At 42.9% G+C, this 71778-nt stretch overlaps 2 protein-coding genes across 2 annotated transcripts; both read right to left on the reverse strand.

Annotated features, from left to right (window-relative positions):
- Positions 1–10666: 10666 nt before the first annotated feature.
- On the reverse strand, positions 10667–39704 carry CDH17 (cadherin 17). Its single transcript, XM_075085401.1, has 18 exons — positions 39619–39704; positions 36902–36971; positions 34109–34207; positions 33317–33454; positions 31655–31793; positions 30319–30477; positions 29461–29660; positions 27604–27735; positions 26637–26787; positions 25684–25899; positions 24362–24438; positions 22707–22898; positions 21276–21520; positions 19306–19436; positions 17863–18099; positions 15839–15955; positions 15616–15732; positions 10667–11526 (listed from the first exon to the last, which is right to left on the reverse strand). Exons 2-18 carry the CDS (start codon positions 36944–36946, stop codon positions 11408–11410), a joined length of 2514 nt encoding a protein of 837 aa, XP_074941502.1. The 5' UTR covers positions 36947–36971; positions 39619–39704; the 3' UTR covers positions 10667–11407.
- A 20140-nt stretch (positions 39705–59844) lies between these two features.
- Positions 59845–69728, reverse strand: GEM (GTP binding protein overexpressed in skeletal muscle). The gene is made up of 5 exons (XM_075085402.1): positions 69135–69728; positions 67045–67386; positions 63852–63928; positions 63166–63370; positions 59845–61065 (listed from the first exon to the last, which is right to left on the reverse strand). Exons 2-5 carry the CDS (start codon positions 67376–67378, stop codon positions 60791–60793), a joined length of 891 nt encoding a protein of 296 aa, XP_074941503.1. The 5' UTR covers positions 67379–67386; positions 69135–69728; the 3' UTR covers positions 59845–60790.
- Positions 69729–71778: the final 2050 nt, after the last annotated feature.

Below are 71778 nucleotides of genomic sequence, written 5' to 3' on the forward strand. Positions count from 1 at the left end.
CCACAGCAGGTGGGGCTTCAAGTATAAACAGGTGCTGTCAGGTAACACCTCTTGCAACTTCTGTCATCTTTGTCATCACATCCATTCCTGGAGATATTTCCACTCCTAAAGAACTAATTTAAATTGCCATCATTGAATTTGCTCGTCCTTGACATTATTCCTTACAGTTGTTGCAGAGAACTCTAAGCTCCCTTTTCATGGCCTTTTATTCATTGGTTTCCTCTTGTTTCTGCTATGCCTGGTCTAGTCAGCCAAGGAAAATCCTTTGCACTCCCTGTGTACTGCAGTTAAGTGGTGCAATCCTAGAGCTGTCCTCAGGGACTTCACATGTCCTGCAGGTAGTGTCAGATCCTGAAATGTGAGGAATTTCATTCTTGCAGCTTCTCCTGATACAGAGGCTGCTGTTATTGTTTACTGCCATACCATTGCCATTGTCAAGACAGCTGATACAGTGCATGGGCTAGGATGCTCCTGCCCCTGGGTTTAGGAAGTTAGAAACACAAACCAAAACATTATTTTGGTGGGTGGGTGAACATTGTGAGTATTCTGCCAAACCTTGGACTGGCTGATGCATTGCTGTACGTAGCATCATGTGGTTCTACTGAGTTAACAATACCAAAGACATATTTTTCCCCTCTCCCTACAAGCAAGCCCATAATGCTCTTTGCTCGTGTATCCAGGGATGCTCTGGAACTAGCTATTGAAAGGTGAAGTTTGTCATTTATGTAGACAACAGGATTCTGAATCAAATCAAATCTGGAGATTTATACACCCCACTCTTCAGAAATGAAGTATTTAAAAGATAACAGGGAGCACTGATCTTAAATTTAAGTTGGCTTTCAAGGAACACATCTGTATCTATCAGAACAGTGAATGGAAGATCATGTTCTACACCTGATATGGATGTTTTGGTACCCTGAAATACTCAAATGTCTTTAAATGCTCCAGTGATGTTTAAAAATTTTATCCATAATGTTTTTAGGATTAGATTGATGTATAGTGACATGATGCAATAATCACCACTTTTCTTAGAAAACCAGAGTAATCTTTAAATTTCCTTTGCCCCAGGACATCTTTGTCAAAGTAATCTGTCTATCTAATCCAAAGGAAGTGACAGTCATGGTATTTCTGCATAACGTCTTCCAAGAGACCATCGACATTCCTCTTCTGGATCATTGTTTTGATACTTGGAGCTTGGCTGCTGCTCCAACTAATTAAAAAATGCATGCTTCCTTCTTGGCATTTGTTACAGGTTCATCAAAGGCTTTTCAAGTGAGTGGCCCCTCTAGCAGTACTCTCCAAAATGGAGATTAAATGTTCCAGGGAAGTATTTTTTGCTTTGGAGGAGCAGAAGCAGATGGTGACCTCATCTTTACACATAGACACTGAAACTCAGCAGGCTCTTCTTTGTGGGGGCAGATGCCTCTAACTCTGCAGTTAAGGCTGTGCTATCAAAGCAACAGGCAGGATGGTCCTTGTTCTCCTCAGTGTTTATATTTCTGTAACTTACTTATCAACCAAGTAATCAAAACAGCACGGCAGAAACCCAGTAAAGGGCAAATGCAAGTTACACTGTTCTGAGACCTCCCAGTTACAAAAGTGAAAAAATGTGCAATTTATAGAGGTAGTTCTGCTGGAATTATCCTAGTAAGATAGTTTCAGTAAAAATTCTAGTACAGGTCTGCCCTATCTTGAGAGACAAAACCAGCTATCTTGGATTTAAATTAAGACTTGAAGGCTGCTCTGTCATAAAAAGGTGAGATTTCATCCTGGAGGTACAAATTCGGTTGGAAATACTGGAACATGGACAATTTCTGGTGGCAGACATATTCAGATGGTGGCAAGACCATCTGAATCAGATGATTCATATTCAATTTCTGGTGGCCAGACCCAACATCTGAATATCTATCAACTCATGAGGTGCCTAAGGTCACACCAACCCACAGAGGTCCACAGCTCTTAGTTCCTTCCAGACATCAGTGATCCTCCCTTCAGAAGTCATCTCTGAGCTGCTTTGTTCACAAGAGCATATTTGGTGACCACCATCCTTGGAGATGGATGTTTCCATGCAAGGATCCCCCACTGCCCACTGCCCTTTAGAGTATCTGGTTCCCTGTTGTGTCAGTCAGAGTAATTTCAGGCTGAGGCCCACACTCATTTCTTATACCTGGTGGTAAACCCTAAGTCTTCTAAATGTAATTTTCAAATTCCTCTACATCGCTCTGTCAATTAGTCCCCTGCAATGGAAATCAGTGTTAGGTAACACCATTGCCTTCTCAAAGTTTATCAAAGTGAAGTGGTGTACACCTAACCCTTGACCACACTTGCTCAGGACAATGCCCTCCATGCTTTCACTTTCCAGGGTGCTTCTTTGTCAGCTGGGGGTTTCCTCCCCGCTTCCACTCTGCACTTACTGTCTCCACTTGAATCCCCAATGCAGCAAAGCTGATCAACCACCATGCCAAGAAAGTTTGGCAAGAACATCTGCATTTCTTCTCCTTGAAAGCCCTTAATTTTTCAGCTGGCAGATAAGTGTTGGAAGTCCTCAAACCACAGACCTACTTGCCACTGTTATCTGAACCTGATTTCAGATAAAGCACTGACGCACGCTGTGTTTTCTTGCCCAACTCTACAACAGTCCAGGAAAGACTGTAATGTTTCACTGCTTAACCTTTTTCTGTTTGATCACATCCTCCTCATTTTCCTCCCCCATTAGTCATTATCCATGGTCATGATGGCTTTATAGTCAAACACCTTACCAAAGAGTAATGCCACAAGCTCCCAATATCCACAAGCTAGGAAGGGTTATGTCATTGCCATCTGCCTGGGCCTTGAAGATGTGACCCAGGATATTTTGGAGACCTGCACTTTCCTGGTCCAGCACCTGTAGGCCAGGCAGAATACCCAAGCACTCCTCAGAAGCAGACTCAGCCATAGGCTTAGGGCTCGTAGGCATTGGTGACTGCTCCTGATCAGCCTCTTTACCCTGCTCCAGCCATTCTCTTCCCTACCTTCCTTGCTTTTGAGGTTTCCTGACATTTTCGTGACTTCAGACTACACCCCTGCGTTCCCATTGGATGCACAATGGTCAAGGATTATTGATGTTTTGGATCATGACCTGGCCCTCAACCCTGGGCCCGCCCTGTCCACAGTTCTACCTTGGCTTTGGTCCCAGCCTGTTGTGATGCAAACCCTGCCGTCTACTTATACTACTCTTGCTTTCCTCCAGGTTCAGCTGGTCCACTCTACATCCTTGGTAACACACATCATTTGTGACATGTTTGCCTCTTTTCATGTCACCACCTTCTGAAGGTACAGCGGTGCACCCTGAGAATCAGTAATGCCATTGGCAGGTTGATTATAGTCATTCTGCTGCGAACATCATATAACAACAAAAAACGGCACAAGTAGAAGTAGCATAAGGAACAGCAAGATGACGAACTGCTTTGTCTCCCATACATGTTAGGTTTTACAGGGATGTTTCCTGTGGAAGAGTTTTATGGAAACACTTCTTTGTTAAAACTGCCTCCACCTAACATTGCCCCATTCGGCTTAAAAGCACCTTCAGAATATATTTGAGTTTTACCTTATTTTATTCCTCCTGTTGTGTGCTCTGATGACACCCTTTGATACTTCTTTTGGAGAGGGAAGCCCTGTTTTATACTATAGTGTTAGAAAGTGGGACGCCACAGGGAGCGTTGGCAAGAACTCAATTTTCAGGCAAGTATTTTGGGCAGTTGCGGTGGTGATGGTGGGTAACTTCTGAAGAGAAGACATAGGTCTTACTGTGGGAATTTAAAACTCTCCGGACCATGGTAAAATGCTGGTATGCAGTGCAACAGAAAGCTAGCAGAGTTTGTTTAAGACTCTCAGTGATATGAAAACTACTGACGCTGTTTGAATAGCCACAGGCCTGTCTGAGGGGCCAAGACGCTTCCTAGCAGCAAATGAAAACACTGCAAAAGGAAATGAATGTGCTTTGTGTGTATGCAGGAATGCACATCAAAGGCAGATGGAGACTGGGTGATAGGCCCTTGCAAATCAAACAGGCTCTGGAGATTGCTAGTATCAATAATATTTAAATGTTCAGGGTATCTTTCACTCCAAATATTCTGGGAAAGTGGCTATCGTCACAGCTCTGCTGTGATAACGCCTCCCTGAGCCCTGGGAAAACAGCTCTTTCCACATCCCTGCAAACTGAACATACTTTACATGGCACCCACCGAGTCATTCGGCATCTTGGTAGCTCTGGCCAAGCTCCCTCCCTCCCCAGCATCACTGCTTTCCCAGGCAGGGCTCCTTGCTGCTCCAGGGCGCTCTGCTGGGGCAGCCACCCCACCTTCGGCCACCACACTACCACTTTTGTTCATTGCTGCTTATGTCAGGCATTCACTTAGTCCATACAGAGTTGTCTTTGTTTTCAGAGCCAGGTAAGCCATCCACGCAAACAGCATGAAAGCAGCTGCTTGGTGGCTTCAGCCCTGCAAGGGAGCGGGAGGCAGGGTCTGCCTGAGCTGGCAGCGTTGCCGTAGTGCCGGCGGGAGCAAGCCAGCAGCCCAGCAAGGGCTCTCCAGGGGATGCCCACAGCCCTGCGCAGGTGATGTAATTCCACAAGTTGACTTAAATGGCATTTCTCAGTAGATCTGTCTTTTGCAGGTGAGGCATGCAAGTGGCAGAGAAGACATCCGCTTTTGTAAGTACAGCTTATAGCTTTCAGGAGCTAGGCCTTAAAATAATGAGACAAGCACATGGGCTGACGTCTGCAAAGCAAACAGGTGACCAACGCAGAAGAGCCTCGGGGAGGGGATATTGTAACATGCCCTAACTTGGGGGCATCAGAGTCCCACTGTCTCCGGGGTCACCCTCTCCTACACATCCACGAGCTCTGGAAAGGTAAGAGATATTAGCAAGTGACAAACCTGCAAGTCCAACATCCAGGATGCTCTTAAAATACAAGACATTTATAATGGAGTTGTTAGTACAAAATGGTTTACTAAAGCTTGAACTCACATAGCCAGAAGCTTGAGCAAACACAGTCACCGTCTAGGGCTTCCCATGTGTCCCCTTCTCATTTCCTTCTTATCTTAACTAATTAGACATAAATCAGCTTTCTTTTGGCTTCAGCTCCAGTGATGTAAGTATGTAGCAGGATGCCCTTTCTTTTATTCATTCACCCTGTTCTGCTAGCCTACACTGACAGCCTGACTGACACAGAAATAACAAAGTCTTCTTAGCTGTGCCTCACTTGAAAGAAGAGAAGTGCACTGTGCATCATGGAAAAAAAAAAAAGGGCCCATCAAAACACTTAATGACTGGGACCTAAGACAATAAACGTAAGGCTCTAAAAATTAGACTTGGCAAAAAGTATTCCAGATAAAATCAATAAGGGTAGGATAAGAATATATTCACACAAAATATTTCCTGGGGAAATGGAAAAAGTTTCATAAGAGTAGATTTTAACATCAACAGAGCTATCCAAAGGGCAAGAAAAAATCTGTAGCCTTTCAGATGTTGGCCAAAAATGAAAGAAAAACAGGCGCCTTCTCAGTCAGGTCTGGCAGCAGCCTCCAGCAAAAGGAGCTCAAGAGGGGTGGCAGCTGGAAATCCCCCAGGTTCTGAAGCCAGTGGCACTTGCTGCCTCTAGCCCTTCTGCAGCCACCAGACCTGGAAGGATGTATGTCCATCCTGAAGTTCAGCGACCTCCTTCCAGGTAGGAAAGACAGTGGTGGTTCAGAGGAGCTGCGCAGCATTCAGGCATGGCCACTTACGCAGGTCTTCAGCTGGCGCTCAGAGTACTCTTCTGCTCTCATTTTTTGGTATGTCTTGCTCAGTGCTGCCTTCTTGTTCCTTCTGCCCTCTGATGCTTTCCCACCATCACCTCTTCTGGTAACCCTTCACTGAACAAGTTGAATGTGTGAAAGCAACACAGGACCAGCTGTGCCAGTCGCTACCTCTTGTTAGTCTGCTCAGCCAGCTGGGACAAGCTGGTGTTGAAAGCTTTCTTGAGTTATAACTCAGGTAAATCAAGCCAGTAAATCTTTACCGGCTCCACTCTATAACTGCTAGTCCTCCACTGCCTTCCCACAATAATGGCCTTTCAGTGCTGAGCGAGGACAGACAAGTTGCTTTGCTGGGAAGGGACAAGCAGCACGGATGAGCTTGCTGCACTGTGCAGAGGGATGCAATAAACCTTCCATCAGTCTTACCTGAGGAAATGTCCTGTGGGCTCAGCTGTTTTGTCACTTCAGCTTTGCCAAGCAAAAGAAATAATTCAAATGTAGGAAATGTAGTTCTGCAATGAAGACCTCAGGGTGCGAAATATTCAAAGGGATTGTTTCTGGCAGGTGGAGAAATGACAGAAGGTGTACCTATACTGACTGTTAGCAACTGGACGCCAACTCCAACTCTGCACCTGGCAATGGGATTATTACCCTAGAAAGTGCCCCTGGTTTCTATCTTCCGGAATCTATTCTTCCTGCTCAGTTCTGAGAACCAGGAATGACGTGCTAAACCTACACTTCCCTAGAGGACTTGCAAGTGTTAGTTCTGAGGAGCAGTGCACTGGAAGAGGAGGTTGTGGAAACACAATTCTTGACCATAGTCAGGATTAATTTATGTCTTATGGAATGGTTCAGGAATGGCAAGAGGAGTCCACTTACGATACTGATATAACCGGATGAACTGGATGTAAGTATGCATGCAGCTCATGGCAATAATAGTTGTCATCTTCCCAGCTGCAAATGCATGACACTTCTTCCCCTTGAGCTCATCTGTGGCATAATATCCTTTTGCAACTGTACTCATTGCCTATCTCTGGCCCCCAAGCTGTAAACAGAACATGCTTGAGTAGTTCATCTCCCTGTGCTGTACAATCTTTCGCTCTCAGTGGAGGAACAGGCTGTTCAGCAATGAGTTCAAAGGTCTGCTGCTGGTTTCCTTTTAATCTTCTGTTTTGCTTTTGGAATATGCAATTAAAAAGCTGTAAGTGTTTTTCCTGGCTTAGGATCCTTGACACAGTGATGCTGTCCATCTTTCTGAACATTTCCATGGTATTTTACTGCAGTAATGGATGCTCACATACCTCATTGTAACCTTTTGGTCACAGGCTGCAGTGCATCCCTTCTCTAAGCTCTGTCCTGTTGTTGCAGCAACCTGTAGCTCTAGGACTTTGTCTTGTAGTTTAAGCTACAAATTTCTGGTTTCTCTGTTCAAGGCCCAAAGTCAGCCAACAGGGAAGGAGGACTTCTCTGAGGGGGTGAATGCCATTGAAATAATGTTTAGAAACTGGGCACAAAAACTCTGGTGTCTCAAAGGATTGGTAACTCTATGGATTATGTTGTTCCTTGCTCTAGTTTGCACAAAAAGTTAACTAATTTCAGCTCCCAATTCTGGCAAATATGTAAAGTCTTCTCAAACTCCTAGTGAGGTGCACCTAGGATTAGCTGCTACACAGAGGGAATGGGAGATCATCCATCCTCTTTGAGCCAAAACCTCTTCCCTTTTACGGGTCAGCTTCCTAGCCCCACCTGAGTGCTCTCTGTGCTTCTCCACATGATGCTTGCCTACCCCAAGAGCACAGCTCTCGCTACAGAACTGTTTTATGCATGAAGACACACTTCTCCCTGCATTCCCCAGGTACAGAAGACCCCTGCTGTCTGAAGGGAGTCTGTCCCTCTGCCAGTGCCAGTGTCCCCAGCCGGCTGGGCAGCGCTGCAGTCCCAGCGATGCTGCTGGCACGCAGCCCTCCCCACCCATCACCATGCTGCTGGGGGCTGCCTTATCTTTATCCCCATTAACAGACAAAACAGTAGCTATGTGTGGTGGGTACAGCCTTGTGCGTTTGATCGTGTGAGCAGTGCTGATGAACTATACTTCAAAACATGGTTTTTTTCCCCAAGAGCTGCCATTCTGTGACATTTGTTCTATAAACCCAGATAAAAATCTTGTTCATACTTTCCATGTTTGTATTTACAAAAGAGTTGAAAAGTAGGCATAATGACAGTTTAATTAATGAATGTCATTAATCCCGGAGATAACCAAACCCCTCTAATCTTGTAAAAAAGAATTAGAAAGCACTGAAACATCTTTTGCTATCTGTGAACCTTGTAATGAGATGTTGCGTGCTTGGAGGAGGAGCCATGGAAAGGAATAGTGCCAGAGGACATATTCTCAGCAGATTTCATCACCGGACTTCTTGTGTGATATTGTTCTTGGCAGAAAGGTTGTAGCTGGAGTCCAAAGCCATCAACACTGTTTTCAAAAATTGTTCCCCTGCTATCAGTGTATAAAGTTGTTCTAATAATTTGTGGCTATAAAGTAGGAGAGCTTCAGCTTCTCTACCGTTGTCTAAGTATCATGCACTCAACGCTCTAATTCAGTTTTAAAATCTGCAGACCTTACTAGTTTCTTTGTAGTGAATCATGTACGCGTGCAAATCATGCTGGTATGCCATACCTATTATTCAAGCATAAAAATCAAATATAAGCCAATATTTCAAAGTTGTTTAAAAAAATGTGGCCAACTTCAGAGAACTATTTTTTGGAGGTTTGTGCTAAATTCTGTTTTCAGTGCTGTCTGCATCTTTACACTTTTACATGTAAAGTGCAGTTTATGTGTTGTTAGTTCTTCCCACGAAGTGTCAGTGAAACTGCTTTGGAAAGTGCAGTGACTAACAGACATTGACAGCTCAAAAAGAAGTGCTCATCCTTTAAAACTTGAATTCAGAGTAAAATGTGATGTACAAGGGCAAAACGTCCTAGTATCTGCCGCTCCTTCAGGGACCTGGGAATGAGCTGAGGCTGGTGGGAAGCATGGTGGGAAGGAACAATAATAAGTATTGCTTCTCTTCCTCTCCAGAGACCCAAAGAAAACTGACTTTGTCCTCTGGAAAGGAGGCCGGAGGCAGCAGTCTGCTGCGGGGGGGAGGGTTAAGGCTGGGTAAGAGCTTTTGTCTGGCTCCCAAGAGAGACCGAACCACGGGGGAGCCAGAACAGGACTGGGTTAAATAAACCCCTGGAGGGCTGGGGGGGAATTCCTGGCAGGCAGGCAGGAGGAGGGTGAAGAAAACAAGAATATTTGTGGCAGGGTTGGAAATTTTTTCTTTCTTTCTTTCTTTTTTTTTTTTAGGGTAGGACTAATGCACAGTGCAAGAAACATTAAGAAGTGCCTGGTGCTCCAGCCACAGGTTAGCTAGTGGCTGCATTGCTTAGGTAATGCCCATGCATGAACATGGCACATTCCTCAACTGCAGGGGACTTTGGGCAAGTGGGGTGGGGAAGGACGTGCAGGTCAGTAGTGGGGTGAGGTGGTCAGGGTGCTGCAGGCCCTGGCTGTGCTCTGCTGCAGGCAGGAGCATGGGCTGTCAGTGGTCATTGCAGCAGCAAGAGAAAACGTGCTCAGCCCTTAGAGATGCTTGCCCAGGGCAGCCACCACAGAGGCAGCATGCCAAGGTGGCTTCATTCAGACCTCACCTACTACTCATGAACCACTTTTCGTAGATTAATGCCTGCAGGAGGCATGATCCTCAATGCACTGAGAATGAAAGTCTTCAAGACTGTAGACATGGTCAAGACCCTGAGGAGAGGGAACTTTTTTACCTGTCTTGGAAGCTCTCCTATCCTTCAGGCTAGGGGCATCTGGGCAATGAATTACCCATGAAACACAAGAAATTGCAGCAATGCCTCTGTAGGCTGAGGAAAGGGATAAGGTCATGACATCAAACTACCCATGAATGTAGGTAAATAAGACAAGTAAATTTTTGACCTGTCTCCAGAAAAAAAATTGCTGAAAATAGGAGATGCATTTGGGTAAAATGAGCAAACAGAAAGACGGGTCAGGGAGATAAAGCAAAGTGGAACTTCTGTACATTTTCCTCATCTTCAGATAAAGCCGTATTGGTACACACAAGCACAATGACTCCTGAACTTTGGCTCCTTTATTTATAAAACAATATACTAAACCAAATCCCTGGATACACTGACGTAACTGAATGTCATACTTTCCAAATATAATGGATTGCATTCCCATCATAAAATAAATACATTCCAGCAGTGAGCCCCACAGCAAATAACAAAGCTTTAACAGCTGGGGAAGCTGGGGTAAGAGGTACAACAATTGGGTTGTGTTGCTGAAGCCCAAAAGCAAAGTTTTTGCTGGCAGCATTCTAGGAAAACCTATTATAATGCAATGCTACCAAAAAAGTGCTCTTTTCTTTCTAGTTTTGTGCTGCATGCAAAAGCTATTAAAAAAACTCCTGCATAAACAAACATACTCTTTTCCATATGACCTTTTCTTCAGTGTTTTCAAAAGTATATTGTCTTTTCAGTTTAACACAATATTTGTCAGCTTTTATTTATAGCTTAAAAGAAAAGCCTCCCTCAAATTGTCATCAGAAATGCCCTTCTATAGGCATGATCTTAGGAGAAAGGCTTTCCTTCTTTGAGTGCCATCCTGGGCTCAAATAGGTTTTACTGACACCAAGACACAAGTGTCTCCAGCAATCATTGCATCTTGAATCAGCTGGACATATATCATTCTGGCCTGAGAGCCATTTTTAATCTGTATTATGCAAAAGTGAGGGTTAAATACAATAGATAACCAAGCAGCAATGGTTTGCTTTCATGCACTCTCTCTCTTTTTAAAAAAAATAAAATCAGCAAACACTAAAACCTTTAAAGAACCTTTTTATTCTTATCCAGTGCATAGTGGGGAAAAACAATAGTTGCAGCAGTATGATAAAAAAGCACACTACCCAATTCCACATGACTCAGTGTATTTTTTAACTTGGAAACCATAACGAAAGGCCAGGGTGCCTCACAAACTGGTTATACTCTGTGGATATTAAAAATGAAAGACTGAAATGTCACATGGCTAGTGAATATCGCTAGCACAAATTCACCAACATCACTTAAACAGGAATGACCCAGGGCAGATTACAGTTTGCAATGTTTGGGAGCTCCTTTGCTGAGGATCAGAGAGGTTCCTGCAACTTCACGGGACATCTTCAAATGTAGCACAGGACTTTATTCCCGATTCTGCTATTCAGTAACTTATTGATATGCAAAAAGCCAAAGATGTGCAGTTAGATAAAATGTAGTCCTCTGGAAAGTCCATATTTACTTCAGCTGCAAAGAAAGAAGGCTGGTCCCATGTCCCTTGCAGAAGCTCAGCATTTGGTGTTGTCATGAGTTAACACTTCAGTCAAAGATGATATTCTTATTAATGGCTGCTGCTGAAGTGTACGTACATTTTTTGTTTTGTGACTGAATAGTATTACCTGCAAAAGTGAGGACAAAACTCTGGGAGGCTGCTTTTACATGTTTGTATCCTCAGTTTGTGACAGTACACTTCGGGGCTTTGGGAGCTACAAAGCTGACTCCTTCCCAACCCAAAGGGTGTTTTTGTCTCTTCATGAAACAGTCAGAGGGCGACTGAGTTCAGCCTTATCCTTTACATCTTCCTGATGGCTCTTGTTTTCTTTTTTCTGTTTGTTTTTCATGTGAAAAAACACACCCCCTATAATGAAACCTGGAAAACAGAGAGCACTCATCAGTACAGGGAAGAGAAAACTTTCTGAAAAGGTATTTCAGCAAAGGATCTGACACCCGCACTGCAATATCCATACTGCTTTACCTCTTGAACAGAAGCAAATGGCTTTGGGGAATGACTATGCAGCGTTCAACCAACAGCATGTTGAGGGACCTGAGGCACTGGTGGGCAGGATCAGATGCCTCAGTGCTCAGGAGGCTTCCCCAATGGAGGACTTCTCCTTTAGAATCTGACCAGATGGCAAAGTGTCTTTTTTAGCCCCCACCCTTTTGAGCAGTGATTTGTCATGTTTGTCATGAACCGTACTCCCTGTTTTTTTTGCCCCCAATGGAATGGCAACTCCATCACAGCAAAGCTGAGACTACTGACAGCAAAATTCTTCTTCAAGAACTGCTTGGTATCTGTTAGGAATATCTGATGGACCCCAGAGATCTGTGCACCTATGGCCAAGAATGACTGAAATATTCTTTTGGCCTGGATTAGAAGTGCCGTTACCCTTTATCATTACTTGTCATATTCAATCTAAGGCATCTAGATGTCTTCATATGCATTCATACATATATATATGAATATACGAATGTCATATATGCAAATTATATGTGTAAATATATAGTCTTATCTTTTTAAATCACGAGCTTGTTACACTGTATGTAAATTTATTTCCTCTTTATCAGTGTTAGATTATCTATCATTTTCACCATCTCTTTGTTCCTTTACTAGAGTATATAGGAGTGTATAGTATATAGAGTATATAGGAGTGCCCAGCTGCTCCTTTTGCCCCGTTCATTGCTCTGAATATCTGCGCTGTAGCTGTTCTTATTTTACATTCATTTTTGTTCTGAGTAGTTAATCAAGGAACATGCCTAGTATCTGCCACATTATATTTGTTCTCCCACCCGCTTCTCAGTGGGAGAAATACCTTCCAGGAGAGAGGCTTTGTCTTAATGAGAGAGTTTCTCCCATCAGAATGCATTGGCTGAGGATTTGGGTGTAATTTTTGTTTTGTATTTTTTTTCCAGTGTCTATGATCTGTTTGTTTTAAAGAAAGTAAGACTACAGAGGATCCTTGCTCTTGGAATGAAAGGTGCTGAAGTCTGAGAGAGTCCTTAGCTCATGCAGGAGTTCATTCTGGTGTCAGACAGGCCCCCAGGAGATGGCTGGTTTTATGGTCATATGTTCTGAGCTTCAAGGCCAAACTCAGTGATTGTAATCTCCCCAGGTTTCATAAAATCTTTAGATACTTCTCAATGTTTTTTCCTTGCCCATCTCCGATCCTCGTTGAATCCACTTGAGAGGCTATCATCTGATTTTGCCTTTACAGTGAAAAAACTTGCTATTGAAAAAACCTACATATTCATTTCAGGAATTCTTTTAAAAATCCTTTATGAGATTCATGCACTGTGCTTTGTAAAAGTCATAAAGCAGTAGCAACTTTTACTGTGCTCTCTGAAGCTGATGAGCTCTCTTGTAATGAAAACATCTTTGGTCAGTTATGCAACATAATTTTCACTTAAATGTGGCACTGTACTAAGTGAAGAATCAGATCAAGGCATTGTGCAGAAATAAGTGATGTGAGAAGCTTGAACTGAGATGATAAAAATGCAGTTAGAGGGGTTTCTCTGTCAGTCACATGGTCTAAGTATGGCTTCTTATTTTAAGTTCTTTGAAGCTTTTTCCCTCTTTTTGTCTTCAAAAGGCAAACACATATGCATCACATACGCATTGGCACTTTCTCTTGCTTCTGGGGCTTGTGTATTACAAAAGAAAACACAGAGCTTTGGTTTTGTCTTTTCAGGCACTGAACTTGTTCTTGGGGGCTCATTCTCTTTTCTTTTAGAATTGAAGTAATGGTAACTTACATAAGTTCTTGGGTTTCTTTTTTTCTTTTATCTTCTAATTTAATTAGACTCTTTTGAATATGAGGTCTGTAAGGTATTTAATTCCTTTTCTTTGATTTTCCCCATGGGTCTTTCACACTCCCTTCCCTTTCTATAGCTGAGCCACAGTTTCCCAGTCTGGCTCTTGCGACCATCACGTTCAAAAATCACAAAGGACTGAGCACTGAATCCTTCTTGCTCTTCACTTCCTAGGGGACTGGATCCCATCAACAGTCATGCTCACTACTTTTGCCCTTATGTTGACAAATTGAATCCTGAAGGAACTAGAGCATGTTATGGCAGGACCCCTCTCGATCATCTACCAAACGTCTTGGGAGTCTGGGGAGGTCCCTGCTGACTGGAAGCTAGACAATGTTATTCCAATCTACAAAAAGGGAATGAGGGAAGACCCAGAGAACTACAGACCTGTTAGCCTAACCTCAGTTCCTAGAAAAATTATGGCTAAGATGATACTGGGTACTACTGAAAGGCATTCCTTTCAGGAAGGAAACGCGTCCAGAGGAGGGCAACAAAGCTGGTGAAAGGGCTGGAAGGAATGTCCTGTGAGGAGCGGCTGAGGACTTTGGGTGTGTCTAGTTTAGAGAAAAGGAGGCTGAGGGGTGACCTCATTGCTCTCTACAGCTTCCTGAGGAGGGGAAGTGGAGAGGGAGGTGCTGGTCTCTTCTCCCTGGGATCCAGTGACAGGACACATGGGAATGGTTCAAAGCTGTGCCAGGGGAGGTTCAGACTGGACATTAGGAAGCATTTACCGGGAGGGTGGTCAAACACTGGAACAGGCTTCCTAGATAGGTGGTCAATGCCCCAAGCCTGTCAGTGGTTAAGAGGCATTTGAACAATGCTCTTAATAACATGTTTTAACTTTTGCCCTGAAGTGGTCAGGCAGTTGGACTAGATGATCATTGTAGGTCCCTTCCAACTGAAATATGCTGGGTTGCATCAAAAAGGGCATCGCCAGCAGAGATAATGAAGTCATCATCCCACTCTACTCAGCACTTGTCAGGCCACACCTGGAGTACTGTGTACAGTTCTGGTCCCCGCTATACAAAAAGGATGTGGACAGGCTGGAAGGGGTCCAGAGAAGGGCCACCAAGATGATCAAAGGACTGGGAAGCCTGCCATACGAAGATAGGCTGGGAGAACTGGGGTTGTTCAGCCTTGAGAAAAGGAGGCTCAGAGGGGATCTCATCACCATGTACCAGTACTTAAGGGGCAGCTACAAAGAAGGTGGAGACTCCCTTTTTACACGGAGTCACATGGAGAGGACAAGGGGGAATGGGCACAAGTTGCTCTTGGGGAGATTCTGATTGGGCACCAGAGGGAAATTTTTCACAGCGAGGACAGTCACCATTGGAATAATCTCCCCAGGGAAGTGGTTGACTTGGCCACATTGGACACCTTTAAGAGTCATCTGGACAGGGTGCTGGGCCATCTTGTTTAGACTCTGCTCTTCCCAGAAAGGTTAGACTAGATGGTCCCTGAGGTCCCTTCCAACCTGTGTGTGATTCTGTGATTCTGTAGTCTAGTCTAGTCTAGTCTAGTCTAATATGAAAAAAGGTTTTTTCTTGTTTTGGAAAAGGTTTTAAGCTACTTGTTGAATTGCATCAACTCCTGCCTATAAAAACATAATACTGTTCACTACTGCTTAGCAATATAACTGGACTTTGTTCATGTAAAAGCCAGTTTCCCACAGCTTAAAACCATTCTCCATATGAAATATGGAAACCTACGAAGCTGAAATAGGTGAATAAAATAATAATTGTAGGCTACAGGTATAGACATTGTAAGAATGACATCCCTGGATGCTTCACTGTTTTCACTGTAATCTGGAAGCCAAAGACAAGGCTCCCATGCCTTCCCTGACAGAGAAAAGGCAGTAGGCAGCAATGAAGCAACAATATGCTACAACCACAGCATTTCCTTCTGTCATAGCTGCTTGCTGTGCCATTGCATGTGCATTCAGAAGCACAGGCCAAAGAAAGCTATACCTATGACCAAAAACTTACAAGTTTGCAGCAATCATGATACACAATCATTAAATTGTCCATCTTTTGCCCATTCTGCAACATTCATAACATCTCTTCGTGAAGTAAGTGAATCAGTGTCAGAAATGCAGCAGCACTATCATATGTCAGAGACCTGGCTTCAAATCAACCAAGAAGAAGTGACCTACCAATGACGAGCATGACCCCAAGAAGAATCCCAATTGCCTGGCCAGCGCTTGGACCAGAGTGCTCACGCTGGACTGGAACAAAACATGATTTTTCACTTGAACACTTGCAGATGTTTACTGCAAAAAGAAATGCCATGAAATTAATGAGAAGTTTAGCAGTCCAGTTTGGTTAGTCATAAATGTAACTGTTGTGTTGAAATAAATAGTTCTGTGCATTGTATACCTTTAAGATTCACTTTTCTTTCCAAAGGTGGTTTCCCATTGTCCTTAATTATTACTGGAACACTATACACGTTTTCTTCAAAGTTAGTGTGTTTCGGAGAGAGGTAAGCATGAGTAGCTGTAAGCAGGAAGTGGAACATTCATGTCAGCACAAGAAAGAAGTTTAGCTCAACATTCATACCCACTGCAAACACTCTTTTTTAAGGCTGCTTTGCACATGACGGTAGTTCCTCTTTTCCCCATGTCTTCCCAGGTCTCATTGGTTTTAAGTCAAAAGGGAACATCTGAATGCCTACTCCAGCCTCCAAAATAGTATGGTCAGAGGATTTCCTTCCTAATTTCTACAGGAGGCCAAATCTGATCTTGAGTAGTGCTACACTGATAGCGTCACATTTAAATCAAGAATATTACCCCATACTCATAGAAGCCTTAACCATCTTAATTTGTTCCCAAGAAAACTTAGTAAGGCAGACCATCCTTCTACATCTAAGACTCCTTAAAACTTGGAGAAGTAAGACTATAACAGCCATTGGGCTCAGACCAAAGGTCTATTGATGTCAGTATCTTATCTCTAGAATAACTGGGGATTACAGTAAAAAAGCGAGCAGGCATTTTATTTTCTCCTAATGGTCTCCCAGCCTTCAACTACTTTCAGTTCAGGGACTTCTTGAGCAAGATGTAATTTCTTGCTTTGAACTTGTAGAAACTTTCTAGATACTCAGCAGCCTGTGGCAACAAGTTCCAGATTCAGCTATGTCCTCCTATCTGCACTTGAAGTTCCCAGGTTTGTGTACTGGAAGAGAAGGCAAACTATGAACCTCTGGCCACCCTGACAATAGCATTCATGATTTTATAGACCTCTATTGTATTTTTTCCCCTACTCTCTTCCAAGCTAAATAGTGCTTACTTTTTGCTGCTTCCACACTCTTCCTTATATCAGGCTACTCCATAACTCTGATTATCCTTGTTTCCCTATCTGAACCTGTTTCCTGTTCTACCGCATCTTTCTGGAGATGGAGAGACCCGAGTTCAAAATTTGAACAAATCATGGATTTATACAGGGGCATAATGATGTTCTCTGATTTCTTCTCTGGTCCTTTCCTAACAATCTCCAATATTTAATCTGCTTTTCTGAACACTACTGATAATTTGATCTCACATTTTCATGGAACTGCTTACAGGTCTCACTCCTGACTTGTAATGGCCAGCTCAGCACTCATGATTTCAAATGTGAATTTGGGAGTCTGAGGTTTATTTGAATCTGCCATTTTATTGTTCAACCAACTTAGTATTGCAAGGATAGTCTGCAGTTCTTCACACTTGGTTTCTAATCAAATAACTTTGTATAATAAGCGAACTTTGCCTCCTCATTACACATCCATATTTATTGACCTACACAGGTCCTACCTAAAATCGCTTTGGAAAACCACACATGAACTCCCTTCAGTGCAAGAGCTGACCATTTATTCCAACTCCTGAATTTTAAATAGTTACTTATCCTTTCAAAACTTGTCCCTCTCACATTGTGGCAGCCCAACTTTCTCTAGTGGGACATTTCATCAAACGTTTTTTAGGAATTCAGGCAGGATTTATTGGCCAAGCACTTATCCATGTGCTTACTGACCCCCTTCAAAGAACTCCAGTTGGTTCATGAGGCATGACTTCCTTTCACACATGAAATGTCATAAATAGACCATTTGCGAACTGCTCAGTTTCTTTACAAGAAGTGATTTGTGTTCATTTAAACACACAGTATTTTATTCTTACATGTTTCTTCTCTTGTAAGTACCAGTGAAATTTCAGCTTGCAACATGCTAGATGTAAGCTCTTGAAAAAAATTATTAATGACCTAGGTGTTCAAATAAATACATGTCAAAATACATCTAGTTTCTCAAAAACATATATTTTTTCTGCATGGAACACTGGATATGCAATAGTAGGAATGAAAAGGAATTCAATAGTTCTTTATATTTCCCCGAGTAGTTAGTGTCCCATATCATTATAAGAATAGCTTTATTAACTTACCATTAAATTTTGAGATTTCCCAATTATTTCTTGTATTCATGTCATCCGCGAGAGAAAAATCAAATGTTGAAAAATAGATCTGTTCATCAGGATCAGTAGCTTGAATGAAAGTTCTCTCTCCTCCACTGAGTGGGTGGCAGAAGAAAGGAAGATAATCCATAGCTAACTGTGGAGGGTTGTCATTCACATCACTTAAGTGTAGTATCAAGGTTGTTTTGGACTTCTGAGCTGCATTATCTGTAGTGTTTAACAGAATGCCAGGTTACACACATGTCTTGGACTTACATGCCGGGTTGTTGCATTTGCCGTTATTGTATAGGTACACCATCAGGCAGGCAGTGGGAGGTGGTATTTTGCCTGCAGGTTGAAGCGGCAAGGTCTCACAAAGTCCTGAGGGACTCATGGTAGTTGCCACTACTTTTTAAGGTATGGTTTATTTAGCCCCAACTCTTGCTAACTACAGAACACTATTAAGTGAAAGAAGGCAGATAGACCATTGTATCTAGTAAGCAGTCACATCCATCATACCTGGTAAGCGGTCACATCCAAGGTGACCAGCACTCTTTGGAGCATTCTTAAGCATGCTTAAGCATGAAACTCCTTAAGTTTCCCAGCTCTCTTCTATATATAGGAAAAGCAAGTCAATATTCTGCCTTGGAGCCAAGGCAAGGGTCTCAAGAAAACCTTTCAAAGTGCTATAATTTCTCCAGCTGTTCCTGTAGGAACAGCCCCACTCCACCTCAGTGTTCAAGGAAGCACTCCTTTTTCCTGACATACAGGAACTGCATCTTTACCCATCTCCCCTAAAACAGTGGCCAGCATTAATTTTTATCTATGTTTAATAAGGGAAATCTAGATTTATACCTCATTCAATCAGATATAGTCCAGAGTTTGTAACCCCTAATCAAGGTAAATCATGTAACGAAATCTCCCCAGATAGACTATCTGAAAAAGTCTAACAGCTGGAATTAGGAGCCCTAATATTTTTCAGATGAATTAATATATTAGTTTTATTCATAATAAAATGAAATAAAATAACACTAAAGGTACGAGGTTGCAAGTTACTCTCCAGGTATGTTTTCAGGAAGCCTAAACATACACACAAGAAAGAATAAAACCTTTATAGCTATAGAGGAAAAGCGTGGCAGATGATGTTGATGCTGAAAATACTGAAGAAATTCTAACATCTATATGTCATGTAGCTCATGCAAATATAATGGCATATGATAGCTAACTTCATGAAAGCTATTTTAATCCTCATTATCTACAACATCAAGATTTCTTTTAAGATAGTTAAATTCTTAAGAAATATATATTTCTAAGGATACATCACAAGTTTCTGAACTTTTCATGGGTTTAGTCATGGGGATTATGATAATTCCTCATAAAGCAATAAGGGCAGGGAATTCCTCTGTGTGTATATGTAGTTGTTTCATCACTTACTTAGCTCTGACGCAACGACATCAACTGTGTATATTTCTTGCTGCTCTCTATCCAAAGTGGAAGCAGTGTATATCTGCCCAGTGGTTGAATCAATCCTCAGCCATTTCCTTATGTCACCTTCTAAGGAGTATCTTTGAAAAGAAATAAGAAAAAGTCACATATACTATTCCAAATCAGGAAAAAATGCTGACAAAGCAAATACTTCTTTACTGATTTTAGGCTAGCAGCTTGATTACAATTGTACTCAAAGACAGAGTTCTTGGAAGAGTCCCAGTACTACAGCCAACGAAGAGAGACAACAGAGGAAGGCAGGCCAAAATCATTGAGAATAAAGACTGATAGCAGAACCGTTGGAATGCCACTGCTTCTCCAGCCTGTGTACCGCAACTCCACCTTCCTCCTAACTGCAAAACCTGGGGTGTTCCTGAGCTTTTGGTCCAGAAGTGTGCTCTGTCCCAACTCCATGTCCCTCTCTCCCTATCACTTCTCCCATGCCTTGATTTTGACGGGAGCACAAGCCAAAGCCTGGGGGGCAGAGGGAGCAGTGCAGCTAGGCACTCTTTTTTGGATAACCAAGGGGCCAGGACCCTGAGGTAGGCTACAGTGGTCATCTGCTCTCCATCTGAAGCAGTCTGTAACTACCATCAGGACAGCCTTGGAACAAACAGTGCTTTAAATATCACCATATAATTGCTTTTATATTATTGTTTAAAAAAAACCCAAGGTGTCTACATATTTACTTATACAAATTTAACCATGAACATGACCCAGCTAAAGCACAGGCATTTGCTTGAGTAGATGTGATGCGACCTTCTTGTTCAACGCTTTTGTTCTTTCAGTACTCCTTGCATTATAAAGAGCATGCTGACATGCTTGTACATCTTTTATTTTTATACTTTTTGTTTTATGTCCTTTAACCTATTTTTTAGCAGAAATGCAGTTTATGTAAATATAAATTTCTGTCATCTGTCTCTGTCATAATCCCCCAGAGGTTGTGGACTATGTGGCTCACTTTCAAACCAGTTTGACAGAAGACCAAACATGTTAAATTCCCAAAAATTAAGGGAAAGTAGAAAGCCAGATGAGAAACCTCTGGGAATAAAAATCCATGGGACGCCTAACAGTCATATTCTGCAGCTCCAATAACGACTTGGTGTTTTGCTGAATTTTAGTTAAATTTGAAGGACTGTTTGTTTTGGGTTGATCTGTTCAGCGTCCCAGCTGGGAATCGTGCAGCAAGAGCCACAAATAATTCTTCTATCCAGCTCTACTGTGTAAGGTATATTTACACCATGCAACAGAGCTGGCAGAGATTCAAGGTGACTGGCCACACAACATGGCTTTGGGCCACCAAATGAGCCAGTCTGAAGTTTTGCACCCCACTCATAAGCATAGGAGCTGTCTTGCAGAGAGCTTTACATCCTCAGTGGAAGTAGGCCTATAATCTTTGGCAGTTGGAAAATAAAATTAATTAATTGCCAATTATAGAATTGAACTCACTAGACATTGTGTGTTTTGGTGGAGGAAAAAGTCCTGTGTGGTTTTCTGTGTGACATGAAAAGCAGCTATTGTCCTACTCGTTCCTAGGGGTATGCAGTATATGCTTCATTCATTTGTTAAAGGCATTATGGATACGGAAACCCTGCTATTCTCCCACCAGCTCTGCCTTTTTCCTGGAGACATATATTGGCTTTTTTCCCTTTTAGTTTCCTGCTTCAAGGGCCCCACTGGCTGATGCTTGTCACAGCACAGATAGAAAGCAGGTTAGAAAAGCACTGCCCAGCAGTATGCTGCAGGTGAGTCACCAGCTACCACTCCACCAGACCTCCACCTTCTAACAGGAGGTGAGACTTCTGTAAAAAAGTCTTTGCCTGCATGCCAAGAATTGGGCATGTCTTTCTTGTACCTCTTTTAGAGCAATTTTTCTAGATCCCAAATTCCATAAATAAATCATGGTCACTCTTTTTTACCGTACAGCAGCCCCCTCAGGATCATAGGCCTCCACCGTCATGACCAGTGTATTGACAGGAATATCTTCAGGCACTTCTCCTCTGTAAACTGTCTTGTGGAAAACAGGTGGCTCATCCACATTTGTTACGAAAACTTTAAACAAGGTAAGGGAGCTTGAGTTGTACTGCACGTCTGGCACCAACGGTTCGGGGTTTGTGGCGTTGATCACCAGGTTGTACACTGGAGCTGCTTCAAAATCAAGAGCCTGAATAAATTAGAAAAAAGTGCTTTTACCAATGGCCCTGTTGCTGCTGGGAGCTCCCATGGGAAACCACTAAGACCCCTCTTCTCAAGGAGGAGGTTGTATCCCAGATAGATACAGGGGTTTGGAGGCCTCCTCAGCAACTTCATTTCCTAAGAATGTTGCCACCTGCCCAATTAAGTTTAATAACTATAACCTGCTTACAAAAATAGTATTTATAGCTCTGTACGAGAAGACCTCCAGTGACCTCTGGGTGACAAAAGTCATGTGAGGGTTGTTACACCACAGAGTTTCTTATAATTGCCTCCTTGGGAAAAAATTATGAGGTTGAGCCTGAAGATGGTCCACCAAATGCTGCATCTGCCTGCCCTTGGCCCAGCCAGTGGCAGGTGAACTGGATGCAAACATGTCACTCCTTGGAAAATGAGTGATAGGTTTTCTGGACCTGTAATTCAAGGGCCTTCAAGAAGGCTAATATCAAAGGGAGAACACTTAAGCTATTGAAATTCATGGATGCAGCAGAAAGTGTTCCTTATATTCCAGTCTCCGGCACTCAACCTATGAGATATATCATCACCCACCGCAGTATGTGCTGACTTTGGCTTTGTCACAGCTAATGTTTGCCTCAGCAGGAACAAACTGCCTCTCCATCCTGACACTGAGACATGCTGGTCTCACATGCACCTCCCACTGCAAAAGCCACCAATGGCTAGCAGGGCAGAGTATCTGCCCTGTGACAGTCCATCACCATGACCGCAGCCCATGGAAGCATTTAACTGGCTTTCTGTTTTCCAGAAATGCTGCTGCAAAATTACTCAAATAAGTCCTTCTTCTGTTCTTTCTTTTTGGTATGTAAACACGTACGTCATTGGCCAGAGCCTGCTCTGGCGGAGAAGGGGCCAGCAGCAAAACCAGTGGAGGGAGCGGCTGGTGGCAGTGGGTGGGTAGGGGACAACAAAGGCAAGAGGACAGCTGTGCCTGAGCACCGCACAGGCACGGTGCCTGGGCCCAAAAGTAGGGCCTCCTGCAGTCTGCACCACGGTCTTCACCCCACCAGCAGCCAAACACCCCCCTCTGCAAATCACCAGGGTAGTTACTGTTTATGACAAATACATACACACGCACATACACACATATATAAAAATATATGTGTATATATCTATAAAAAATAATAAACCCTTCTATTCACCTTTTTAATCTTGACGAACCCGCGGTTTGTTTCAGGATCTGTCTCTATGGTGAATGTGTTGTTTGGATCTCCTTCCTTCACTTGGTAAATGATGCTGGAGCTCCCTGTGGCAGGTTCATCTCCATCGGTAGCTTGAATTTCTAATATCACTGTTCCTACTGGGAGATTTTCTGCAACAGTCACATTGTGGTACTGAGGAGAGAGATATGGTTGAAATATGACATACTGAGCACCATCTACAGATAAAAACTTGAGCACTACAATAAGCTTGCAACCCACAAGCACAGATGTATTTTAATCCACAGCAGCTGTGTGAGGAAGGGAAGTGGTGGGGCCACTTCACAGCAGAGACATAACCAGATTAGAGGGATGTGCAAAAGCATTGGTGACATGCCTTGCAGCAGTACAGGTGAGCTACCTCGCTGCCCATGAAACCAGGGCTGCAAGATGGGTACTAGAGCCTCTGCAAAGTTGCTATATCCCCCTTTTTAGCCATACATTTATCAAAGGTGGTGGGATCTCTGTCAGTGGGTAAGCTACTAGTATAGCAACAGTCCCAAACCTTTACCTCCTCTGTTGAAACCACTCCATGTTCATGCCATGCTCACAGCAGTAGGGACAATACAGCTCCTCTGTACCCAGTGAGCACCGTAGCCACTGACTGTTACGTATTTAATTGCTCCATGCACCATAGAGTGTGGCCACGCTAGCAGCCCAGCTCCATTTACTCTGTTTGATGTGTGCCCTGACTGAGCAGTCTCATCTTGAGACCAGGTCGTGGACTGAGACCTTGAGGTGAGAAAGTCAACAACCTGCTATGTAGGCACCTAGTCTGCATGTGTCTAAGCTCCTGTTTCATCAACAGAGAGCTGGGCAATGCAGTCAGCAAAGGCAAAAAACCAACACAGCTTCCCCAAGAGGACACCTACACCTGATGGGCCGGACAGCTCTCCTAAGCCCATCACCTATATTGCCTACAAGTATGGTGGGAGCTTAGACACCTAAATGTAGGCATTCCAGCCACTACATGTCTGCAGGGAGGCTTGGGCCAGCAGGCAGAAGTCACAGAAGGTCTGCAGAACTTTCTGCCAGATGTCAGCACCTCCACCAGAGGAAGAGGGAAGAGCCTGACACCCATTACAGAACCAAGGGCCGAACAGGTATGTGTATGCGCATGGATCACTGGACCATTGTTTCTGATTAAAGCAAGTAGTGTCTTTGATTTCCATTCACCTTCTGGCTTTTCTGGAGACATGAGTATTGTGTATGGGAGGGAACTTGGGAGATGCTAGCTTTTTTCCATTTAGCTATTTTAATTAATTTTAAATCTTTTTCTTCCCCGTTTCCCTCCAGAACTTATATTTCTGCAATAAACTGCTTCAATAGAATGATTTATTTCTGTAAACAGTTTCCCACTGAGCAAATTACCTTATATTTCAGAATTAACTGTGAGTCAGTCCCACTGTTCATTGTCTAGAGAGAGCTTATATGCAGGCTTTGCAGTGACATCTTGCCTTCATTTCCACTAGTGGATTGCTCTGTTACTTGTTCTGTAAATGGTTAGTTTCCCATTGACATACTATAGACATTGAACGTGTGCTCCAACATTTGTCAAAAGTTATTGGGACATCAAAAACGGTGTTTGAAATACTCACATCTGATTTTTCAAAGATGGGAATCTGATCATTGATGTCAATGACATGTATTTGCACGTCACAGATTGTTTGGAATGCTGCATGGAAAGAGAACAAACAACGTCACAACAACCCTTCTCCCAAAAATAACTTTCCTCCAAAAGGGTTCACTGTGAGCAAAAGTGACAGCTGCCAAACTGCCCAAGCCAAGCAAAGTCCTGCTGTTGTAAGAAGCACTTGATCTCAGTGACAACCTCACTCTCTATCTTACTATTCACCTTCCCAATTTATTCAGCATTGTCCCATCCTGTTCCATTTCATTTCCCTCACTTTTTTTAACCATATCCCTTTACCAGGATGATGATAGCTATGAACTGTGTAAGCTTTATCAAGATCACATTTGCATGTCAAAAAGTAAACCCTGGATTGTTATGCTACCTTGTCCTCTTGGTGGGCCATCAGGCAGCACCCTCATTTTCATTACAGCCAGACTTAAACTTCAGATCTATGTAAATCTAAGCACTACCTGAGCAGGGACACCCATAGCGATGGGAGGGTTGTGATTTTAAAAGCATACTCTGTCTGGTTGTGTGCAACTCACATAGCTGGATTTTAGTGTTTTACGGACACGCTTCATGAGCTGAAAATTAAGGAATATTCTAAACAAAACTGTTTGAATGGAATTCAAAAAAAATTGAAAAAAAAATTAGCTCTTCCCTTTGCAAGGTTTTCATATCATCTGCCCAAGTGATGCTATTTAATTTACAGACATGTTACACTGCTTTCTTTACATGCTAGTTTCTCCATCCACAAGTTTTGCCACAAAGCTTTAAGCTTTAGTATGGAGTTTGTTTTCCTTTCCATTCAGAGAACCACAAAGGACTCCTGGGAACTTACATAATGGACAAGACTCTTTCTGAAGATTAATTTCAGCTCCTAATCTTTTAAAATACGTTATCTGGACTCTCTGAGCAGCTGTGTTTAATTTCTTGATTTTTTTCAGTGAATCCATCTGAAAGATTTTTGGGGAAAACCACAGTCATGATCTCTTAATTTTTTTTTCCCATGGAAGGAAATCTGTTACTGGAGTACTTGTTAGCAAGCTTCCCAATTTACCCATGCTCTGCCCTAGAGCTGGTTTCCTTCCATACTTGTGTTATGAATCATGATTAACCTCCCTGCATCTCGAGAACAAGGCAGTACCACGCCAGAGCAAGCCAGCTCTCAGTGCTCCTGCCTGTCCTGTGAATCTTCCAGGTCTCCTTTCATCCCTTGGACACTGAGCACAGGGGATGTCAGTGCAAATAAAATTATTCCAATGTATAACGGCAGGTATTACATACCTGCATCTGTCACCAGCACCTTCAAGGAATAGTTGGATGCAATGCGCTTGTTTAAGGAACGGCTAGTTAACTGCAAAATCCCAGTGTCTTGCTGAATAAAGAACAGACTACTTGCAGGCACAGCAGGAACCTGACTTTTGATTTTGAACTGCAGACGAGAGTTAAGGGTGTCCTTCTCATCCATGTCTGTAGCAAGCACGGTACCAATATTACTTCCTATGGCAGAGGAGAGACCAGAGTCAGTGAGACAATGCAGTGGTCCATTCCTCTACAGACATACACAAACACAAAAGAGATACCAATGCAAAGAGTAGAGGGGCAATAAGAATGTAAATGTGTGGGAAACACTTAAATGGACACAATCATTTGTCTTCTGGGAGTTTTTCCTTTAGCATCCCAACCAGCTGTTTTGGGCTTGGGCAGTCCAAAAAGACTGGGTTATGTGTTTTGGTCAGAAGTGACTGTAACAACAGATACTTCAGCCTCGAAACCAAAAAACTGATGTGAAGACTTAGGGGCAGATTTTGGTAATGGTCCATTGAAATCAAAGGCATTATGCTGGAGGAGCATCTGTATGAGGGAAGATAGGCTCAAGCTGCTTTTAGAGCAGTATTTCTTATATTAGCAATAAAAGGGTGTTTTAATTTTTACATTCTAAGCAGTTGTCCAAAACTGTGGTTGTAGGAAAATGCAATTTTATATTTTAAATTGAACACTGTTTTTTGAGTAAGGGTCTTGGGTCTGTCCTCTCAAGATATTAAAATCCTTTACACATGAATTATTGAAGTGAAAACAACAGGGCTATTGGCACAGGAAAACATTTGCCTAGGAGAGCTACATTTTACTCTTTGGGATCAGAATTTCTAACTTTATTTGCACACAGCTGGAAAAAATAACAGGACCAGAATGATGTGTATAAATGTATAAATGTATAAAAGTAGCTGCTTTCTCACCTCCACCTTCATTTTCTTGAACTTCAATTTCAGTGAGGGCCTGCTGGCACACAGGGGGATTGTCATTAACGTCTTTCACAATAACATGAATTTGTAGAGGCTTGTCTACCAGTTCTCCCATTTTATCTTTTGTGATCGCAAAGAAAGTATACTGCAATAAGAATATTGAGATTAGATGTGTCGAATGTCCACAGTGACAATATTCTCTGATATGTTTGTTCAGTATTTTCACTCTGTTTAATTCAGAACTCTTCCATCACCCCTTAGTACCTGAGGTCTGAGTTCTCAAAATTTAAAAGTCCTGAATACTCCACTGCACTGTGAACTTGTTTTCACAAAAATTCAAGAAAAGCTGGAATATCTCATTTTTGCCACTTTGCAAATTCATCTGTCACATACAGAGATAGGATTCCTCCAGCATATTCGACCTCTGGCCTATTCTCTGCTCAAATTTCCTCTAAGAACAGAAAGGGACAGAGGATTTTCTGTTTAAAAGACCCCCAGATGGGGAACTTCAGGGTAACTTTACAGTTGCAACTGCAAACTAAACTCTGCTTCTGCTGTGGAGAGATCCCTGAGGACCCTGGGGTCTGGAGTAGAGGCAAAACATCCAAATCTCCTGCCCTCCACAAATGCCACTGCCTACCTCTTCCTTATGGACCTACAATCCTGCCATGGTTGGTCCGTGTTGTACATTATACATACACCGTGGGCAGTGATTGCTGCTGCCAGACCTGTGGAGAAATGTTGTAGGCTACCAAACTGAAGGCTGTTTACAGTGTAGTAGATGAATGTGCTTTCATATCTATCAAGTCATTTGCAAAGAGAAATGACAAGAAAAAAAGCTTTTATTTCTTTTTTTTCCCCTCTGTCCTTTCTAGTGAGCTTTCTTGTATTTACTCCCACACCAATAATTGGCTTCCTGCTATGGTCTCTCCCATCAGTCAGGTTTTATGTGTTTACTTACAGCATCCTTTTCTTCCCTGTCCAATGGTTCGGTCACATAAATAACCCCGTTCTGATCGATGGAAAATGGGAGCCTGGGCAGCTTCTCTTTTTCAAGAAGGTCATAAATTACATCTGGCTCATTTGAGCGTACCTAAAAACACAAAAATAAGTCAGGATAGGAAATCAGAGATGTAGACTGAGATTTAACAGGGATCATTTCTGGACCACAAACAGAAAAGACTGCATTCCTGTTAGCTTCTTAAACCAGAAAATTAACAGATTGTTAGGCTCTTGGGATGAGCTGCAGAAAACCAGACTGATAATCCACCCCTGCTCTCTGAATTGTTGTGGTGAAGCCATTTAACCTCAGTGTCTCCAAGTGTCCAGATGAGCTAGGACACTTATCTTTTTATGGAAAAGTTTTGGGATGTGGACCTAAACAGTAATACATGAGAAGAAAGTATTATATGTATTTGTATGTCTTGACACTCATTTATTCTGTCTCCTTACACTGTCTATTCCTGCCTGCTTTGGTTTATCTAATTCAGACATGTGGAACAAAACCCCAAATATCCAGTACCTATCTGCACGTATGAGTGTGCATGCACTTTACATGCATCAAAATCTGTGATGAAGGATCTTTAGTGGGGTGTTTCAGATTTAAAATGAAATGCAGTAAACAGACTGACAAATTAATGGAGTCAGTATTACTGTTCATGTTTTATACTGTATAGCAGCAACTGCATTTCATTTTTCCCTAGGCAGAATCAGCATGTCATTGGCTGCCACGTGAAATTATATACAAGTGACCCCAGAATGGGAGCACCATTGCATGCTAGCTTTTATTCCACCTGTTTTCACTCTGCACTTCCTCGGGCTGTCGCTGAGGCCAGTGGGAATAGCACCAAGACAGTTAGTCCTGCAAATAGGATCCAAGGAATCCTGCCATGTCTAAGGGATGACAACATTGGGCATGTCAGTGCCAAGGAATTTTTCAAAGTCAAACATTTCTGAAAGGCTGCTGGCCTGTTAGTTAATATTTACTGATGTATACATTGCTATCGGTCCGCCGTTATCAGCAAGATATTTTGCGTTTGCACTGTGAAAAGAGGAATACCGTGGGAAAGCTGGGTGCTGAAGAAGGGCATTTCAGTCCTTCCTAGGTACTTTTGGTACAGCAAGTGAGCTACATCACACAAAACTGGACACAACAAGCATCCCTGAGCGGGGGGGACTGCCCACAGCAGGGTTGCAGAGGAGCTGGTCCCCTGCCAGGCTTTTCTGCAGATGGAAGCAGCTAACCTCAAAATAACCTTCAGCAGGTTAGCTCTTCATTTGCCCAAAGCCTGGAGGGCCTGTGGTGTTAGAACAAGGCTGGAAGTGCTCAGAGAAACCCCTTGGGAGAGGTGAGCGGCACCTCCACAGAGGCACCCAACTGCCACGTGTCAGTTTGGGAGCTCCCTTGGGATGTCTCAAGGGCTTTATTTTTCATATTGTGCCAAATAGGCTTGTAAAGCACCCTTTTTCTTCCAGTCATTACACTGTAACAAAATTCTCCAAATGTTTCCTCTATCCATAAGATATTCTCACACATGGGCAGCGCTTACAGCCTCTCCAAACTAAAGGGCAAAGTTCAGTCACTCTCATGTTTGTACTGACAGTATCTCAGTCACCATTAACTTCCATACAATAAGTTAATGAAACATGCACAAAAGATAATTTCTAAAGGATACAATATAAAAAATAACTGGGAGGTGCCAAAGTCCTCCTGAAGAGCCTGGCGTTGAATGCAGTGGGGACACCTTCACAGTTAGCTGGCAGAAAATGACTCTGTGGCACCAGGAAGTGGTGCAGGGAGCACAGCCAAGGGCCCTACCTGGGTGATGTTGACAGGGTGGACCTGAGTTGAATTTTCTTGGATGTGGATGGTGGAGGGAGCTTTCCACAGGCTCTCCTTCACAGTGATGATCACATCAGCACTACTGGTGAAAGCATTCGCTGTCAACCCTGCCATGTCCTTCACGGTGACAACAAGTGTGAAGGTGTCCTGCTTGCGAGGATCTAAGTGATAAGAGCCTAGAGAGAGAGCAAAGGGTCAAGTGAAATGAAGCAGAGGCTGTGGAGATGGTTCATCTGCCCATTGCCTCCTACATAATATCATGCTGCTTCATCTGTCCAGGCTCACTCCTTAGATGGGCCTCTGTGCCAAATCTCAGCAAGCCATTTCCTCTGGCTTTTCTGACCAAAGCAGCACAACATGTGGACGCAATCATATGAGACCTCTGTGCTGTGATCTCATGTTGTGCAAATGCATCACTGAACAGCCCTCGCTCCAGTTAGACACTTGTTCTGCCCACCAGAAGAGACAAGGTTTTTAAATCGTTGCAGTTTAGCTGGGATCATATAGCTGGCTGAGTTTTCTCTGCATTTTTCTTATCACTGATTTTGGTTTTCTAAATTTCAAGGAAAAGAATTAGTCCCAAGATATGACTCAGCATAGGCCTGAGGGCCAAAGGATCTACCTCTCTTCTCACTTTTATATCCCAATCTCCATTTCTTTTAACTTCCTTTGAATTTGGTGGGACACAAAGAAAGTTCCCCAAAACCAGAGCCTCAGTGGAGTATGTCCCACTATGTTTATTAAAAATTTAACATCAGGGCTGTTTTGTTTTATTCCTAGGTACACCCATGAACTCACGTTTGCTTTTTGACAAACAAGAATATTTTTACATACCCGCCTTACTCGGTGAGATTTCTCCAGTTATATTATTGATCTGGAAAAGCATTTCTGTAAAAGGGTTGGGAAAATGATGGAGAATGCTGTATGTCAGCTGTGCATGGAGAGTAGTAGGATCATCGCGGTCAGTGGCGTGGACACGCATGAAGGGCTTGCCTGTTCAGGTTAGAGACAAAACAGCAGTAAGAGGAGACTGAAACCTCAACACATAGTCCATTTCAGCAGAGCCCTCAAGCCAGGAAGGCAGCTTGTGGGGAGCTGCTGTTGTTTTGTAATGCATCTTTCATAAGCTATGTTTGTGTGTGGATGTTGAGTTGCCTGTATACCATCCCACAGGTCCTGCCTCCACCAGCTCTGCGTTGTAGGATCACGATAGGTGTGATGAAGAATGTGACAGTGCTAACTCAGAGAATTATCTACCACCCAAGAGTGCTTCCACCCAGAATATAGCTCGCTGGTATCTCTCTTTAAGGTCACTTTAGAGTCCTTATACAAATCAGTTCAATCCAAAGCAGCTTTAGAAAAATGTCCTACAGCTGTGACACATTGATAATTAAAGTGAAAAAAATATGGAAATGCATGATAATATAAGTGAATTATTGCCTTTTGGTCACCCATGTAACATTCAAAATTTTTTTGACTTGGACGCAGTTGAAGAATGCAGTAAAATATTTCAGAATGGTTCTCTGACCCCATGGAGTTTCATATGCGTATTCTTTAGCAGAAGTTTGTTCTTGAGTCCATAGTCACAGTGGTAACAGCTGGCTGAGTCCTTTGTTTTAATTCCAAGATCTGGGTCTTGAACTGCTCTTCGATACTTTCCTGGTTTCTGAACTGGATCGCTGCAATCCATAATCTGAGACTCCTAAATACTAAGGTTCAGCCCATGTTCTGAGAAGCATCAGTCACAGTGAACACATACACCATAGCTACACTGGCATTTTATTTCACTGATGTGTGAAGACTGACATATTCTTTGCATTCTCCCTCTGTATAGTCTTTGGCAACGTTTACATTTTAAACTGCTAGCACAGGGTGATTTTTTTCACTGCAATGGTGAGGGCAGCAATATTTGCTTGTTAAGCGGTACTTGCAAAGCAATCAGTACTGTGAAATATTTCTGATTACACACATCCATTTACATGACACAGTTGTCAGCTCTTTGCCCTTTCATTATATTATGCATGCTTGCATCTTTATTTTGTACAATCCTGTGGGAAGGAAAATGGATCTTTTTTCAGCTTGTTGAAGTATAGCACCCACTCTATCTTCCTGTTTAACTAAACTACCTAGCTTCCTATTAGCTGTAATATTTAATTATGATGATGATTACCTGGACGGGAATTCTGCCTCACTACTCCAGTGTACTTTTTTTGGTCAAATTCTGGTGGGTTGTCATTGATATCTTCCACATATATTGTAACAGTGTATGGACCTTTCACTATGTTTCCCTTTTCATCCAGACTTTCCACCTTGATTTGGAAAAAGAAGGAACAGCAAGGAAATATTTTCATGTAGATAAATTAAAAGACCTAAATGAACATCAGGATGTCAAATGCCAAGTCATTCTTACTGTGACACAAATCTGGTGAAAGCCATCACTGAGTGTCTCCGTCTACGAGGACAAATTTACCACGGTAGCTCACTGACAATAATTGACCACAGTATATAATGGCAACAAAGTAAAATAACCTAGTCCTGCTTCTGATGACACTTTTCAGAGTGTAATTTCTCACCTCCAGCCTCAGCTGACTACTTGAATTCTTGCACAGCTTAGACCTTATGTTTTTCTTAATTAAAAAGAAATACTTTCTAAAGAACAAAGAGAAAGCCCAACATGATATAGCAGACTCAAGTGTACTACTGTAAATATCAACCAGAAAAATAGGTTGATCTAAGGGTTTGTAAAGAAAACTTAATTCTTAGTTCTGATTACGTTTTTGTTCCAAACAATTTGATTTCTTATTTTTCAGCCTTCTTTAAATTTAAAGCACCAAGTATGTATTATATCTGTCAGACTTTATTTTGTTTGCACATAATAGATCAAATAATGATTATTTATGCCTAAAGAAGTATCTTTTTTCAGTTTTGTCATAACTTCTTATCTGTAAAGGATTCCCATGGTTAGGGTTAATAACTTCTAGGGCTATAAAATTGTTCTCTCTAATAACAGTCCAAGGGTTCTTTAGAGCTGAGAACATGAAACCATTAAACCTGAAGTGTTAGACTCTAGGAAGATAGCTAAGGCTAGCTAAAACATCATCATGTACTTTGACTTTTCAGATATTGATCCTCTCATGATCATCTCCTTCTCAGTTGCTAGTGCCTCAGAAAAAGACAATACCATTTTTGACACAGAATAAGAGCACAAGGCTACACTGAGGCCAAAAGGTCACCTACTCACTGTCCCACTCCCAACAGTGTTTCCAATGAGATCCTTATGAAAAGAGTATAATAGCAGGACAAGCTCACAATGGCCTCTGATATCTGCCAAACAGCTTTATGCTGTTATCTAACAGAGGTCAGATCTGTCCTTCTGTGTCTAAATGTCATTTACTCATACCATTAGTCACTAAATACGTTATAATCTTCCTAAGTAGATTACAATAGTTTATTTTCCTATTCCAGCCATGGAATTCACCCTGTCAGTCTTCAGGGGTAACGAGTGAATCTCATTCATGGGGCCAGATTTCACTTCCAGTCAAGTGTCCTCCTCATATTAGAGGAATGAAAGGACTGGTGTTGGCATCAGGGTGATTTTTGTGTTCTCAGTATAACACTCCCGTGGTAAGGAGCATTTTCCTGTGCAAAGTCTTTCACACCTATAAAACTATCTGCCTTTCAGCAAAACTCAATATTAAAAATGAAAAGCTGTCTGTAAACATAGACAAAAGAAAGAATTTGGTATTTCAATAGTTTTCCATTAATTTCAGGTTTACCAAAAAAAAGGTGAATGTGAATAATGCTCCTTTCCTATTTTTCACTGAGTTTTTACCTGCAACCTGTGCGCTGCTCTGGTTTCCCAGTCCAGAGACCCATTGAGATACAGGATGCCTGTCATTGGCACAATGTCAATTATTCCATCTTTTTCACCAGTTGCTCTGAAACTCACAGCAGGTGGCTCAGATGTGAACTAGGATGGGGAAAAATCAGAGGAAAAATCATCATTTCTTCAGCATTTTCAGCATAATCAAAATAATTTCATGCTTTTGTGTCTTTTAAAATCTATTGCCAACAGTGTGCTTGGCCGGGGGAATGATACTCCAAGAGTCTGCTCAAGCAAGTCTGCTCTTTTCTAATCTGCAATAGAGGCGTTTTCACAGTATTTCCTGAATGCTGCAGGAAATCCCAACTGTGGTTTCTTTCCAAAGCAAACGTCTGCTTAGGACAGGGCTTTGTCTGAGCACAGGAATGGAAAAAAATGACACATATCCTCCATTTGCCTGGGAGCTGGATCTGTCCTTCTGTGGTTATGGCTTTGGGAAGAAAACCTCAGAGCTGAAGGAAAATGATGACACAAGTTACATGGAAACCCATTCTCTAGGACTGCTGATTTTATTAATCCCTGTCTTAGGATATCCTCTTAAAATGTGTTTGAGAAGGGTTTGTCTCCTGCTTTTTGCATGCAGACTCTTGAATTCCCAGATAGAGGAAGTCAAAGTCAATTTCAGATCCTCTCGGGGGACTGTTCTTCCCACCAGCACAGATGACAATGCTGCCTGTGAGGTCAGTGTGTGCAAACTACAGAGTTTTTGACTGGAGTGGATACCAAGAGACACTTGATTACCTGGTAAACAATGCGCATTCCCCCTTCTTCTGGAACAGAGAAATTCATGTCCTTCAGAGGCCCACTTATATGCAGGTGCCCCAAATTCTGGCTTGTAGCCTGTGAGAAAGAGAGAAAGGGATGGAGAAAAGCAGCTGGGGGATGTCTGCTGTCACCACACACGAACAGCAGCTCTCCATCACTGAGCCTCTTGCAAGTTATTTTCCTGTAGTATAATGAAGGAGGCTTTTTCTCGTTTGTACTGAGCAGCTCCCAGTTCTTCAGCACACATCCATCTTTAAAAGCAGTGTTATTTATTAATTAATTTGAAAACAAATATTTGGGCCCTGCCCTTTTCTAACCACTATGTAATAAAATGAGATTTGATCTACCTTCAAGAGCAAACAGAAGCACTGAAGAGCTGAGTGTAGACTGAGAGCAAGAGGAAATTCATAAAAGCATTTCTGGATCACCCTTCTGTCCCCAGCAGGACCAGCCACGTCCCATCCAGAAGCCGCACAGTCCGGTGGCCACAAGGGCGTTGGGAGACCCACGCCACACCTGGGGGTGGGGAGGAATTGGGGCTGCACCCCTTGTAATTTCCTCAGTAAATCCAAACCATTTTTGTAAGGGAAGAAGGTGAACCTCCCCGGCTCCCCTGCCCCACCACCCTCAGTGCCCTGTGCCTTCACAGCAGTTCCATGTGAGTGCAAGCCACAGCCAGAGCAGACATGTCCTGCTGATCTTTGGCTTCTACCTCACGGCAAAAATGCCATGCAATTCTGTCTCAGTCTCTGTTTTCTTCCTAATGGCTGGCAATGTCTTCACATGATTTTTCTGGCAATTTTTTTGAGTTCTATATGAGTTTTATAACTGTCCCCTTCCTAGTGCCCAAAGACCCCCAGACACACTCCTGCCCTAACATTTCAGGGGTGTTCTTACTTTCAAACAAAAAACGAAAAGCAAAAATCAGCCTCCTGGAGCAGACCTTGCACACAGGACAAGTCAGCCTACCATTCAGATAATCTACCTTCTCTTCCTGACACCAAGGTCTTGCCAACACTGAGGAGCTGCCTGCCAGAATTAGGGCTCTGTCATTTATCTGCACAGGTAAAACTCCCTTTCTTCTGGTATAAAAATTACTTTATGCTGCTTTATAGATTCAGAGTGCCATTGCCACCCTGTCTATCACCCCATGGAGTCAGGCTCCAGGAGTACATGTTCTCCGCTGCATGACTTTTTCCCTGGATTTGGTCCTATTGCTGCTGGGACAGCTATTTGGCCTTTCATAGAAAAGCATAGCTTACATATTACCAAGGGAAAACTTAATTTTGGCTATGACAAAAACGTAGCTAAGTTCAGTGCAATTTACCCTAAAGCACTGCTCTGTGTGTGTGTGTCACAAGTGGTGTTTGAATAACACCAGATTCTGCTTAATAACAGCCAGAGATGCTGCCCTCCTTTCCTACAAGGGTTTGTGACTCTTTGCAAACAAGAAAAGTAGAATATTGTGAGAACTGGGGAAGGAGGGGAAGGGATGCTAGTGAACACTAGTGACAGTAAAAAAATATCCCAAAAAAGCCATGTAATAGGTACGCATACAAGGAAAGAGTACTTTACAGCTACCCTTTACTATTTTTGCTAAATGCTGACTGCTGGCCCCTGCCAGGGACAAGGTAGCAGGACCCTGGATCTGATCTGCTACAGCTGTTCCCTTGTCACGCTGGTGGGCACAACCTGGCTCCTGGAGGTTTTTCCCAGGGCCATTTTGTGGAGGGCTTTTGCTTGGTCATGTTCTACACCATGGAGGAACAAAGGCTGACGCTATAAAACCCAACAGGGTCAAAGTGCAGGCTGTGAAGCAAGCAGGAGATATCTCTTCCTGTTGATTAAAATTACTTTATGTGGACCATAAATATATCCAAATATATGTCTACAGCATGAATCACTACTCAGGGGCCTGAAGGGGAAATAGGGCTTTCTCCGTGGCCCATATCCATCTGGCACCCCTTTGAAGGCAACTGTAATGGCTTTACTGGGGTCCGCAGTGCCACAGGCAGCAACTTTTGAAATGGGAAGAAAAAAGAAAGAACTCCCTACTGCACATCAGCTGCCTTCCCCGCCCTGCTCCCCTCCAGGTTTCCATATTCTGATGCTTTTTTTTTTTTTTGTAGACTTGAATTTGACTCATGTTTTATTTTTTCCATCAATTTCAATTGTAAAGTAGAAGCCACCACTGTAGCCTTTACAGACATTAGTAAATCTATTGACTTTAATAGATTAGGTCCATAAATAGGCTAATTAATACATTTCAGTCCCAGAAAATCCTCTGAAAAGGGATTCACTTGGATGGAATAATGAGGATAAATAATTAATATGCATGGTTTAAACTATGAGCCATTATATGTCTTAGAATACATTTAATATGTCAGCACATGTATGGATTATAATACACACACAGATGTTTTCACTGTTTGGTGATTTGTTACAGTATTTTAAAATCTTTTCTAGTGTGAAATCCACATACTGCAAAAAGTAATATTTAAGGAGGAACTACAAGAGGCAAAATAGGTAAATTAGTTTCTTATAGGTTTTTAAAGTTTTTTTCCTAATGATTAACACATCTTCTTAACTTTGTCCATGGGGTCACACACGTTGGGGCTGCATACCCACACCCAGAGTTACAGCCAGTCTGCTGGCATAAGCTGCCAGCCTGACCTGCAGAGAGGGACGTCCCATGGATTAGAGCTCAGAGGCTCGCAGGCAACCTTTGTCATTTGCTCCCACATAAACAAAGTAAAAACTGTAACTCACCAAGTAAATGGCAAGCAGAAATTGAAGTCCACACAGCTTAAACATACTGGGATATGTTTTGCTTCAGTTCCTGCAAAGAAGAGGTGATAGTCACTTTAACCACACGGAGCTGGCCAAATCTATTTGCAAATAAAGGCTACAGCTAAGCTTTCCCAAAGCTGTAGGGAGAGAGTAGCTGAGGACGGAGCTCTTAAGGACCAGGCACAGCTCTGTCCATGGCAGGCAAGACCGCTGGTATCACCAGGCTGGCTGGAAAGGTTGTGCCCATCAGGCCCGTCCCCAATGGTGCAGGAGGTGCCACATGTTGTGAGATCCTCAAGCAGCTGTCACAGGTTGAAACTGGAACAAAACTTCAAGCCATGCAAACTCACTGTTGCAATGTCACACAGGCTCCATTTTCATTTCTGCTTTACTGAAGGCAGCAACACGTTCACAGGAAACTATAACCACAAGAAGATGAAGGTCTTGCAGGGACCATCCTGACACATCTGTCTTCTAGTTACAAAAACCAACTGTTCTGTGCAGCTTGTAGAGGCAGAGCAAGCTGGATGTGTCTGTACCCCTTAAAACAATATAGCTACTAGAAATGAAATTCCCAAGTCCAAGGAGCACTGCCTGCCTCAGATTTCAAAAAAATGCTGAGCACATGCTGCAGTGCCTTGTGTTGCATCCTCCTGGACACTACATGGGTTCCTCAAAAATGAAATCTTGCTTTCTCACTACTTCTAGATTTTAACAAAAAGGACAAGGCCGGTTCTGGAGAGCGGTGAAGCTGGCCTGCAGTGCTGCCATCTTCAGTGGTACTCCTTGTTACTTGGCTCACACCTGCAGGTATCCTTCAGCCACCACAGCCCTGCCCCATGGAGGCTCCCAAGGATAAGCAGACAGTGTGGAGGCACAGCTCCCTCCAGATGCCTTCCTGTTTGGGCTTCTCATCATACCTTTTTTTGCCCCCTCCTTTTCTCTCCTCAACAGCTGACCAAAAAAGGGACCTATAAATATAGAAACTGCTGCCCACACTGCTATTGTCTCCAAGCAGTCACTTTAGGACATGGTTAGGACCTAATCTTGCAAATCCCATTCTGAGCAGGGTCTGTGTGTGCCATTATGTCCTTTGAAATTACTGGGCTCTTTCCTTGGGCGGAAGCCAGTTGCATGGGTACTGGAAGAAAATAAAATTACACTCCTTTGAAACCAGAGGAAATCAGGAAAATAATTAAAATTGTCAGGAAACAAGGGCTGAAGGTGAGACCCTGCAGCTGCCTGCAGTCAGAGGAGCTGGGGCGCGGCACAGGAAAGACAGAGGGGTAGAGGAGACACTTTGAACCTCCTGAGAAGACACTTTGAACCAAGACCATGGCTGATATTTCAGTTAGATAGTTGACGGAAATTCATTCAGTTCCTCCATCTGTCCAACAGCCTCTCCACTCCCCTCATCCTGGTCTCTTCTGAATATATTGGCCAGTTTCAGATGCACTTAATAGTAGGTGGGAACTTAAAAAAACCTAATTCCTTATTAATTTGGGGTGGCAGGTGGGACAGAGGACCCAAAGACATGCCCTTTCACAAGGGTAAGGCTGCAGTGTGTGCCCAGTGGCCTCCTGCCCCTCAGGGTGTGGTATGGCTGTACGTGCCCTCAGCCAGCCAGCAGTGGAGGGACACCAGGGAGCTAAAAGTCCTGGGGAGAGGCCAGCAAGAGGTGAGGAAAAAGGGTGTGGGTGGTCTGGGGATACCACAGTCTGCATTCAGAGAAAAGAGAGGAAGTAAGACCTACTATGGTGAGGAGAAAACTTAAGGAAGGGATGTGTCTAGCCTTAGTGTAGGAGACAGAAAATGCTGGAAAATGCACTCCTTCGTGTGGCTGTCTGACTGTGCTGTGTCTTGGCCAGGGGTCTCTGTCCAGATCCAACTGCAAAACACAGCAGTGGAAATACAGCCATTTTGACGTTACGGGTTTGCATGATAAGTGCCTTTGCTGTTCCCTGCTCTTTGACTATAAATATCATTCCCTAATGTTGTGCCATTTGCGGTGCCTGTTGCAAGGCCAGGATGAGTGGCTTGATCAGCCCTTGATCATTCATTTTTGCCTAGAAAGCTGCTACCAAGTCTCTTGAAGTATTGCACTGCCAAGGACCAAAGCCCCAAAATACATACTCCTCTGTCACTCAGAATAGAGTTTCAGTATATATAAACTCATACAAAAGTTTTCAATAATAGACAGTTTCAGGATTAGAATAGGATCAGCTTAACTAAAAGCAGCCTGAGTTCTGGCTGAGGACTAGAGCCATATTTTCCCCTTCATTTCTTAGTTTCATCTCAGTGCTATATCCCTAATAATCCCTTATGGTTCCCCTGCCTGAACGGAAGTCTGTAGAATAACAACATACAAATATCCCAGAGACTTTCAATAATAAATATTCAGAGAACAAAGAATATTCCTGGAGGTTAAAGATCAGTCACAATCCCAAGTATTTGGTTCTATGAAAAATAAAATGTTGATTTTCTTTAAATGATTGACTTCAGATGTTCAAATTCAGTAAAGAGAAAACAGAGGAAATTGATCCAAATCAAATACAAACCAGACTAAGCCTTAGCACAGCAGTCATCCATTTTACAAGGACAGCTGAGTTCCTAATGCTGCCAGAAAATCCTTCAGCAAAACCCTTGCTTCGGCTTTTAAAATCTTTCCATGAAACGACAGTTAGATCATCCCTTACCTGTAACATGAAAATCTTATCTTGCTCTAAAATGCTTCTTTCTTTCTGCTGTGGGAATCGCCTTTGTGCAGGTTGGTAGTGTCCGTTTGTGCTTCTACACAGAGTTTATAGTTCCTCAAACTCACCCTAGAGGTTCAGCAGCTCAAACATTAACAGCATGGCGAATTATTGATTCTTAATGACTAGGTGTGGTATGGAACATCTTCCATGTAAGGAAGCAATGTAGCTTCGAGACAATTTACAGCCTTTTACCTTTTTATGTCCTTTTGGATTTTCTTTGTGAATTCATTTTTTTCAGTGAGGCTGCAAGAAATGAACACACGGGCCACAGGTTGGAGCCGCAGGGGGAAAGTTGCTCTTTCTGTAGGAGAGAAGGCAGAAAAGAGGAGGCAAGGGCCTCAGGTGGAGGCAACGTTTTCTACTTGCCTAGTCACAGGCTCCTGTTAAATTATTTGTGCAGTGCATTTAGTATTTTGCATCCAAAGAAAGAAGCATTTAGAATCAATTACAGCTGGAAGGCGTACAGTTCTGGGAAAGGTGAGCTTTTTGTTTGTGTTTCAAATCACACTTTTCCCTTGAAATCAGCATTTGTATTTCCAAGAAAAAACCTCTAGACTGTGCTTTCAGAGTGCTTTCAAAGACAACTGTTCTCCATTTGCTCACGCACTTAGAATGATTCAAACTTTCTCAAAGCTGCCTGCTAGCAATGAGTTATCTTTAGATCACAGCTCAAAACCAACAGTTTCCGTTAAAGCATTAGAACTTATTGTTAATGATTTCAAAGTAAATATAATAAGGGGGAGGGAATTGAACTTTCTTGGAAATATGTTGAATTTAACAGACTTACATGCAGATTAATTGTGTACTAGTTGGATATGAATGAGAAGTACTTTCAGCATGAAGTATAAGTTTCAAAACAGCCAGAAATCATACTGCAATAACAAATTCACATAAACATATTCATAATATCATTTTTAGCCCAACTGTACATGACAAGTGCAGAATAACCCAAGTCATTATGTCAGAAGTGGGACCCTCATAAACAAATAAGGTGTTTGTCTTTCAAGTGATAGCATCTCTGCTTGGAACTCCAATTACTAGGAAGTGCAGTGGGATACTTGAAATACAAATTTAAGGTACCTAACATGTTTAACTGAATGCCTGTATTTTTGAAAGTCACTGGAAGAGGTGATCCTGCTCAACCCTAGTGTCTTTTTCTGGCTGAAATAATTTCCCAGCCACAGAGCAACTGCTTACAGTTTGTAACCACACAGGAAAAAAAGAAATCTCCTGTGTCAAATATATTACAAAGTCCAGAAGCACTTAAGGCTTTACAACAGTCATAACATGGTGCCACAGATAAAAAATCACATGACAAAACTCGGCAATGAGACTGTGCCTTCAGCCAGCTGTTTCTCTGAGTAGATTTGTTGAAAAGGAGGCAAATATCCAGGTGTTTGTTGTGTAAATCATTGTTCAACGAGTCAGTTTTCCCAGAAACAACTCTTCTCATATCATTAGTCACATCCTTTTTAGTCTTCCCATTTATCAGCTTTGTCATTTCACCCTCGCTCCTTTTTAATTTTTCTTCTTTGTCTTTTTACTTTTACTCCTTTTTTCGATTCACCTGAAGTCTCTCTACATAACCTCATCCACTTCCAAAACTAACGGGACCTCCCTGACCTCAGCTTCTTTCCATTTCTGCTTGTTTAGAAAATGTTTCTTGTATGGATCTCTTAGGGCATGATAATTTCACAACATCATCAATATGTGTCAAAATGAGCTGGCACCAGTGAAGAAAAAAGAAGCATAGAAAAATAATGCTTAAAAGAAACGCAAGTTTATGGTTGTCTAATTCCTTTACTTCTCCTGAGGCAGAATCAGCCACACCTGCAACCTCCCTGATTGTAAAAAATGCACATAATAGCCACGCCCAGTCTCCAAAGGTAATCCACTGTGGTACTTCCAGACATCTGCTCATTCACATCACTGTCCTCTGGACACTGCTCAGTCACTGTCCACGTTTGCTGATGGGCTGTGCCCCAGATTCTCCCAGGTGAGACTTCCCAGTGCTGCTGAGGACAGGCTCTTACAAACAATATTTCCTGAGCAATGCAACTCGAACCAATGTGTTTATAAAGTATTTTCATGGTATCTTCATTGCATTAATAGTTGCACTTCCATAATTCTGATTTTTGTCTCTATTTGCCTATGCTATATACTCACCTTTAGTGGTGTAACTTATGGCTGTCTTTGTGCTTCCTTTTTGAGTTTGAGGACACTGAAGAGCTCTAGTTGAACAAAGTTATTCTTACTACTCTTCCTAATACTACTTCTGCATTGGGTCATATTATGTCCTTCATTTAATTTATACAGACCTGGTCATTCCTGCTAAAGCTTTTCTTTGGTTTGTTACCTCTGAAATTGTTCTTATCAATAATCTTAATTTATAGAAATCTGCTTTTTTCAAGTCCACTATAATTTTTTTCTTTTCCCTCTTTCCCTTTGCAAGGACTGTGGATTCTCATCATGGTATAATTACCAGACACTTACATCACTCCTACCTCCTGTATTCTGCGCTTCAAAATAAATATATTAATCCCCATCAACATTTCACTTTTTCTCCTGACAGTTCTTTCTGAAGCACTTTACCCTTCTGTACAAACAGTCTAGTCCCAAATTATTCAGCCCAATCTCTGTTGTTCTTATAATCTTGAAAACATATTTTTACAGGACCCTGTATTACTTCCATTTAAGATGTTCTTCAGACCTTCCTTTTACATCTCTTACTGTATTTCATAGCCTTGCCCTTTCTAGTGTTTATACCCCTGTTCACGTTGAGATAATTTATGTTTATACAACAGTGCAAGATGTGTTGGGGAGAGGGAACTCGGACAAAAAGCACAAACCAAGAAGATCAGATGGACACAGCTTTGTGAGCAATCATCCAAAACAAGAGGCACCATGGTAAAGGGGATAAGGGGGGGGTGAACTATGTAGGCCTGTATTGGGATAGGAACAAAGCACGACACTGACTGTTCAGCAAGTTCCCTGCATAATTTTTGTACTGTGGGGCTTCACCATCAGCACCCTTTGATCCTTGCTTAAACCCTTCTTACTAGCTTAGCCAATGGGAACACAAAAAGAGTATGCAGATGTATCCAGCAGTTCATGGTACTAATGCTTGATGGCCAGGGTCAATGAAGCTACACCACCTGTGCAACCCTGTTCTCTACCCAGGAGATACGGCCTTTGAATGATTTTGCCTTGGATAAGGAAAATCTTACCTGAATCATCCATGTTCCCAGAACTTGTCAATCAGTTTTGACCTGTTAACCTTAATCCTTGGCCAGATTCTTAGTGTCTGTCTGGGGGAACAGGTAACAGCATCAGGAGCTCAGGTGAGCTACCTAAAAGGGACACTGCCTCAGAAGCAGAGAAACTCTTTGCTTTCTTTCTTCCTTGGAGATGTCATTGTGAATTGCTCATCTGCTTTAAGATATGGGCTCTGTCCTTCCTCAGAGAAGCTTGCAGGCCGTTTCCACCCCACTGAGGGGCCTGCTCCTTCCTCGCTGTTGCTGCTCTGTCTCCAGCATCTTCACTTGGTTGTCCTTGGAGGACTTCATGTCCATTAGATTGATGAAATTCTCCCAGCCACTGATGTGTCTCAGCCTAGCCAGCTCCTCCAACAGCCCTTCACCCACATAGTGCTTTGTTCTAGGCTCCATTGACATCGATGCTACCTCGCAGTTCAGTAAATCCTCACTGGGACTTCAACAGAGATATCCTAAGCTGGTTTCATTTACAGGTTCCTCAAAGCAGGATAAAGCTGAATCAGCAGCATGCCTGGCTCTGATGAGGCAGCACATCCCTACCTTTGTTGCCAGAGGGTCTCCTTGAAGGCCTCGGTCAGTCCCAGCCCCAGAGAAGTTGCCCCACACATGTAGTGCTCCCAGCCATGGTGTCCATCTCCCCTAGGCACAGACATCTGACCTCTCCCACTGCACACAGACAGACCGTACTGGCTTGCCTTCTTCATCACTGATACAAGAGGCCCATTGAGAAGTTCCCCCATTTGCTGCCGTCAGGTCCTGGACCCTGTTATGTGCTGAGCTAATGCTGTTAAACTCATGGGTTGTTAAATTTGCCCAGGTCAAGATGATAGATTTTAGTTTCCCTTTTTCTTCTTGCAAGCAATGACATAATGGAACCAAATGGCTCTTCTGGAATAAACGATGCATATTCTAGAGATTACTTGTGTTTACACTACTTATTACAAGACCTCCAAAGGAGATTAGAACTTGAGCTCTGTACTGAAGCATGGGGAAATCCACTTTCTTTCAGTGTGCTGGTATCCTCTAGCTAATTCTTATGATGTCTTAGTGTGGCGTATGCATTAGAAGTTATGAACCACATATTTCAAAGTCACATTTTTTCCTATAAATGCAGAAGAAGCAAATTTTTACTTCTTTCATTCATTACTCAGTACATATAAAAACACATCCACAATTTGCACTGTGTCAAAACAAAATAGGGAACCCAAGTCTTTTCTCAGCTATAGACTGATTAGAAAGCATGATAGTATTATGACATGAAACAACCATCAAGCTGGCAGGCTGACACAATTTTTGTTTATTCACACACGTATGTAAATGCAGATGGCCTTAGGACCCATGAAGCAGATAGTCTTAGAGCACTCTAACATCTGGATTCACGTGCCCACCTGTAGGACATTGAAGTAGGTATGATAAAACAAACTAGTCTTTAGGGCTTCATTTATCATTGTGATCACAGATTCTGCTGCCTGGGCTGTTACATACAGCAGTCATTGGATAAAAATCAGAAATAAACCCAGGAGCAAAGCCCAGATGCCAGGTTTCCCCCTTCAGACTGAAGCAGGACTCAGGTGCTCTTCATTTCCCTTCTCCACTCACCAGAAATCATGGCCAGGCAATCCCCACAGACCCTGGGGAGAGATCTGAGGCTCTGGGTCCCAGGTGTAGGGACAAACACTTTCCTGCAAGCATCCAAGCCCCAGGGCAGGAGCAGGCACTCATGTCCAGCCCTGTGCTTAGCCTTACCTGGTCCCCAGCACTGCAGAGCTCGCTGCTTCACCTCCTCACCTCCAGCGTTTGCCCTCCTGAGGTGTTTCACTGTCCCTATTAGATGGGTCAGGAATAAGGTCTTGGAGCTTTGCAGTTGGATTTTACTCCAGAAAAAAAGCACAGCACTGTTTAAGCTTTCTCTTATATTTGGTTCTCAACTTCTTTATTAAAAACTACTATTACATATGCAATATGCATGTGGTGCAATATGTGATGTGCATATGGAACAATAAGCGTATGGTGCAGATGCATATATGCAATATGTATACAGTGACTGACATGCAAAGTAAAGCCAAACCAAAGTTCACTGCACCATACACAGAAATCTGCAGTGCCTGGCAGCCCCATGTCCCACAGCTCAGCTGGGAACCTGGAAAACTGGCCTTTGAATGAAAACGCCTTTCAAAATCCAGCACAAGCAACTGGAAGCTGATGCCACTTTCTCCCTCCCCCCTACATGCCCAGGTTTGAATACAAAATGAGGTTCTGCCATTCGGGCTTTCCTGACTCTCACTTTGCCCTGGCTGTGTAAAACCAGCAACAGGGCATCTGTCCAAGACCTTCATCTCAAGTTTGATGAGTTCTCTAAATGGCAGGCTTTATTGTTGCCATGCTAATATAAACCTAAGAAATGGAGAACTTGACCAGTGAAGACAAAACTGCTTCAACTTTATAATTTACAACCAGCTTGTTCTGCTGGGATGGTTAAAAGAAAACATGCTCTTTCCCTAAGACAATCAGACAATCCTGACTCATTTTCTTCTGGTTTTTGTCCTTCTCTTCCCCACATAGCCAGCGTTCAGACTGACACTGCTTTACATCACAGGGTGGAACCTTTACAGCCTGGTAAAATACCAAGTGGCTCCCTTGAGCACAGTACCTCTCACAAATATTTTTCCCAGCAACTGTAATAGTGAGAAGAGCAGCAAACTTCAGCTCATCAGGAATTCTTTACTGATAGCTGAGCTCCTAGAGTACGTTTCCCTAAACAAAACTGCATTTTCAACACGGAATTGTCTTCTTTAAAGCCTTTGACAAAGGTAGGAATTGGTAGCAGGGATCTGAATATATGTATTGATTTTGACTAGCAATGAAGCTATGTTATGCCTAAATATCAAATTCAGGGTTTGTTTTAGTGCACATTCTTTTCAGAGGAACTGCCTTAAATGTAATTCCTGCTGGAAAAATTGTCACAAATCAGTTCTATTACCTCTCATCTCAGGAGGACCGCGAGGTCTGGTTGTAGCTGTGCCTTCCACTGGAAACATTATGAATTCCCAGAGAAGGGCTAGAAGTGGACTTGAGCCTTGTAGGGACCTGGCTATCTCATTTCAGAGTCAAGATACATGGATCAACCTGAATCAATGCTGAGACTGACCTTTATCTATTGGAAGGAATTTTGCATGCATTGGAGGCCAAGCCAAACATAAATAACCCCACTTATTTCAAATACCTGCTTTGATGATCAAGACCTAGTCACACAGATGAGCCATTAGAAGATGAGGCCTATGGTCTGCAAGAGAGAACTGTGCACATTTTGTGTTGCAGTCACCTACAATGAACATTATTTAAAGTTCTAATTCCTGTGCTTAGAATAGAAAATGCCAGAAATACCACACAATTTTAACTGGCAGTGGATAATCAGCTTTTATTGGCACACCATACACAAGCTGGGACTTCAGGGACTATTTCTGTGACTAAATAGCTGTGGTATTGTGCTATCAGTGTACGTACTTCATGTTCACTTCTTCTGTACTTCCAAAGATTGCAGTGCAACTATTTCAGCTCTTTCCCTGACTCGTTTGTGACTTATAAGGAAATGCCTCCTTGAACATACACCTGTTTGCTTGACATTAATGGAAACCGCATGGCTTAATGCCCTCCCTCATCTCCCACCTTAAAGTCTCAAACTTGCATCTGTCTCATTACCTTTCAAGTTAAAAGGGCAGTCAGTAACATAAGTTCATGAATTCAGAGCTACCTCTGCCTTTTTGTACCTCAAGGTCAGTGCAGCCAGAGGATGAACCAGTGCTTTTAACATCGCAGTGCCTGTGAGCAGAGATGCAGCAGAGCTGGCCTGGGCTGCTGGTACCAACGTCCATCCTAGACCACAGGGATCCAGGACCAGAAAAGCTGAAACTAAATGCTGTGCATCCAGGGGTTAACTTCATGGTCAAAGACAACAGGAAGATGGGACAGACTTCTTCCTGAGGAGCCCAAACACAAGGTTAAAGGTTTCACTAAAAAACAGAAGTGCAAAGCTGTTTCCTTTTATCCCAAGACTCCAGTGAGCTGTTGCAATCAGCTGGACTCGGGTCAGAGTAGTGCCTCTAGCCTGCTTTCAGGTGTGCATTCCCTTTTCATAGCTGTTTCCCAGACCATATCCCCAGCACAGGTACAGCAGGGCAGGGCTGAGCAAACAAGGACCTGTTACCCAGCAAGCTCACTGCTGCCGGGCGGATTCTCCTCCCAGTCCAAAGGGAGACCAGCACATCTATAAAACAAAAACCATCTTGTCAAAGAACAGTTTGCCTGAACTTCTTAGTTTTAATGGGTCTTCTGTAAGTGCCGAGTGGACCCAGCAGTTCATGAGATATTGAATAAATGATATCGATTACTGGTTAATGATAATTTTACATTTAGATAATGCATTATAGGAGTTCCAAGTATTTTACAGACTTTGATTAATCCAATTCTGCAAGACCTCTGTAAGAAAAATTCTGCTTTCCCCAAAAGTAGTGCTGCTGCCAATTCCAGGAATTCAAAAACTGTCATTCAGGCTGCAAAATACCATGATAGGCTTAAAAAAGTCTTAATAAGAACAGGATGAATGAATGTCTTTTTATTCACCTTTTGCTGGGTGACTCATAATGTTTCTTTACAGTTACGAAGATTAGACTTTTTTTGAACAAAAGGAAACCTCACATATTGTAGAAGCTATCAAGCAAAAACCAACATTGTTTCAACACAGTCTGCTGAGAAAACAAAAATATAATGTTGTCTGAACTTTCTGTGCATTCTTCAAATGAATTAGTATGCTGTTTGGAACTACAGAGATACTTAACTCTTATCTTTAACAAATCCAAATGAAAAAGAGGTTGTTATCAGTCTAAGGACTTTGAGTTATGCTCGTGAAACAGTAGTAGTGGTAGTAAATTTTTACTGATTACTTTTGCTGGGAAGTTAAATAGCACCATGAGCAGCTAATGTTGAAAGAGAAACAACACACATCCAATGCCTTTGATGTTCATGCAACCTGCTGTGACAAGATCACAGAGAGGAGAGGTGGGATGAGGACAGGATGTTGCGCTTTGTGGTAGCTTGTTGGGGTTTTCTGATGAAACCAGAGGGGGGTTTTGTCCTTTGTTGCACAAAACATGTTTAGCTACATTCCTATTTATTTTGGAAACATTTTAATTTTTAGATCAGTCTTCAGATTTCTGCATTTTATAGGTTTTTGCTGAATTTCTTTTAGCCTTAACTTACTTGCATCTTTTGGCTATGGTGCTGCATTACTTCTGCAAAAAAGTCTAAGACTTTTTTTTTAACTTCTTATATTTATTAACTGAGAAAAGCTGGTCAGGAGGTATGTCCATCACTTTTACTCTTGCGGCAGTGGTTTAGGGGGGCAGCTGTTCACCAGCCTGCACACCACACAGGCACTCCCAGGTGTGTGCTGCTGTGCACCCTCCTCGCCCCAGCCAGCTGCACCAGCTGTGCCGGAGGGAGGGCATTCCCATTAAGCTTCAGCTGCTTGAATTGCAGACTCTGGCATCTTATGTCCAAGTCAACTTAATTTTCAGCACCGTGCAGCACTTTGAACCATGCAAACTGAGACATTTGGGCATCTTCCCTCTACTCTGCTGCAAAGACAGCTATTTCCAGTGGAGTGGGCAGCAAAGGAGGAATTGCTTCATCCTTTGGGGGAAAGACCACCTTTCTCAGGCATTTACACTTTTTTAAATTCTCTCTTAAGTGACAATTTTATTTTAAAGGTCTTTTTTTACTAAGAATTGAATTTTGTTTATTTTTAAAAATTAGGTTATTTTATTAATCCCCACCAAGTAAGACTCCTTTTGCTTCCAGTAACACCTTAACTCAAATAGAAATAAGGAAACACAAGGCTATTACTGCATTTGCTATTCTGTTTTTTTTTGAAAGTGGGCATGAGAAGTAGCAGGTTTTGACAATGGTATAGCTTTTCAGGTAAAAATAAAAGCTGGACTTGTGTGTAACTATTTGACTACAACGGGATTTTTACAGCTAATTCCTACAAAGTACTAGTTACTTATAGTTTGTAACTTCATGTCACTACAAGTTTTTACTAAATTAAACTTGGTAAGCATGACAAAAGCAAATTTAATTTCCTTATTTCATTTTTGTTCTTTATTTTTTGGCTGCTTATGGAATTCAGTTTTAAATATGCCACATTTGCAGACTCTCTGCTACATTTTAAGAGTCAATGTCAGTTTTGATGGCTTTAGGTTTGTTTTTCTTTGCTTTTAATATCTAGCTACTATGGAAGTTATGTGTGTGTATTTTTATGTAGATATTTTCTAGGTTACTTGCAGAAAGGAAAGCAGTTTGTTGAGTAAGCACAAGTATTTGACATGGTAGAAATGCTGTGACAGACACATGGAAGGCAATGTTACACACATGTTAAATAAATTCTATTTAAATAGCATGCCGTTATTGTCTATTATAAACAATAAAGATTTTATTCGTAAAACATATCAATGCATGGGCTCTTCATTTATTTTAAAACATCGCTTCTTTCTCTTTTAGATGGCTAATATAAACACTGTAATTGGTACCGTTATAATTCCATGTATACGTAGTACTGTTCCAAAGTTTTGTTACTAATTTTTACTCAATCTAAAAAACAAAAGAAGCACTTAGCAAAGATTTTATCAGATGTTTCCCAGAAATATATTTTTCATGCCATTGGGGATTTCTGTAGGTGACTTTTGCTTCTGTATTTAGACAACAGTGACCATTGTGTGAGGATCTACACAAGATGCAGACTATGACCACAGTCAAGACTTGCATTTATGGTGGTTCTACTGATTGTTGAAAGCCAGAGTTCAGTTGATCACTGGGGAAGTTCTCTCGGCCGATGCCACAAAGCATGCAGGAAAGAGGAGGAATAAAGTTCCTGGATGCATGATGGATACATTATTTTATGAGAAAGAGGATTTAGTTCTGAGGATAAGAGCTGTGATCATTCTGTGTGACCTCAGGAGGGCTTCCAGGAGGAACGTGCGGGACGAGCCATACCGGTGACAACCCGGGCACAGCTGTTGCCCGCAGGAGTCAGCACAGCTGAGCTAAGTGGGCATCTGGCACAGAGCAAGCCTTCTCCCCTTCGTCTGCTGCTGCTGCCTCACCACTTCTGAGTCGGGTGCTGGCCCTATGCATTGCTACCAATTCAAATAATAATTTATCTCACTTCTGTCGTTGCCTTACTATCCTTATAGGCAGAAAAGAATCTTTCTGGCTGCCTGTGTTATGGTTACAAGCCACATTTAACTGTCATTTACATGCACTTCAAAAGGGAAGACTCACAACAGGAAGGCAAGAAAAGGTAAAAACAAAAGAAAGGAAGGAAAATGCAACGTTCCTAAGGGCCTTAATTATATTGGCTTGGGAGATTTCAAAGCCAGCGGGTCACTAGCTCACTCCTTTACTTTTTCTTTCCAAACAGTGCAGTACTTCTCATATGCCTCTCAAGGTCCTTGCTTGCTTGCCAGTTTGACAAGGAGTCTGTAGTTGTTACTTGTATACATCCTGTTTGCTGAGCAGCCATGGACTGGCTGGGGTCAGCTCCAGGTGAGCTGTTAGAGCCAAGGGGCTGCTGTCAGACCAACTGGATGGCAGCCAGGCAGCTGGGCAGCCCCTCTGGCTACATGTTTTTGGCTGACCACTTTTGACGCAAAGTCCTGTTGCAAAAAAGCAGAGATCACAAGTGAGAGAGAAGCCATATGAAGTGAGCAGCATTAGTGTTACGCCGCCTGGGATGGCAAGACCTCAGCAGGCAGAGAAGGGGGATGTGCATGGTCTTCCAAGGGGATTTTCAGAGGTGCTGTGCAGGAAGACTTGCAGATCTATGGAGATTCACATTAGAAACACTATATTTTTTTCTTATTTAGGTTTAAAGTAGTTTCATTTTCTTTAGTTGGACTTATTTATGATAGACTTTAGCATACATGTCAATAGCTGACTATGGTCTTCTATTTTTGTAAGTGTGGTTAATATTTCTGTAACTGTTTTAAATATATCTGGCATGCAGACAATAATGTGGCTTCTGAAGACACATGCAATTTTTAATGTCATGGTTCAAGGTCAAAGTCTCAACACTCTATATATCTTTCTTACACTGGCCTTCCATCATGCTAAACACATTTTTTAATTAGAGAGGGAAAGGTTTGTTAGTTTACTTGTATTTCAGTAAACTTCAGCAAAGTCTTTGCCAAGTACAGCCAGAATCACTGGGGTAAATGCACAGTGACAGAGCCTACACAGTGTCTGAGGCTACAGTTCCGCAGAAGGGTTTCCTCTATTGTGTATTATACATCAGTCTAGACTGTTGTAACGAAGATCTTCTGACTCTCACAGCACGACTGGAAACTAGCATTTTTCCCCTCCAAGTTACCACTCTGAAAACCAAAACTGTCATTGGCAGCTTGTACTTTTGCAGTCTTGCAGCAGGTGCCGTCTGCCAGGGATGCAGATGTTCTGCACAGTCCCGATGGTACTCATAGCAAATCCTGCCTTCCAGAGCCAAATATTTAAAGCCAGCAAGAGTTCCTATGTGGATCTAAAGCACTCTGGTCATTTCTTCTATTTAAACAGAAGTGCTCAGCCACCAAGCTGATGAAATACTGCAGGTAGGAACTATTAAAGTAGTAGCTTTTGGATGCGGAGCTGGACCATGGGCAAGGTTTGCCTGGATATCACCCAGCTGGCAGGCCTGGAATTCCTCAGATCCCATGTTTCTTATCATCCTTGGGTCCCTGGGGATCAGATGCACTGTGCAGCTACTGCTTCCTGAGAAATGCACCTCCAAAAATGCAGCAAGCAGCACTGAGTGCTGCAAAGGCATTCAAATTTATACATTTCAGCCACATATGGTAGAAAAGGAGGCAGTACTGCTCTCAGCATGCAGAGAGCAAACTGAGATACGTGTTTGTTAAATAGCCTGGCTATAATCAAGTCTGAAGTCAAGGAAGGGATCAGGAATAAAATTAGGATGTCATCCTTACCCTGAGGTTAGGATTTTATTTAGGATTAATTTACACAGAAATTAAATTTTTCTCCATCAGAAGTTTAGGGAAAAGTCTGTATATAGTCTCAACAGAATATCGTGTTTCAGTGTAATGCAATATCATGTTTCAGTGAGTGCCAAATCCTAGAACATTTCCAGGCCCCACCCATTGGAGACAAGAATACACCTTAAAGAAAGTATCGGATGGACCAGATGAAACCATGATGTATTTCCTTTTCATGTAGGAGAATGACATAAATTCTTACTCACAAAAAAAATAACAGATCCTTTCTTGGGACTTAGGACACTGTCTAGTCCTCAAAACACCACCAGTGTGAATAATATCAGCTGGATTACTTGCTTAAGCAAACACCTGCAAGCAGTAGCTACAGGCATCCCTCTTCATGCTCATTGTATGATGCAACCCCAAACACTGGCAGGGTTGACAGACCTGTGCTTTACCAACTAGTCACCTCTTTTCAGGTTACCATATAAGATTTTTATCTGCAAGACAGCCTTGATCCAATAATCCTTATGAAAGAAAGTTTTGTTGCACTCAGAATATAGGAGTTGCATCCTGTGACCAAACGTGTATTTAAATCCCTAATTAGGACAAGAGCTGTGTGCTACAAATTATCTGGTTGCTTTCAAGGTAGTGCATGAAAGAGATGTTCAGTGCATTTAAATGGAGCATAGTTTACATAAAAACTATTTTTAGTGATGAAGGATCTCATAAAACCAAGTGAGGGAGTAAGAAGGTGGCAGGTGACCAGTCACTGTTGACTGTGGTCTGAAATCAGTCTATAATGGCTGCCAAATATGTCAACAAGCATAGGACATAATCAAGAAAGGTACCAAAAACAGGAAAGAAAATTATGTTTTATCACTCTAAAACATAACTTCTCAAGTAGTATGTGCTGCAGCCTCAGCCTCTCAGGTAGGTGAGCATTAGGGAAGGAGCAGAGAAGGGCAACAAACACAGTTCAGTGGCTGGAGTGGCTGGAGCAGCCACCTTAGGGGAAACAATAAACGCTAAAAAGTTTGGGCCTTTTTGGTGTGGAGAGGTGAAGGCTGAGGGGAAAATGACTGATAATTTCAGTTTCACAAAGGTAGTGGAGAAAGTGAGTGAAAAACTGCTGTTCATAAGGTCTCATAGGTGATATTCCTAAACAGCACCACCTATTGCCACTTTGCCTCCTCCTAGAGACAGCATGTGCTGGAAGCATCACTGGTCCAAAGCACCAGGGCATTTCTTCTCACTGGGTCCTTAGATTCCTTTTTGATAATTCTCCAGGGGCAGTCTGAAGTCCATAAACCAAGGGATATCAATTTGCTTTAAAAAAAAATATCACAGGATGGATTTCTGTATGGGTAGAGCACTTATCTGTCATGTGAGGGGGGCATATTTATTCCATCAACTCTCTAACTCACAGGCTTATTTACTGCAAGCTCTTTCCACACTTGCTCTTTCAACAGTCTAAGGGGTACCTGGAACATGGACAGGAGCCCAACATGCTCCTGCCAACATGGTTTTGCATTTATTGGTGGATTGTGTCAATACAGCTGCACTGGGCAGCTCCATTCCCAGGGCTTCTGGGAATGGAGCTTTATCAGCTGGGCACAACATCCCAGTCACAGCACAGATGCCAAGGGAACTTCTCCAGTGGAAGCCCATGTGCCAAAGATGTTATGCAAATCCTGGTGGGGCTGGGTGGCTCCCAAGTACAGCTGCTGGCAAAAAATCCTGCCATGGCTGCTGAGGGAGCATCCCAGCCCCCGTGGCTTACTTCTGAATGGAGCCAGATGAGGAGGATCAAATGCAGCCATTCACGCTGCAATTACTATTGCATTGTATACATGGAGCATTACTATGCTCCAATCCACAAGACTGGAGCAAGGGGAAGAGGAAAATCTTAAACCACAGAAGACTGAAAATATAGCTAAAAAGCAACTAAAATGATATTATGGTGGCAAAGCTTGAGAACATCCTACTAGGTATCACTGAGTGATTCAGCAATATTTAGAGAGGAAATACATCCTGAGCAACTTCAGAGCAAAGCTGTGACTCGAAGTAATACACACATGCTAATGAAAGGCACAGGTAGATATAGAAATAGCATCCTGGCCGTGTAAAAATTATTGAGGTTTGTTCTGAGTTCAGTGGAAGTTAAAACATTAAGCAGTTCAGTGAAAACCATGCAGAGTCAGAGGAGAATGGATGCAAAACTCAGCAGAGCTAGAGGTCCTTCCTCCAGAGGGGCAGTTGCCATGCTCCCTCTTGCCCCTGCAGGGTACCACTGCCTACCCACTGCCACCCCCCCACCCCCGGATCCCCCACTGCTCACCTCCCCTCTGCTGGGCAGTTTTAGGGGTCCAGTGGAGGATGTGGCATCCTGGGGCTGGCCATACCCACCCAGAGACCAGTGCAAGAGGAGAAGAAATGCTAGTCCCGGTATGCAGTGTGTAGAGGCACGGCAGTTGAAGTCAGACATCATTCAGCCTATCGATGTGATAGTCTTAATTTTCTCATTGAAAATTCCTACCTCTCTTTCTCCTGTTGGCCCAAAGATCAGTCAAGTCCTTGCTTATAAAATGATTGCCACTTAGAAAATAATTCTAATTTTAAATTACTTAAGCATAAGTTTCAAAACTTGGAGGAAGTGTGTTACACTAAACATTTTCTTAGCAAATTATTAACCAAGTGATGCAACAGTGCTGGGGCTGTAAAGCGAGCCGCATAGGACTAGTGTGCTCCCATGCGGGCCTGTTGTTCTTGCTACCTGACAGCAGGAAAACAGTTGCAGCAAAATTACTAAAAACACAAGTAATTAGTACACTCAATTTCAGTGTCTCTAGGCAAAAAGCCACTATTTCGATGACCTTAGCTATGTGATCACAGAGGATAAATGCAGAAATATTGCAAGCCCCTGCGGGAGGTGGTCACTGAGAGAGGAGGTCCTGATCACCACAATGTCTGTAGATTTCTGGGGTGAGAGCACCGGGGGGGGCAGGTGGGGGGATTGTCAGGTTGCCCACTAACATTGTACATTCTCTGGTTGTGGCAGATGCTGGGATTCACTCTATTTCCTGCAGCCATCCTTACCTGATGTTAGGTCCCTACACCTGCAGGTCCCTGGCCCATGGTCACAGAATCACAGAATGGTAGGGATTGGAAGGGACCTCTGGAGATCATCTTGTCCAACCCCCCTGCTTGAGCAGGCACACCCAGAGCAGGGGGCACAGGAACGCATCCAGGTGGGTTTTGAATGTCTCCAGGGAAGGAGATGCCACAGCCTCCCTGGGCAGCCTGTGCCACTGCTCTGGCACCCTCACAGCAAAGAAGTTTTTTCTCATATCAAGGTGGAACTTACCGTGTTCCAACTTGTGCCCATTGCCCCTCGTCCTGTCATCAGGCACCACTGAAAAGAGTCGGACCTCGTCCTCTTGACACCCACCCTTTAGATATTTATAAGCATTGATAAGATCCCCCGCTCAGTCTTCTCTTCTGCAGGCTGAACAAACCCAGGTCTCTCAGCCTTTCCTCATAAGATTTGCTCCAGCCCCCTGACAATCTTGGTAGCTCTCCGCTGGACTTGTTCAAGCAGTTCCACATCCTTCTTGAACTGGGGCCCAGACAAGACACAGGACTCCAAATGTGGTCTCACTAGGGCAGAGTAGAGGGGGAGCATAACCTCTCTCGACCTGCTGGCCACACTCCTTTTAATGCAGCCCAGGATATTGTTGGCCTTCTTGGCCACAAGGGCACAGTGCTGGCTCATGGTCAACTTGTTGTCCACCAGCACTTCCACATCCTTCTCAGTAGAGCTGCTTTCCAGTAGTTCAGGCCCCAGCCTGTACTGGTGCGTGGGGTTGTTCCTCCCCAGGCGCAGGACTTTGCCCTTGCTCTTGCTGAATTTCATGATGTTCCCCTCGGCCCAGCTCTCCAGCCTGTCCAGGTTTTATTGGATGGCAGCACAGACTTCTGGTCTATCAGCCACTCCTCCCAGCTTGGTATCACCAGCAAACTTGCTGAGGTTACACTCTATCGCTTCGTCCAGGTCATTGATGAATATGTTGAACAGGACTGGACCCAGCACAGACCCCTGGGGAACACCGCTAGTGACAGGCCTCCAAGCAGACTCTGCCCCTTGATCACAGCCCTCTGAGCTCTGCCATTAAGCCAGTTCTCAACCCACCTCGCTGTTCTCTCATCTAACACACGCTTCCTAAGCTTGTCCATGAGGATGTTATGGGTGCCTTCTGGAAGCAATGGCAGGAGCAAGGTTTCTCCACAGCCTTTCTGGAGCATAGTGAACATGGTGTTCCTTTTTTGACTAGAGGGGGACTACATTTAGAGACCTAGAGGTCACTGGATAAATCTCCCACAGACTCTGCCACATTTAAAAATGCTGGTGTGGTATGACCAGGAATGTGACAATTAGCATAATTTTAACACAGGATGCTATGTGTCTCTTGGGTGCTACCTCACTCTTAGCATTGCATGGGTTCTACAAGTGGACAAGCACCAAAGAAAACATATTTTGTCCTGTGCTACCCTGCTGAACCAGAACTGATGGGGACTGCAGGCAAGGTTGACAGTTCTCATTAAACATTTTTTTGTGTACCTGGAAGCCAGCAGCATGCCGAACACCACCACAGCCCACAGCATTTGCCCTCCTAACTGAGCATCAGTCTCTAGTGAATCTAGAAAAGAGAGTCAGAGGAGGACCAGCCCCACAGCTCTGACCATCTTTTATCTCCTGCACTTGTGGGTCAGACACAGGAATGATTTATGCAATATGTCCAGCTGTACAGTCTTCAGAGGCATTGCAAGGAATGAGTTGCAGGGTTCACTTTTGGAGCTTCACAAATATATTAGTCCAGGGATCTCACCAGTAAAACACCACTACTACTCCTTAGCACCTCATCCCTTCTCTGGGTGACACATCTTTCTCTAAAAAACCTTCCCAGAGAAGAAGAGCTGCAGCTGACTGTAGAGGCAATACTGCACAGAAGTAAACTGCTGCAGCCCTCTGTAGATCACATTAGCATCACTAGGACTGCTGCTGTCAGGAGCCCTTTCTCCCATTTATATTTGCACTCCAAAGAGCCCGAGAGAGAGAACTCTGGTCCATGGTCCTTAAAGCTTTCCAGGGGGTTGATGTTGAAAGGTTTGTGTAAGTGAGGGTTAAAACCACAGTGCATCCATTGATTTTATTGAAAATGTCTTTCTTCTACTTCACTAAATTTTACCAATAATTCTCCCAAATCTAGAAGCACATAGCACACCCTACAAATCCACATAGTGCCATAACAATTAATTATTCCTTAGTGTAGTTTTGTCCCAAAGCATAAGTAAATCTTTCTTCTTGCAGTTAATCTGTCATGATTAAATTAATTAAAGCTGGACATGCCGTCTAATTCCTTTTGCTGATCTGATCTATCTTCCTAAAAAGAGCTTTTTGTAACAGCTATTGCACGACAGTTGGCATTTTGTGTGTTCCTATACTTCTTTTTTTGCTGTATTTATTTTATTTTATTTGGACTCCAAGAGTTTTGCCGTTTTGGCCTTGGTGCGCTCGCTGTTGTGACTCACATATTCCACAGCTACTGCCAGATCTCTGAGGCCGACATTGTAATTATCGCATTAGGATCTGTCATTGTAGCCCTGACTAAATAACTAGCCAGAGCAGTGATTAGAATCGCTGATTGATCCATTCCGTGGTATTGGACACTCACATCTAAGATGAACAAAGGGACTGTGGATATTAAGGGTTTGAAATGTCAGCAGTCCCAATTAAATTAATATTAATTAGTCATTCCAGGTACACTAGCTGTTATATATAGTAAGCATTTCTGCATTTGATAATCTGGTGAGGATCAGCTAAAACCATGACTCAGACTCATCTCAGAAGCTGCAGAAGAAATCCCTGGCTCTTCCTCTGTGTCCACAACCCGCTGAAGCCGTGCAGGTCACAGCAGATGACCAGGGTTGTTTCCAGGTGAAATTCACCGTGCCCATCAGGAATGCAACTCAGGCATTGCAGTCTCAGGTGGGCATTTGGTCCACAGGACCAGGCTAGACATGGTCCAAAGCAAGAAAAGCCCTGAAACATGCAGAGTGTGGATCCTCAGCACCAGCTCGCTCACTCCATATCCAGAGGTCAGATAGTAACACACCCCACAGTGTCTGAGCAAACTGAAGCAACAGTTCCCTGGAGGAGATGCTGTTGCTGGTGGCTCTTCACCCCACAGCTTCCTCCATGCTCTCCCTGAAAACCCAGAGCAAGCCAGGAGCCTGCAGGGTGGACCAGGAGGGCCAGTGGGAGGTTGGCTGGGATGTGCAAGGTGGAGATAGCTCTTTAAATTATTTTGGTCCAAAGGCAGTGCTGTGCTATTCAGAGGGACCAGCAGCAGCCCCAGAAGACAGACTTGCAGTGATGTCTGTTCATCACGGCCATGGGAAAAATGTGGTGATATGACATGCTGTGCATGACCGCTGCATGGCTCTTTGTGGCAGCTCTCGGGAATGGGCCTACCACAATGGGGTTTTTTTCTTTAAAAAATCACACTTTTTAGAAGAATATTTTGTTATCCTGGGAAGGAGTGGAAGGAGAGGAGTGAGGGCATGAAAATTTACTCAGTAACTCCAAATTTTTATTATACCATCTATGTGTCCAGTGATTCTGCAAACATGGATGGCTTTTACCCCTAAAGGCTATGTGATCAACATGGACATTTTATAATTCTTCAAAACCTGCTTGGTTTATATTTGTTGGGTCCATAGCTTGACAGATAGAGAACAGACTAAGGAAATGTGCTGGTTGTGTTCAGCTATACTTTCAGTTCTTAAAAATAATCTTAAAATATTGTTTAATTTGTGCTATTTTGTTTTTGTTCTTGAATGGGGAAAAGGTTCTGAGAGTTTAAAAGTTCTGAAAACTGGTATCAGAGTCAGTATGATTCTCTAGACATGCTTAAGTTGCATGCTGACAACTCAAAAGCATTCATTCAAAGTCAGCGACAGGGATCTTGTCTGTGCTCTATTCAAAATGTTGTTCTCTGTTCTTGCCAACAGTTTAATCTAGATCAGGAATTCCCTTCCAGGGAGATTTGAATACGACACAAGTGCCGAGTCATCCTGCAATGTGGTATTTTACCCCTAGAGAAGTGCTAAAAGGCATCCCCTCAGCAGAGGGAATGTTGGGCAAACACTTAGCAAGCTCACTCCTTTCCAGAGTGTTGGTGCATGAAAGCTGCGCAGCCCAAGATGAGGAACCCAGTTCTCACCTTCTTAGTGTCACATTTTGTTGCCTTCATCATCAAGGAAGGTAAGCTGCCAGGCTGGACATTTGGCTTTCCTGAGCCATCTGCGGGCAAAATATGATGACTGTACCTCTACCCTGAACTCTGCAATATGCCCACAAAAACCCAGCATAGTCAGGAGGAAAATAAAGCAATTACGGCCCATACTAATTGAGGATTAGGGCACATCGTGCCAGCTACCTGCTTTCTGTGCCTGGATGTAGCATTTCAGTTCTTTTCATCTCCAAAATTGGGATGACAGTACTCACCTACATTTCTAAAGTGTTTTCAGGCTTACGGCCAAATACCTTTTTAAAGAACGATTTATTTTTGCCTCTGCCACCACAAGCGCATCTGCACACGAGGGATACCGTGCACTTATAGCTTTGGGGCTGTGGGTAATTCTTGCTTTGTGATCCTAGGTTGCTAAGTAGCCTGTGTTCAGAGATGTAAGGAATCCTCGCTGTACTTGTCATGTAGCAATCGTGCCCAGCATTCAAAATATTTTCTCAACTTGAAAAAATTCTTAGGGATTTCCCACGGAGGCTCAAAGGCAGTAATATATTTTATTTATTTTATTACAAGGCATGTAAGTAAAAACTTGCATATCTGAAAAAAGATATTAGATAGAAAACAGTAATAAAATTAACATTATTCTTTTAAGAAACTTGGTAATAAATACATTTTCCCTCAACATTAAAATGCTTGTTATTTTGCACAACAATAAATACAGCATAGCTCTGGCATAGAGAAAGACCAAGGCTGGATACAAGAAGTCCATGTTGTTTCTTAAAATGCTCAGGTGATTTATAAAGGTTTGGCATCCTGCACTTGATGCACTTTGATACAATTTGCACTTTAATTTTACTATGATTTTTAAACAGTCCCATAATATGAGAATATGAGAGGAAAATTTGTTTGATTATAGGATTTTTCCTTTAAATATTTTCAAAGTAAGAGATGTGTAAACTCATTAAAACGAATCCTTGAAATAATTACAAAAAAAAAGTGTCTTCGTGGCTATTCTACAAAAATGCAGGTTTTTCAGCTGTGGGTGCTCAAGCCAGACCAGCCAACTGGCAAAGGACCAATCCCAAGTCAGTTCACCGATTCTTTACACAGTTTTAAAAAAAGAAATAATAATAACAAAGAGAAAGAGTAAAGATTGTAGTATTCACTTCCCAAGTCATGACAGTTGGAGATTCTTACACTATTATCCATAGGTGAGAGGAGAAACAACAGGTATACTCCAGAACACTTCCCAGCATAACTTTGGGTCATTCTGGTCTATACTTCTCTTTTAAAACTACCAACAAAAAAAGAGAGAGAGATATTTCCATGCACTGTGCTGTTCTTATGCCAGCACATATCATCACAATCACAACTGTGAACCTAAGTCACTTTGATAGCCCAATCTAATATAGATTGATTGATTGTCCCACGACATAGTTAGATAACGTCCACAAAATGCCACAAGCTGTGGCACGGTCCAATGTTCTTAAAGTACCGATAGGTCATGGCAAGACTTGGACTTGAGTTTGAAGGCCATGTTCTTGTTCTTGGCAACTATTTTGCCCCAAAACCGCCTGGCTTTCTTGGGGATGCTCTCTCTCCGTTTCTGGTATGCCAGCCGCTTCTCGTTCTTTTCCTTGCTGTCCCTGCGGAGCCGGACTTGCCGCACAATGCCTTCAAACAGCTCTTTCACGTTGTGCTGCACAGCTGCCGAGGTCTCAATGAACTTGCAGTCAAACACGACAGCACAGGCTCGTCCCTCTGCAAAATTGCAAGGTGGATATGTCACGAGGCATCACAAGCAGGGGGGAGGTAAAGCAGCCACAGGCTGCCACGAGTCAGCACCACCAGGGGAATTCCTCAAGCCTAATATAGGAACAGATAAATCTCTAATCATCCTATGCTCCCTGCTAGCCCATGCGTCATCTGCTCTGTGTCACACTCCCTGCCCAGCAAGGGGGGGTGAATCTCAACCTGGAAAAGCCCAGTCCCTGCCAACGGCTGTGAAGGGAGCTAGGGCTGACTGACTTGTGCCAAGGCACCTAAGGCTGAGAGGTCAGCCATGACTTAAAATCACCTGGTCATCTTACATGCGGACTCCCTCAAGCTGCAATAAAGGCTGATGACAGCATCCTCCACGTGCACAGCACAGCTCTTGTCCCCATAGGAGGCAGAGCCCGGGCTCCCCCGCAGGTCATGAGTGTAAACCAGGGCCTTGGAACTTTGGTGTGAACAGACACATGTACAAAACACTTAAACAGAGGCAGAACTATGCCTATGACTTTAGAGGTACATCTGAAATCATAGTTCTTATCCTTAATTACGTGAACCTAAGCTATACCTGACAGCTCTCTCTCACACGCAAGCCAGTTTATTTGTCTTCTGGCTTGCCGTGAACTAATCACCAGGATGACTAAAATGACATGCATGCCCCTGCCATCTTTCAAAAGTTTCAAGTCGGGCAGAGAGGAATGAGAGGGCAAATAGGCACCCCTGGGCTCCTGATGTACTCCTCAGTTCAAATTCTTCACTTGGGGCAACTGTGACAGGGACTAGAAGAACTGTGCTCATCCCCAGTGGAAAAAAAAAGTCTAGATCTATTGGGAGATAGAAGAGTGGAACTGTTGCAGATGTAAGAAAATGTCAAGCAGAGAAACCCTTGTTTATGATGGACCAAGATGAGGTCATCTAATGCATTGCTGTGTGTTATGTTGTGTCACCTAAGCCTCAAGGAAGACTCTCCATCTTGGAGCAGGTCCAGAGGAGGGCCACAAAGATGGGCAGAGGGCTGTAACACCTCTCCTATGAAGACAGTCTGAGAAAGTTGGGGCTGTTCAGCCTGAAGAAGAGAAGGCTCCAGGGAGGCCTTATTGCAGCCTTTGTATACATAAAGGGGGCTTATAAGAAAGACGGAGAAAGTCGTTTACCAGGTCCTGTAGAGACAGGACAAGGGAAAATGATTTTAAATGGTGGAAAGAAGGTAGATCTAGATTGGACATAAGGAGGATTTTTTTTACTGTGAGGGAGGTGAGGCATTTCAACAGCTTACCCAGAGAAGTTGTCATCATTGGAAGTGTTCAAGGGCAGGTTGGATGAATCTTTGAGTAACCTGGACTAGTGATAGATGTTCCTGCCCGTGGCAGAGGGGTTGGACTACATGATCTTTGAAGGTGCCTTCCAAGCCAACCATTCTGTGACTCTGTGTGTGTGTGACTACAGACCTTGAGAACCAGCAGCAGCTTTCTCAGCAGTCTCTCTATTCCTATTTACGGACTTAGGCTCCCTGGGCCCTGGGAGAGTGGTACAGGCCGGTTATTCTTTTATATGCAGGAGAGGGAGGGCTGGTTTAACATCCCAAGGTGAGGCAGTAAAGAGACCTCTCCTGAAAAGCTGCATAGTCCCTGCCCAGACTAGCAAAATGAAGGGTGAGAGGGAATTTTAATTCATCAGTGAAGGGATTAAATGAAGAGATAATCTTTCACAGCAGAATAAAGGGGGCTAAATTCATTATGCAGAAACATGTATTGGAAACCCAAAGGGTTTCCAGCTACCAGAGAAATCACATACTGCAGTGGTCTTACACTATGAGCTGGAAGGGAAGACATTCAAGCCGCTTTTATGACGGTACTTAATTTACAAAAGGGATTACGTGACATGTAACAGCATTACCAAGGGAGGCTTAAGGACCTGGCAGACCCCTCCCAGTCCTCTGCCCTCTGTTCCAGTCCTCTGCTGTTTTATTGCTCTTTTATTGCCCTGTCCTGATCACAGCATACTCCCTCAGCCAGAGCTAGCCTTTCATTCAAAAGCTACTAGATGACTTAACATTTATGTCGTTTTTATCCTCATCATTTTCCTTACCTGCTACTGAAACTTCACGGCACCTGACAAGGTCACTTTTGTTGCCAACCAAAATTATGGGGATGTCTTCTTTCTGGCGTGCCCTGCGGAGCTGTATTCTGAGTTCAGAGGCCTTCTCAAAGCTCGCCCGGTCTGTGATGGAGTAAACAATCAAGTATGCGTCTCCCACTTGCATGCAGTGGTCTCGAATCCATTCTCCCTCACACTGTTCAAACAAAACAGTCAGACATCATTATGGCCAGAACAGATTTTACTAAGAAAGTATAACATTAGAGGATCCAAATACATTCCTGCTGTAACTGTAATGGGTACGGTTTGAATCACAGTTATACTAAAAGTAATTCCAATGCAGTGATGGTATGAATATTTCACCACAAAGGAGGGCAAAACTTGCCCCAGATAATTCATTGTGTTGGCTTTAGTCTGGAATGAGCATGGTCTGGAAAATGGCTTGAATGTTTTGTTTTATCATTAAAAAAATAAGAGAGTTTTGCGCTTCTCAGGCTCATACTCAGAGCCGTTAGGCATGCTTGTCTTGGTGTGGGGGTGGGGTTAATCCTGCATTTTCCCTGACGCTGAAGTACGGAAAACACCTACTTTCTTTCCCAAAAGATACCTACTTTTGATATTAGCACTCACTCATATGCACTTTTCTTTTGGCATTTGACTAGAAGAAATAAAAGTACCTTATTATCCCACATGTCGAGCAGTATAATGGTTGCACTTTCCCCATCCACCATCAGCGTTCGTTCATACGTGTCTTCTGGAAAGAAAAGCAGAAATGTTGGGAAAATATTACTTTGTGGCATCATGTACCTTACAAAAAACCGAGTCGTTAAATACGTATAATTGGTTCACAGTTCAAGCTATTGAGCCAAATTTTATGCTGGCTTACATTCAGTTCTTTCCTCATTTCTATCAGCACTGAACCTCTCTCTGTTCATTACTGGTTGTCTTACTTTCCATGATATATGAAGGAGGCTGAAGGATCAGGAAACGAAATGTTCATTATTTTGGCTGATACTCTCTTTATCTTATGTGGGAGAGAGAAAATAGAGCCAGTGGAAGAAATATCCAAAGGCTGAACATTTGCCCCATGGGAGCAGCAGAGTCCAGCAAGGCTGAGTAATGGAAAATATTTGCTTTCGCTTTAGCAGGGACAGTTTACGGGTGAGCAGTCACCGCTGCTGAGAGCAATACAGCTAACAGCCTACCAAGCAATGAGGACAGGGTTTTTTGAGACAAGAGCTGTTGAATTTTAGAAAGGCTGAGACTTCCGCTGCGTCCTAGTTCTTTCACATTTCACCATTTCCCACATTACCTTTGATGTCAAAAAGCAAAAGAATCAACAAACCACAGAAGTTCAGTTATTTTGTACTGAGGCCACAAAAATTCATACCTAGATTATAAAAGCCATGTGACAAAGTTCTGCTTAGATCTGGGGGGGGGGGGGGGGGCGGGGCAGATCTTCCCACTCATAATTTTGATCAACCCTTGCTGTGAAATCTCAGTCTAGCTTCTGCTCCAGATACTAATCTTCCTTCTTTCCCCAAACCTGGGGACATTTGGATGAGCAATATGGGGTTTGGACCCATGTCTAATCTTGTATTTCTGGTCAGTGAAAAATACCAGGCTTTGGGCTTCTGGGCAAACCACACCTCTCACTGTCTCACTGCAGTGTTTAAGGGGTCTGTTCCAACCACACTTGTAGATAGGACTGTGTCTTAACCCTTGACTCATAAAACTTCTGCTGGATATTAGTGGAGTGAACTTTCCCCTAAATTATAATCAGAGCCTTTCCTCAAAGCCAGGAATCTGCATCCATGCAAAAGGATGAGCCAAAAATATTACACATTTTAAGCAAAATAAAAAAGAGCATGGGCTTGACACAGCTTAAAATGGAGAGATTAAATACACAAAGATAATCAAGAGAAGCAGTTTCCCTTGCAGGCCCAATAGCAGGGCACTTTTGTTCATGAGTTAGTTGCAAAGCCAGCCCGTAAACACAGCTGTATTCCCTCTGTGAGGTGGCTACTCTGAAACCAACCCCTCTTGTCATAATGTTCTCAGTTTGCAAGCTACAGTTTGGAGAATAGTTTCTTCAATTGATCGAGCATCTGCATGGGAACAAGCTCCATATACACCAGAGGACAATATGCAGAAGACTCCTTCTCCACTCTGTTGCACATGGAGAGGCTACAAATACATAATCACACACATTGAAAATATTATGCCCAAATGGTCATATTCAGCACCAATTTGCACCTGGGTCAATCCTAAGGGACTTCCGTAGAATATAAAACACACTGAAAGTGAGCATTAATTCATCTCATACTTCTTTCAAAACTGACACTAAATAAGGAGAGAAATATAACAATAGAAATTTTTCTGATACCTCAGAGGAGCTGGCCTTGGCTGCAATCAAATCAATATTGCTGAGAGCATGAAGGAAAGAGGAAACCATACAGCTTCGCATGGAGGAGAAGGAAACTGTCTGACAGGGGTATGCAAAGCTAATCAGCTGCCTTTTCTGCTTGCCCAAGGGTCCTACTCTAGTTCACTGGTGTAGCACTAGGAAACCTTTCATCAGGGATACTCCAGGCTGAGGACTTGGTAGGATTACAGGAAAAGTTGGTGGTAGAAACTGAAGGCCAAAGCACACCTGAACAATAGATTCAGAGCGATTGCACTGTGGGAAACTTCAAATCCCCAAAGGCACAAAGACCTGTGCCCCCCCAGTCTGTGACACCAAGCAAGGAAAATGTGGGTCCAACCTTCCTGATGCTGGGTAAAACCTCTCCTATCTGGAGAGGTAAAGACACAAAAAGTTGCTCTGCCTGTGCTTCACTGAGGACTGGAAGAGGAGCCCAGAAATTCTCTGTGCTAGCACTGGCACCATTGTACCAAGAGATTAGAGGCAGGAGAGGGAAGCGATACGGGAGAGAGGAGGAGAGTCCTGCACACTGAGAAGCAAAACCAGCCAGCAACCTGCATGTCCTCCAAAGGTGACAGCGTCTGCCTCCTTAGAGCCACAGCAGATTTCTGTTGCAGCACAACTCTTCCACATCGACATCGCACACACTATAGCTCAGGGCTTTATGGCACATCTTCACCTTCTGCAGGACCTGCTCTTTTGGTTTGAAGAACATTTCACAAGCCTAACTAAAGCAGGGGACAGTGGTGAGGGGGAAGTGTCCAAGAAAGCTCTACAGCTTGTGCCTTTTCCCTCTGCTTGGGCAATGGGAATTTTACTATACTGATGAAGGACCTTTGTCTGGTTTTCCCCTGGGGGAACCCGTGCTGGGCAACTAACATGAAATGAGGAGGAGATATATTTTACTTAAACTCCATACAGCCTATGCTGAGGTTAGGTGTTTATACAGAAAGGCTGAGATGACTTCTAATAGCTAGTATTTTGTAGGTGTTTGAAGGACTCGGCTTATTATTTCCAAGCATTTCATTCTCATAGACCATGAGGACCTTGAGTTGTTTTCTCTCCCCCATAGAAAGCTGGAGCCAGCCCCACGGAGCCAGTGGTGACAGAGATGTTGGACCAGAATGAGTGTTGAACCGGCCTTCTGGGTAGCATCATCACAGGCAGGAATGAGGCAGCTTCCAGCAGGTATTTTGAAATGAAATAGCATGAGAATCTGAATCGTTCTCTTTCAGAGACTTTTGATCATTGTTAGTATGTTACTCATCCTATTTTGCTTTCTTCATTTTCTAAGTGAGATGCATGTGTTGAATCAATTTTGATGATCAGATCGAAATGTTTGTTGCCTCAATTTTTTATTAAATGGCCTCTGATTTTCTGTGCCAATTACTACTGGCAGGGCTGATTGCAAGCAAACCCAAACACCCCAGAGCATAATGACCTACCTCCCAGCACCTCACAGTCACTGTCGATGCTGTCATGCACCCCCGCAAAGATGTTGGCTAGCGAGGACTTGCCTACGCTGTGCTCCCCGATCAGCACCACCCGGTAGCAATTGCTGCCAGACTCAGAGGAGATGACAGAGTCAGACGACTCCGAGGACCAACTCTTTCTGTAGTATTCATCAGGACTGATGGTATATCGCTTCTGTGGGTTGTACTCATTGGAGTCTTTCTGGACCAGCAGATTCTTGCCGTCAGCAGGGATGCTCCATCGCTGCTGCTGCTGCTGCAGGCTGCTGTTGTGGGTGCGACGCATGGTAACGTTGTTGAGGGTCATTTTTTCCCCTAGTGAGAAATAGGAAAATCACAAGTGATAGCTACTGAACATTTAGAAACACATTAACACCTGTTATTAACTTCAAGGCTGCATGTCCTGTTCTTTTATAGGGTTCCAGTATACAACAAAAGAAAAACAAGACTTTCTGCAGTCTTTCATAGTTGCTGGAACATAAAGAAGTATTTCTAGTAGTGAGTCAGAGACTTTTTCCTAGGGATGATACCACCCTCACATGTGAAATCCTATCTTTTCTAGCTTTCACAAGCTCATGGTTGTGCTAGGTGCAGGCCAGCCCTGGTAAGAGTGAGGCATTGCTGTGTCCCAGGAGGAGAAGGAAGGGGCAGTGTTCTCCAGAGCTGCCCTACATGGGAGCTGCACACCTGCTGAGAGGCAGCCTACAGTACAGGCAGCACCTACAGGTACTGCAGCCCATCCTTTGTGCTTAACTGGGGGCAAACAGAGGCACCAGTCCCAATTGCCTCCAACTCCTAGTGCAGCTGGGTGTACAGCATCTTTCATAGTGTCTCAGTTAAGAGCTGAAGCTTTTGAGAAAGCAATAAGGCATCACTCACTGCACCCTTAGACAGCCCTGATATGAGAAAAGAGCCAGGCAAGCAAGTCTTACTATGATGGGGCAGATTTGGGTCTCATCTATCGCCAGGTAAACAAAGAATGGCTGCTTCAGACGGTGGCTTTTTAGGCTTTTTAGGGAGGACACAGCCAAGTCTAACAGCTTTTCTGAGGAGGTACAGGTTCTGTCCACTAAAGGAGGTAGCACTGGGAGAAAAAGCTCACAGATTTACAGATATTAAATCAACAACTTCATTTACTGCACAATCAGTTAGATGGGTTAGCTCTTCTTATCTAAGCATGGCTTTTAATTACATTTTACTCAGCAAACTCTATTTTGCCTTGCTTGGAGGCAGAGGACGGTGATGTCATTCTCACGGGCCAACAGCTACCATTTTTAGGAAAGTTACTTTGACGCATTCCAGTTCCCAAAGTGACAGTTATTTAGACAATTTGCTTTTTGCCATATATCTGACATTTCTCAGCCCTCTTCTCCATATTAGTAAATAAGGTAATCATCCATAAAATGCACCCAACCACTTTCAAACCTGAATAATAAGTGGTGAACAAAACAAGTACAGAATCACATCAAAACAACATGTACAAATCGCTATTCCTTTTGACACAAAACTGCCTGAAAACTTCTTAGAATAAATGCACAGCAGGACATAGAAAAAATATACAGAAAAAGCACACTCTACCTGAATTTATTACCGCATACTCAATATTTCCTCTGTGATGCACAGTACTTAAGGCAAAATGAGATTGTTTGCCTAGTCCTAGTCACAGTAACTTTGTCACCAAGAAACACATCTAACTAGAAAACGCTCACCAAGCAAAGACTGCTTCACAAACAAAATGAAATATTTACTGAAGCTGAATTTTAAAATGCGTTTTTTCCCTTGCTGAAAAGACGAGATGAGGAAAGCCAGCTCTGATTCAGTCAAACAACAGAGCCTAACTCTCAACTTGCAATAAACAGTCGCACACTAAACAGTCACAAATATGAACATTTTACGATTTTGCTCCTAACAAATTATAATCCTTCATTAAACAAAGCCAATTTAGTCCCTGTCACACATTGCGTTCCAAGTTCAAACTGGTTTTCATACTCCACACTGCCTTTAGCTGTCTGGGTCTCTAGCATCGACAGTTAAAGACTGTGTCCGAACCAGTGCTGCCTTACTTCTGCCAGGCTCCTCCAGGCAGCCGCGTCCTTTGCTCGTGCTGCTCTTCTCCCTCGGTGCAGTGTAGTACACTGAGCTGCTCAGCCGAAGTAAATCCTCTCCTGCTTCGGGGCTGCCTCTTTAATTCTTTCTTAGCAAACCTGGTTTATATTAAGCCCATCTGATCAGAGACAGGGCTTTTCCGTGACGTGGTTGGCCTTTCCATACAACAGCCAGCCCCCAGCTGGGAGGAAGCAGACATGCAGAAGAGCAAAAACTTGCAAACAATCTCAAAAGACTTACACAAAATCATATGATTGTCTTCATTTTGCCAGTAAAATAAACACATTTGGTTCTTGCATGATGAAAACAGGAAAGTGGAAAAACCCAGAATAACACGTGTCATTTCACCTCACCCAGATTTTCATTCAAACATGAACAAAATTAATGATGTTTAAAAAAATGACATAAGTTTCATTAATTCATAAAGTTCTGTAAATGTATTATGCTTTCTGCCTGCAAAATGCACTTAATCCCCTGCTGGACAAAATGTTTATTTGGAATAAAATATCTGAATATTACTTTGGAATTATCCTAAAAATAGGAATATTATTGTGGGGTTTTATAAAAAAATCCTAAAATCTAATATATACAATTCTCTTTTTCTCTGTCAGCCTCCAAGTGACAGCACCCAGTTTCCTGAACTGCATAATGAGCTCTAACTTCTGCTCCAAGTTTACTTCGCAGTAACAAACTAACCCTTTGCTAACAGGGGCTTGAAAAAAAATCTGAATACAAATTCAGTGTTGCTCCGGCTGGATGGTGGCAAAGATGCAGCAGAATGCACAAAGTCTGCACAAAGTCAGAGTAGCACAGTGCTGATTCCACCCGCAGCTCATGAGGAAAGATGAATTTATAGTGTACATGCCACAAACCCAGGGTCTGCTCCTTAAATTTTTATAATCTTATAACTCGCAGCACGAATTTTGCCAGAAGGAAGAAAAAAATCCAAAACTGTAAAGTGTGCCGCTGTGTGATGCTTCTAACAGCATATGCAAAATACTTCTTGATTAACAGATAAAGAGTAATAAACTTTCACAGAACTACTCAGTAGGGGTACCACAAGCATATAAAAGCACATGGAAACTCTGTAGTCATGCCTTCAATTATCCAGATTCTGGATTAACTATGATGAGTTCAGAATCAAGCTCCTACAGCTTTCCTTTATATTTACAATCTCCTAGTTACTCTATCAGCCCCTGAAACCAACAGGTGACTAATTCTTATCCCATGCGCAGGAAGTCTGAACAACTTCACTGCTGAGCAAGGGGCAAGAATGTATTTTTTCATGTGCTCATTTTTCTCAGTTACAGGCGAGCAAGCCTTTAACTGATAAAGTACTTTTATTAAAGGAAGCAGTAATATGCAGAAAAAAAAGTCTATTGCTGTGATTGCAGCCTAGCACTTATTTCACATTCCTCCACTGTAAAACTGATTATTTTCCCCTGAAAAAACAGACCTTTACAAAATTCTTCAGTTGAAATCTGCTTGCTTTGTTTCCGCTTTGGATTTATTGCATTCCTGTGTCTTTCATGAGGATTTTCAGGGCCCTCCTGAGCCCATTCTCAGCTTTAAAGAGCCAAGAGAATTTCCCAAATTAATATCAGTTTACACGGAAATTATTCAGATCTACCGAGGAAAAAAATTGGACAAAAATCTGTCCTGATTTTCCTTCACCTGCATTACATTGCTTGGCAGCAACTGAACTGGCCCCAAGCCCTGCATCTCCACTCACCTGTCCCTTACACAGCAGGCTCCAAGTCTCTGCTGCTGTGTGATAATCCCAAAGAGCACAAAGTGGCACGTCCCTCTGCGTAGGATGTACAGAGCGACTATAAATCCTTACTGCACAAAATGCAACAACATATCTGTCGGGGAAGGTTTATGGCACGGCCAGTGGTTTGCAAGAACACTTTTGCTGTCGGCATACTCAGCACCACTTCTCAAGTTGCTCATTTTTTTGAAGCGTGCTGGAAATCCTGAAGGTGAGTGGGTGGCTGCAGTACTGCGCTCTGCACTTGGGTTCACTGCGTTCTCTTTACATTGTCTGTACTTTGTCACCAGGAGCAAAAAACCAAAACATGTCCACCGCAGAACTGGAGAGATTTATGGCCAGATTTATCTCAGCAGAACTGTAAGTTCTAATATCTCACTCAAATGTTTAACTTATAATAGAAAGCACAAATAGCAGAAATAAGCCAAAGGCAGAAAAGCCTTTATGTTTAGTTATGGTTAATGTTAGATCAGGAATTGCTAGACATCATTTTCCATATCCTCTTCATAAAATTCAAGGCAGACAAAGAAAACACAGCTTTTCATCGACCACACAATACATCTCTTCTATAAAGCCATCTATAAGGGTTGTCCCAACTGTGGCATGAAGCACTTGCACTTGGGAAACTTGTAAGTGTGTTTTCCTTTGTACTGCCTCTTTTGCGCTTATTCTGGTTTTCCAACTGGACAATTAATGCTCCAGATCCCATTCTGCACTACTGTCTACCTCCTCCTGTTCCTCAAGGAATGCCATCAGCACTCATGGATTTCAATCATTATATCTATGGGAAAAACTTTTCCTTACTTTTTTTTTTTAAATCTTGGAGAGGT

Source organism: Phalacrocorax aristotelis, chromosome 2 (assembly GCF_949628215.1).
Source record: "Phalacrocorax aristotelis chromosome 2, bGulAri2.1, whole genome shotgun sequence".
In the NCBI taxonomy this organism is placed as follows: Eukaryota; Metazoa; Chordata; class Aves; order Suliformes; family Phalacrocoracidae; genus Phalacrocorax; species Phalacrocorax aristotelis.

What these genes read in the sequence shown, in the direction of transcription:
- CDH17 (XM_075085401.1), bottom strand. Translation starts at nt 36,946, where the DNA reads ATGTTTAAGCTGTGTGGACTTCAATTTCTGCTTGCCATTTACTTG. An exon ending in AATCTCACCGAGTAAGGCGG is followed by an intron (nt 29,661 to 30,318) that starts GTATGTAAAAAT and finishes CTCTCTCTCTAG; the next exon opens with GCTCTTATCACTTAGATCCT. An exon ending in GGTGCTGGTGACAGATGCAG is followed by an intron (nt 24,439 to 25,683) that starts GTATGTAATACC and finishes CTTTCCATGCAG; the next exon opens with CATTCCAAACAATCTGTGAC.
- GEM (XM_075085402.1), bottom strand. Translation starts at nt 67,378, where the DNA reads ATGACCCTCAACAACGTTACCATGCGTCGCACCCACAACAGCAGCCTG. An exon ending in TGACTGTGAGGTGCTGGGAG is followed by an intron (nt 63,929 to 67,044) that starts GTAGGTCATTAT and finishes TTTTCTTTCCAG; the next exon opens with AAGACACGTATGAACGAACG. An exon ending in TCGACATGTGGGATAATAAG is followed by an intron (nt 63,371 to 63,851) that starts GTACTTTTATTT and finishes TTGTTTGAACAG; the next exon opens with TGTGAGGGAGAATGGATTCG.